Here is a 68,977-nt window from a genome sequence, read left to right on the forward strand (position 1 = left end):
CTGTGAAATTTCCACCCTAAGATTGTTAAGATGCTCATAAAGTTCTATAATTGTTATAAATTTATTCTTACTTCCTTCCATTCAAAATAAATTAATAAATCTACAAGTTTAATAAGTAAAAGATAATTTGTAACTTTTATTGTCAAATGAAAATTTTAACAAAGAAATTTCAGTTTTTTTTAATAAAAAATTTAGTATTAAAAAATTAAACCATTTATTTAAAGGTAGGTAATTTGCAACCTTCAAAATACAACAATAAAAGTGAGATAATCCACTCATTTTTAAAACAAGAGAAGAATAATAAATTAACATTCTTATTAAACTATCAAAGACATAAATTTCAAATAAAGAAAACCCAATATATTCTTACATTACTCAAAAATATTAGAAAGTCATTCTAAAACAGTAATGTATTGAATTAAAATGGCTATTGCCAAAGACAAAAAGACTAAAAAGTCTTGAAATAAGACTAAGGACTAGAAAGGTATTGAAAAGAGTGAAAAAGGCTTAAATCTTGCCTTTATATATATTGTTTAAGTAAGAGCTATATAGTAATATTTTATAGAACCTTCAACATGTGTTGACTTTGTAAGACACGCATCTTAACTTGCAAGGCAAGTTTTCTATATGTGTGCCACATAATTAGCTTATTGTATGAGCTACCAATATGTGTGACATATGATTAACTTGTTGATTAAATTTCTATCCTATTAATCAATTAAAAATACATATATAGTCAAAATTATGTCTATAAAGCTTATAAGAAGTTTTTTCAAAAGATACTATGAAATTAATCTATTTTTAATTACTTCTATCTAATCATATAGGTATTTATTGGAGTAAATTTGTATGATAGGTTTTTATGATCGTAAAAAATCCAAAATTCAATTAAAGCAAAAATTTGTGTGAGTATTGTAAGCATAAATATCTATACTTAACCAATTTTCAAAATAATTTAGTGGTTCAACAAAATATAGTTGTTGAGTAAAGATTAACATTTAAGTTAGAAAAAAAAAGTTAACATTCAAGAATATTAAGAGCTCTTTCTTCTAATTGATAAGTTTGATTTTTTTTTAACTTTGTTTACTTTCTTTCCATTTTCAAATTTAAAACTACAAATTTTTGTTTAGCTAAATTCAATAATTCACTCAATTTCTATTGGAATTCCAAAATAGCTATAAAAAATTAGTTAGGATTTATTTAATATTTCTTTATAATTTTATTTTAATTTTTTAAAGATTTAATTGGATTTCATTAAAATTTTATTAGAATCTGATTAAAATTTATTTAAATTTTGTTCATGATTTCATTTAGATTTAATTAGGATTTACTTAGGATTTTTTTAAGATTTTTATTTTTAATATTTATTTAAGATTATTTTTTTATTATTTTGAGGTTTTTAATTATTTTTATTAAATTTTGGTTCATAATTTTTTAATTTTTCTTTAAGAATAATTTTTAATTTGTTTAAGGTTTGATTATAATTGTTAAAATTTAATTAGATTTTATTTAGGATTCTATTAGAGATTTTTGGACCTTCTTGTTACAATTTCTATTTTACCTTCTACAACCAAGTACTTAATGTATTCTTAAGCAAGAATTTATGTAATTCAATATAAATGGAGAATCTAATGTGAAAGCTTCAATTAGGAGGTCTTGGAATTTTTTTGTTTTGATTTTGATTTAATAGAAAAAGTAAGAAAGAAGGTTAAAGTTAGAGATTGAAAGAGAGCATCAAATAGAGCTTCTTGTGGAACTTTTATTAAAGTTTCAGCTAAAGGATAAGATATATATATATATATATATATATATATGAATGTAACTATTACAAGTATATTTCAAGCGTTCACATTGTCTATGTAATAACAACAAAATAGTGATTTCAAAAAAACTTTGGCAACCAAAGTATTGCAAGAAATGATTAAAAAATTGACCAATTTGATGGAAGGAATATTTTAGAGTATTTAAAATATTATGTATTATAAATAGAATTGAATTAGATATTTAAAAAAAAGATGGTTAAATTGTTTGAAATTATTATTATATTAAGATAATAAAACATATTAAATTAATTATAAATCATTTTGGAAATTCATAGAAGACACTATTACATGCATTTAAGAACAAATATTTCTTGAAATATATTAATTATATTATTAAAAAATTATTTCTAAAATAGATTGAGTAATATAATAAGAATTTATAATGTTTTAGATCATCCATTGAACACGTTTCGAAAATATTTTTCTTTACATTTTATCAAAAATCTTTTACATCCAATTTTTAATCCAATTAATGTAGCATTTGTAAATTCATGCTCTATTTTCTTGGGATTTCTAAAATTTGGTTGTATAGATACTCCACTCATCATTTCTTTATAACCTAATAATAGTGATAAAGCCACTAATTTAATCTTCTTTGCTATTGATTTATACTTAGTTTCAACATGTATCTCTTGGCCACTTAAAATTTCCATAATTCTTTGAATTTCATGATAAAATTCTTTAAAATATACATTCATAATTATATTCCTTCTTTATAATTCATATTTTAATAAATAATTTAATTCTTTCATAATATTTTCAGATCTTAATTCTTTACATGCTTCTAGAATAAATTCATATACAATCAATTTTCTATTTTCTTTCAAGTTTTGTTCAATATTTTTAATATAATATTTGTCTATTTTTTATCTTATTAATATTTTTGAATGATAAGAGACAATCTTATATTTAAGCTAAGTGAGAGTTTTTATTTTATTTTATTTAAACCATTGCAATCTTACTTTACAATGGTATATTATAAAAATCCTAATGGTCTTCAAAATTCTTATTTAATAATGGATTTTTACTCAATTTATAGCAATTTCTTTTATGATTTGCACAAAGAATTAAAAATTGAATTTTCTTGTTTCTATCTTGACTTTTTATCCTTCTATAAGTTAAACCATCATCCATAATCTTTATCTATATTTGTATGGTAGTAATATATGATTGTCTTAATATAATATGATATAAAGACATATCTTGTATATTTTTTTTTGTTCATGAATAATAACTTCTATTATCACCTTGATATTTGGATAAGGTCCATATAAATCTTCTTTTGAATTTTTTATTTATCTTATTATTCACCCATATTTAATATCGATGGATCATTTTTTGTTATTATACAACTCTTTTGATATCAAATTAATTTCAGAACTATAATCAATTAATGCTATAATTGATTTTTCTAATTTTTTTTGAGTTTATTAAAGTTTTGGTAGTAGCCCTTGCTTAATGATTTTAAGAGTAATTACTAAAACATTTAATTACAATTTTTTTTTGTAAATCTAATTTATAAAACATTTCCAAAAATTCACATTTCAATCTCTTCATCTACATTGCTTTTTCTTATTTTTGTTCTTTTTGCATTTAATGTCCTACTATTTTTTATAGATTATTATTTTTTCTTTATTGTATCAATAATAATATCATAAAATTTGTACTTTATAATTTTTAGTATTTTATTAATTATAAATTAAATCTTTATATCTAAATAAACAAATAAAATATCTATTGGATCATTCTATCTAATAATTTTCTATTTATTGTAGCCAAAAAATTCTAAATTATTTCTTATAATTTTTTTCATCATAAGTCATTATACTCAACCACAAAGAATTAGATTCTCTTAAAAATTCAATCTTATACTTAGAAATTTGCTTAGATTTGCTTTCTACAAATATATTGATGCTTCATTGCTTAAGACTTTATGCACTTTAAATGCATCTTTTATAAACATCTTTATTTTTTTTTACCAAAATTTGTCTCTAATTTTCTTTTACTCTTTTTTAAGAGTATCATACCATCTTTGAAAAAAACAACCCCTTTGCATAGTGCCTTTGTAAAAACTTCCCATTCCCTTCTTGAATGATCTATTCTATCACATTGCATGTATCTATGTATAATATCTTTCATTGGTTCCAATTTTTGTCTTATTTGTACTCTTAATAATTGACTCTTCTTCTTCTTAAGTTTTGCAGATTTTATTTATAAATCTTTTATTTTATGTATGATTTCATTAATGCTCATTTCTTCTTTCTTTGATGTAGCCATTGAAATTTGAATCATAGATTTAGGATAGATAGTGGATATATTTATATTAGATACTCGTAGTGGTCTTTGAATATTCACTCTTTTCTTTCTCTTTTTTCTTTTTGTCAATAATTCTACTGCCTCTTCTATATCTTTTTAATTTGTTATCAATCCTTCATCTTCTTTTTTATCTTTAATCTAAATTTTCAATCTCTTTCAAATTTTCATTAGCCACTTGAAGAAAAAATTCTACTTTGCTTGGATTTGATAATTGTCTTTCTTTCTTTGATAAATAAAAATATTATTTTTTAAATTCCTTCAATAATCTTGTTGTTTGAAAATCCTTTTTGGACTTCTTAATCTATTAAAAAAATAACTTATTTGTAAATAAGTCATTATCTTCTAAAAAAAATTAATTCTTTTATGCTTGAAATAATTTCCTCTATAAATATTTAAAATATCTTATAGTAGATTTTATGTAATTTCTTATTTTTAGAAAAAAAGCTAATTCAAATAATTACACCATCTTCTTCTTTGAAATATACTTTAGATCTATTTTTTTAACATAACATCTTAAGTATTTTATAATATCCTTCTCTTAAATTAATCATATTGTACTACATGAAGTCTTGTTTGAGAATGCATCAAATATTAGGTAGTGAAAAATAAATTAGAAATTACAGCAATTAGACTTTAAATTTTTTAATAGAATCCTAAATAAATCTCAATTAAATCTTAATAATTCTAATCAAACCTTAATCAAATTGAAATGAATTCTTAAAGAAATTATAAAAGAAACATAAAGAAATCCTAAAGAATTTTTGAAGAAATAATAAAGAAATAATAAAAATTATTTTAAAAATTAAAAATAGAAATTTTAAATAAATACTAAAAATAAAAAATTTAAGTAATTTCTAACCAAATTCTAATGTAATCCTAAACAAATCCAAATAAAATCCTATCCAAATTCTAAAAAAATCCTAAAAAATTCTAAAACAAATCCTAAATAAATTCTATTTAAATTCTAATTAAATTTAAAAAAAATTAAATAAAATATTGAATCTTAAATTCTAGTCAAATCTTATTTAAATCCTAAATTCTTATAAAATCCTAATCAAACTTTCACCAAATTTTAAAGCAAAATAAAATCTTAAGAATTAATAATTTTACTTTTGATTCAACCTCAAAATTTGCATGCCTCTAAAACTATTATTTTAAAAAAAGTACAAAATTTGAAGAAATTTAAATATATCAAATGTGAGATAATCCTCATAATTTATTTAGGTATTGGCTAACTTTCTTTTCCAACCTTATTGCTATTCTCCTAACATCAATATCTCTCGATTCTACATGGACTTTACAAAGCCTTTATAGAATTAATACAAACTCAAATCATTCAAATCCAATGTTTAAAGAATATATATATTTTTTTATTTTTCTCTCAAGCTCCATCCTTTAATCCAAAATAAATCCAAAATTTTTGTAGGTGCATGATTTTATTTTTTAAAGTCTAATTTCAACCACAGTTCAAAACCAATCCTCTTTTGGTATCAATTCTTGATTTTTAATGTAATTTTTGCTACAAAGTGCTCTTAGTTCTTTTTTGAAGATGTTTATATCAATTATTTTTCTTATCTACTTTGTTTTGCCTCATTTATGACCATACAAAGTAAGTAGAAGCCCATTTTGCAAGGATGTAGTAATAGCACTTACTTGTTTGTTTGTTTGTTTTTTTTTTGTTTTGTTTTTGTTTTTGTTTTGTTTTGTTTTGTTTTTTTTTCACTTAATAGTTGTGTTACAATACAACAACATGTTCAAGATTCTAGAGAATGTTGTCATGTAGATTCTAACTAGATAGTATATATAGAGGCAAAGTTGAGGTCTTTCTCACTTTTATTAATGGCTTTGTTGTTTTTACTCTAGTTTTAAAAGTATAGGTTTTTAATCTTTGGTAATAGTCATTCCATTTTCTTCTCGGATATGCCTATTTACTTATTTCATTTTTGTTATCTCTCTTTGAAAAACATCTCACTTGGTTATTTACAATCTTTAAATTCTTTTCCTCAACACCACCTAGTTTGGCTTCCATTTGGATTGCAACCCGGCCTGCCCGATTGCCAATAAAGGATCACAAGAGGAGATATTAACAAATTGGTGACTGTAGCAATGTGAGTGTGGAGAACAGCAAGACTAACAATCACCTGCGCTCAAAAGGAAAGCAGCACCTCTATCAAAGCCTAATTACACACTAAGAAGTCACAGTTTTCGTGCTTGTTTATGGTTTTTGTTCAATAGACTTTGACCAACAAGAGCCTCAAGTGTGCTGTTGGTCGTGAGATGCACTTGCTGCTGACTTCTCAATTTTAACGAATAATAGGTGTAACACTCTCACCCAATAAAAACACTGTGAAGTTTGCAAGTATAATCTTCACAAGCATTAAGAGTGTAAGGCATGCACTTTTGTGTATTTTTGTGTGTGTCTATATATAAATATAGATAAAACCAAGTTGGTGTCGTGGTCGTCGACCTGGGGAGCCACAAAGAGAGAAGTCGGCACAAAGCCTTCAACGCCAATGCGAAATCATCGGCATGAAAATCAGGCGGACCTACCTGCAATTTACGGCGACTTTGATGCAGACATCGACGCAAGGCGACGAAGATCGTTGGATTTGGTTCAAGCACCAATGCTGCGACGTCGCTGCAGTGCGGACGGGGGTATGGAGAGAGAGAGCGTGGGCGCAAGGATGATCACGTGAAGTTAGCGGGATGGAGTTCTCCTTCGTCTTCTTCGTCGTCCTTGTCTACTCTTCAGCTGCGATTGCCTGTGCAATCCTGTGCGCACGTCCGTAGGGTGTCAGGGCCTGCGTCACGCCTGGGCTGGACAACAGTGTCGCTTTGGGAATGGAGCTGGCGCATGTCAAGTGCGAGGGAGGTGCTATCTGGAGGAGGAGGAGGAGGAGGAGGAGTGCCTGTCGTCGAAGTAGGGGAATGGCGATGGCGGTGTGGTGGAGATTCGGAGGTCTGGATATGTCAACAATCCACCGCATTAGTAAGCTTTTTCTCCCCCTCCCCTTCCCAACCCCTTTCATCCTTTTCACTTTTTTTTTTTTTTTTTTTTGATTTTTTCCTTTCTTTTGTATTGTTTAAAGCTATATAGAAGATTGCGCCAATTGGAAGTAGGGAATGTATGGAAGAAACGTTCCATGCATGGTCAATTAGGCAGACTGGCTAAAGTGCCAGATTTTGCTTCGACTGTGATTACTCCTGGTTGTCGGTTAATCTTATGTCGCTTTAGTAATGAATGACGGTGTTATGCCGTTGATGAATTTTGCGCGTTTGAGACGCGACAAGGAAGAGCGCACTGGCCTTTCACTGTAGCAGGTTTTCTGCAGACTTTCGGTGCATTTTACTCCGACGCGCGGAAGTGGGGTTTCGAATTTGTGTCCCCGGGTGAGGTAGATTTTTGTTGTGTTGGATTTTGGATGGTTTAGAGTAGTCGGTCTGTGGGTGTTTGTGATCATTGAGCTGCAAGAAGGTGACGTGAGAACACGTAGGAGGACAGGCTTCTTTTCGGTTGCCCTAGGGCTGTTCACTTCGGAGCTTTTGGAACGGATTTGCAGGTTTCCGGCCTCGTGCAAGAAGCTAATCTTATCATTATCTGCTTACCACTTAAGGTGCCTGGAACAGTTTCAGTGTCTGCATGTTGGTGTTCAATCACAACAAATTTGCCGTTGTAGAAGTTGATGTTTCTCTGGGATTGGCGGAGTTGATTTCCCGATGGCATTTTTGAAAGTTGTTTTATTTCAAGAATCACATTTTAGGGTGTAGGAACACTCACACCACCGAGGCCCAAAACTCTTGAATATGGAATTATGGAATAATCAAGATCCTTCTTTGCGGTCCATTTCTCAGCAGTTGCTGACCTATTGAATCCAGATGCATTGTTGAAAACGCACCTCTGAGGGGTTCGACGTGACAACCACAACACCTGGGAGGCTGCTGAATGTGAAGTGAATACTAGGAACAAGAATTGTACAGGTACTTTCCTGACATAACTTAATGCATCGTGTTTATCGTTCGAAGCACTTCAAGAAGAAAAAAATATATCTCGAATCAAATGCATACAGTGCTCTTCATCACAGCAAAATTTCTTGAAGCTGGGTAGTTGCTACGACAATAGCTTGTTTAAACGCATGAGTACCATTCTGAACCTTTCGTCCCTTATATTTTCTGGAGAGCTTCCTTGTTTCCACACTTGAAGACTAATAGTGGTGAAGCACAAATGCTATGAGTACTGAGCGTGTGTATTCGCTGGTGAAGAACCTGGAAAATCTTAACCTGGCTGTTTAGCGCTTTCCGGCTGATTAGTGAAGGCTACTATGACATAATATGGTAACAGTCTATAAATCAAAAGAACTGCTGGTTTCTGAATGTGGTTCTTCAAAGAAAGGAAGTACCTGTCCTGCAGATTCTGTGGCTGTGTCGCATGAATAACCCTCGGTTGTCCTATCTGTTGTCAAAGGAATCACAGATGGCTTTAGTGTCATGTCAGTTGATTCTGATTTTGATCTGATGTAAATATGTGACGTAGGCAGAATGAGAAGGAAATGTCAGGTTCCAAATTAGAAGCGATAAAGGAAATGACGCCACTTGTGCCACCAGAGTTGCGGCTTGAATTGCAAGCCGCCACTCGTGCTGTTAAATGGACCTACTCCGTCTTCTGGAAGCCAGCGTCCAGTAATCAGAAGTGAGTTATCACTGTCCGTGCCAGTTGCTTCTCATCACATCGGAAGTTTTTAATTCGCACTCGACACAATGTCTGCAATAATAATAAGATATCAAGGTATATTCTGGAACCTGCTATGGCAGAACTTTGGTCTGGGGTGATGGCTACTATAATGGAACCATCAAAACTCGAAAAACCATCGGTGCCAAGGAGTTGACGCCTGAGGAGTTCGGCTTGCAGCGTTCGCAGCAGCTCCGTGATCTCTACAACTCATTGTCCGACAGTAAAACTGGGCATCAGCAAGCTAGTAAGCCATTCGCGTTGAAGCCCGAGGATCTTGCAGAACAAGAGTGGTTCTTCCTCCTGTGCATGTCCTGCAATTTCGCTGAGGGTGTAGGGTAAAAGCCTTTTCAGACATCCTTTCTCAAATATTAGCAAGTATTCATGCACGGGAATGTTTCTTAAGGTTTGGTGTGCACATGGAGTATTGACGTGATCTTGTCGTAACTGTGAGTTGTTTGACGTTCTGTCCAGGTTGGTAGGAAGAGCAGCAGCAGATGGACGATACGCGTGGCAATGCAAAACCAATGAAATATCCACCAAACTTTTTACACGGGCTCTTCTTGCCAAGGTGTCCTTTCTTAGTTCCCTAGATCAATTGACGACTAATTGAAGAGGTGACGATAGTAAAAACATTCGGATTACTTCAAATCGAGTGTGGCTAATTAAAAAGTATTAGCATGTCGTGAAGCATCCCATCGACCCTAGGGCAGATATAATGCAGTCTGTACTCGAGAGGATAAGACCACAAAAACAACCTTTTGTTTAGCTTTAAGTGGTTTCCTAGTTTCCTTGTTTACGGTTGTCTCGTGACAAAAGCTTTTTGCTAATCCCATCTGTTTGTGCACAATTGATTTTTAACCTTTAGTATAAATTCAGAATTGTGATCAGGATTAGCTTATCATGTGTTAATAATGATGAACGACACACCTTTCGATGCGAGGTGGAGATATTGTTGTCGGTACAAGGGTGGTGAAACTTTACTCTTCGTAGCTAACATTTCTGTTTGTGATTGTTTGGATGTCTGGGGATATGTGGCATGGTCGTTTTTATGCAAGAAGAGTGCCTCCATTCAGGTAAATTCTTTGCTGACGATTGCCATGTTTCTGTTGCGGTCAAATCGACATTGGAAATTATTCTTTTCCTGTTTGTATGTAGTGAATATGTGCAAAGATACTCACAAATTATTGTAATGTGATGGTAAACAGACGATTTTCTGCTTTCCTTTGATGGATGGCGTTGTAGAGTTCGGAACAACAGAACATGTAAGCTACCTGGACCTTCCACAATCCCATACGAAAATTCTTTTGGGTTTCGTGAAGACGATGGCGGCCCTGACGTTCATCTTAAGCAGGTACCAGAGGACTCGAATATAGTGCAACATGTTTCGTCTTTTTTCATGGAACGAAAAAGGCATAGCCACCCACAGCATTCCGTGACCACTGAGCAAAAGCACGAGCATTCGAAGAACAGTCCTCAGCAATCGGAAAATGTGGTTCACTGTAACCAACTTGCAGAATATGGTAGGCAAACATCTTGTACATATCTGTTGCCTTTGCGTGAGACAACTCTTTAACCTTTCAGTTCGTTACTGAAGACACGACGCTGAAAGTCTATGCACAGATGTGTGCTCCAGTGAATATGGCTGTTTGGTCGACTGTCTCCTGTCTCCATTTAAGTCGGTGCAGATTATTTTGCAACTACCTTGTAATTGGACAGAAGCTTCTTGAGATTGAACTGCTGGACTGATACGGTATGTAGGCGCAAGCTCGAAGAAGGCCAAGCTTTCCAGCTCTCAAATGGCAGAGGTTGAGAATGAAACATCTATGAACAGAGTAAATAGCCTATTGGATCCGACTAGTCAGGAACAAAGGACATATACACACCTCTTTCAGCAAAACCAGGCACTTTGGGCACCAAGCCTCACGAGCTTGATCTCTCCTACTTTTTGAATATTTTGCAGTTTGCCGTTGTCTTAAATCAATGTGTAATAATGCAATTATTGGCAGCGCTTATCTCCAAGCTCTCAAGTTGGCCTCACTAGTAGAGAGTTAAAACTTTTAATTCTTTACATTGAACTGTTTTGGTTTTTATGTTCCTCAGAATTTTAGGAATAATCATCAGAGTAACCCGAAATGTATCCTTTTAGCAGTGTTAAAGCTAGAGAAAATTCAGCAAACTTGGAAAATGAGAAGTTATTGGATAATCTCTACGTATGTCACCACAAGTTTGTATTAGTTGATGTAAGTTAATTTCGAATTAATTCCGACGATTTTTTTTGACAGTCGATCTTCACTTTACAGGGCAGTGATTCAAGGCTGTATAAAGGAGAAAATCGGGGGAAAAATCAATCGGGTGTTTTACCTGGGAGAGTATTTAGTTCGTGGAAGAAAAACTCAACGCCTTCTCAGAAATCGCAGAAGGCTGAAAATCGGCAAAAGATTCTGAAAGAGGCTTTGTTTCGTGTCACTCGCCTCTACGATGGTGCGTGGAAGAATAAAGTAGACAGCAGCTTTATATTTACTGACCGCGCTGTTGAGGATAGGACCTCTAACTTGGGATCTCAAAAACCAGTACCAAGCTCCGAAGAAACATCCGCTAGCCATGTACTAGCTGAGCGTCGAAGGCGGGAGAAACTGAACGACAGATTCGTGGCATTGCGTGAGCTCATTCCTAATGTTTCCAAGGTGTGTTCTGGTTCTATTACATTTTCAGTGCAAATTCGATTGTACTAAGTTGTTCTGAAAAGCTTTTGAACATGAAAGTAGTCGAAAGCTTGAATGGGTGCGGGTACTGTGCAGATGGATAAAGCATCCATTCTTGGAGTTGCTATTGAATACGTGAAGGAGCTTCAGAGCCAACTCAGAGCTTTGGAGAGTAACAACACGCAGGATGGAACACCGAGACAATTTGGAACAGCAAATGAGGATGCAACGATCACCAATACCACCAGAGAGCACTTGGAGTGTGCTGGTGTTGTGCACGTAATAGACGAGGACAAGGCAGCAACGTCCGAATGTACGATTACTGAAGAAAGCTTCAAACCTGGGCACGTCAATGTGCGGGTTTCTATGAATAACGATGTAGCTATTGTCAAGCTCCATTGCCCTTACCGACAAACGCTGCTTGTCGACGTGCTGCAGTCACTCAATGATCTCGAGTTTGACGTATGTGGTGTGAGGTCTTCCATATCAGATGACATTCTTTCTACTGTCTTGGAAGCTAAGGTACTTCAATTTTGCCGCAGATTTTTTGCTATTGGTTCTTGTCGAACAATTTTTTTATTTGGTGTATGTCTTCTCATCCGTCACGTTCTACCGTTTCTTCTGCACATGCAGCTGAGAAGTGCTTCTGATGGCTCAAGTCCAACTATCATCGAGGTGGAAAAGACCTTGCATCGAGCTGCTGCAGGACTCTTGAAAGAACGAGCCAGTGCTTCTTCACTTCAATGAGACTTCCCGTTAGCAAATGAATGTTTACTTGATTCCAATTACGGCATCAATGAACTGTTTTTCTTTATCATAGGTAACGCTTTTCAAATATAAGTATACCGTCCCGAAGATTCAGGTGACGTCTGGCTTCCAACTACTTACGAATAACATATTTGTAAAGACTTTTTAAAATTTTCTGCCTATTTAACAGGCGTGCTACTGCAGCTCTCACGTCCCTCCATGAAGTGGAAGGTCACTTGAGTGAGATTAGTAAATACTAGGTGTGGAAAATATGCACAGATTCCAAGTATTTGACCTTACGGCAGAAATGCCACCAGAATGTTAGAAAAGGCATTTAAGAAAATGAAGCAAAAATCTGAATTATATTAACCTCTTGTTTATACAAAACTCAGGTACATTAAGACCCAACTGTTTTGATTTGTTTTGTTTTATTTTTGTTTTTTGTTTTTTGTCTTTGTACCTTTTCATAGCTGCATTGCTCTTGCATGGGTTAGCAATTGTGATTCTTCTCAAGTATGTTAGTTTAAGGTTTGCCTTCAATTCTTAAATTATTTCCCGTGGACATTCCAACCCCACACCAAACTGTTACATTTTCCTCAACACTTATCCATTGAAAACCAATCAGTTTATTGAGTCTACACCCACCTGTGGAATATGACCACCTAATCAACTTGTTGGGTAGTATTAGGCCTTGTTTTCACAGATAACATCTGTCTGCACATGTTTGTGTCACTGGGCTTACTAGACCCAATTAATCATCCCGTTTGAGGACGTGGCAATGTCGAATTTGTTAATTGTTCTCATATGTAAGGAACAATAGTTTTCATTGTATGCATTCCTTTGGAACTTAATTCATTTTGTGTGATAAATGTTTATATTCATCCTTTTGGTGTTTTTCTGTACATGTCTGATTATTTTTGGAAATTTAACCAGATCTAACTGATCATAATTAAAATTGAAATGTTGAATGTCAGTAAGAAGAAAAAACACTAATTCTTTGCATAGTTTAGAAAAACCTTTCACCATGGCACGTAGAATTCCACCACAAAAACAATTTCTACCTCCTCTTAAATTCATACATGACAAAAACAAGTTCAAATTTTACTTAATTAGCACTTCTTGCTAAAAATAATTATGATTATCAAATGTTATTATTGTGTTATATGTTAATATTCAAGAATTGATAAAATAAAATTATATATATTATTTAAATAATATGATTATTCTTTAATTTTCTTGGTACAAATGCCTTCCAAATTCAAGTATTTATGTAAGAAGATTCAATTTTCTGAAATAATAAAATTGTGTTTATATGTGTGTGTATATATATATATATATATATATATATGTTAAACATATTCTTTTATGTTGTTTAGTTTGAAGATTTTCTTGTATATATTTTTGAAACTTAAGTGTTTTTATGAGAATATCTGTCACAAGCTTGCCAACTTTAATATGTTTTTATGAGTGTTTGTAAAAGACACACATATAACCTCCGACTAAAAATATTCATTTAAAAATACAAGAAGGTGTCTACATCTAAATTTAATTACTAATTTTTTTTAAAAAAATGAATTTTCTAATTCTGTACCTCAAAACTTGAGACACTTCTTTATTAATATATTATCCAATTAATATGATAATTTAGTTTTTAAAAAAAAACATTTATTATAATATTAGACATTATATTTTTATAGATCAAAGATATAAAAATAAAAAAGATTCTAAATTTTATGTAAGTAAAAACCTAAATATAAATCGTTGATCTTACAATTGCCTTATGTAGAGTGTTTTTTTATTTATTTATTCATTTATTTATAAACTTAAACAACTTGGTATTGGTATTCAGAATTAAATCTATAGATTAACAAGCTTTTAAAATACCGAAGTCCTTTCTTGATGTACTTTCTTTTAGCTTATGGTGATAGTATATGATAATCTATGTTTTTTGAAGTTTTCACTAAAATAATAGTATAATATGCAATTATAAATTGTATGAAACATTTTGTTTGGACTTTTAACATGGTTCCATTTAAAACTGTATTTATCAACAGAATATGTCAATGTATTGGCACCGTCCTTTTAGACATTGATTGAATATATAAAATGATTTTTCAAAAGAGCCACAAAAAGAATCTTAAATTTTTGTACTAATCTTAGGAATTGGTCTAAAATATATTAGAATTTCGGCAATATTACCATAGAAAATTTCTAATTATGGTATGTAAAGTGGTGAATAAAGGACATACAAAAAAAGACATTATTTTAAAATGGTGCAATAATACACACACCTACAATGTTATTAATTTTACATTTATATTGTATTCATCACTGAAGGCTACTTATATAATTAAAAATACATATTTTGTGAAATATTTTCAAAAAGATTTAAAGAAATATTGAGTTTTACAACAATCTCCAAAAGATTTTATGAGTTTAAAATATTTATAAAAATATATTTGAGACATAAAATCTAATTATTTTTATTAAAAATTAATATAAAAATAAAAACCATTGCAATTTATAATACTGTTTTAAAGATAGTATTTCAAAACAAATGTTTGTATTCTTCATTCTAGAATAAAATAGATTGTCAACGTGTATAAAGTATAATATTTTAAATTAACCAAAAGTGTACTACATATATAATATTTTTACGGATGTAAGATAAGATAATATACACATAATTTATATTTTATAGGTGTCCTTGTATTGATAATGTTTAAGAAAATATATGGTGGTAAAAAACCTTAAATTATATTTAGAAGAATATTGAAATGCATATATAATTATATGGTTAAATGACAAAAAATATAATATATATAATATATTTTTAATATTATAAATATTATAATATATATATATATATATATATATATATGGGCCTGATTATGAGTACACCTCTAAATTTCTTGAGATACATTCTTTTGATAGCTCTCTACAAAAAGATCTACCATCTTATGGTAAAAAAGTGTCCAATCCCTCCTCCCTTCTGCCATTTTCCAACAACTCCTACAATGATGCCTTACTACATTTTTTGTTGTCATACTATACTCTCCACTCAATTCTTGGTGGCACAATTTCTACATGTAATTTTTTCACAAGAAGAAGAAACAGGTATCTTAAAAAAGACAATGGCACCAGCACATGTATTGTCGGCACCATTGGATAATAGTATTAGACATTTGTCAATAATGCCAATTGTTGCCTTCCGACCTTCTGGGTTGATTTTTTTAAAGTTCTTGTAGTGGCCAATTTGATTGCAAGCACTATAAGTTTCCACTTTTTTTGGCTTTTGCTAGCCTTCAAGGTATTCAAAGCTTCATAGATCTTCTCAAGGTAGTAGCATCTTTGCATAAATGTCCCTTGGTACTCACAACTTTTGAATCTCCAATTACTTGTGGTACCTCCTATGATAACCTATGCAATTCTTTAAGCGTAGTTTCTTGTTAGTGATTAAAGAAGGTAGCAAAGTTGTTCATGATTGCTTCCAATATGACCAATAATAATGCTTCTTGGGTTTTAATTGCTTCAAGGTATATGGATTGCACTTCCCAAATATGTCAATGTGGGTCAAAGTCCAAAAATTCAAGCCTTTGTTTGACAATGATTAGATTTTGGAAGATATGAGAGTGTGGCATGTATCAAATTGTTATGAAGACTGATGCGCAAGGTTTATCATTTGATTGAGTTGGATGCCTTGCAATGCCTAATTGAAAATTGAAGATTTTATGGATCAAAATGTGCAATACAATATCTAATCTTAAAGAATGTTTAAAAAAGCACACAAAACTTGCATTCTCTTTGACCTTTGAAAGCTCAAAATGAGAAACTTTTTTTCAAATATTTTGAAAGATTTCTTCTTTTGGCATTTCTAAAGAAAAGAGCAGAGATCTCTTTCTCTCATTTGCCAAGTTAGTAATGTTTTCTCCTAAGTAGTTTTTAATGAACTTATCAATACTTTTACAACAAAAAATCGAGTGTGCTTGTATCCAAAAATATTTTCAGTCTACGATATGTGCTACGAGAAGTAATAGCATGACCAAAGTGACAGAGGCGGTTCATCCATCCAAAATTTTCTTGGAAAAGATCAATTCAAATATTGGCACGATACCAAATTGTTTCTTGATATGTTATTGTGGACTTGTACTTTGTCTTGAATGAGGTCTACAATTCATTAAAGGCTTCTTTAGATTTAACATACATCACTTGTAAAATATATTATCAGTAGATGTTAGTATAGATGTCAAATAAACAAATAAATAAATAAAATTATGAGACTAAGCACTATACCATATGACATTCTTTCAAAAAAAATCCCTCTATATATCCATATTATTAAAATAATGCTTACAATTTTTAACAATGTTCTTCTTAATGTGCCACATGTAAAGTAAACTAGATGCATGTTAGAATGTGATATTGAAGGTCATAGATCTAATAGCATGGAGCAATAGAAAGTTGTAGACATTTGTACACTATATAGCATCTAAAAAGAAGTCCTAGTGATTGATCCACATGAGGTCCACCAATTTGGAATGGACAAAAAAAAAGATGAATGATCTTTCTTTGAGCATCTACATTATATTTGATCTTATAGTTTTCCTTTGAAAAAATGTCAATCAACTCATAAAGCAATGTCCTTCCATCCATTTGCTTTTTTGTTATCTTTTGCTTGACGTTATAAAGTTTTTTGGTTGTAATATTGATGTCACTATCCTCCTCTTGCAAGGTGATGAGAATGATCTTGATTGAAATGCTTGACTCTAGTATTGGACAAATGATAGCCTCTTGTTCTTTAGTTAATTTTTAATGAATATAATTTTTTAATTTTTTGATGCTAATTTTGTCATTATCAAGGTTATTTTGTAATTGGAATAAATATGAGTTTAGAAATATTATTAAATAAAATTTATACAAATTTATTTAAAATAGAATTCAAAAAATATATCTACAATAAAAAATTTAGGAATTTTATAAAAGAAGGCAAACAAAAACTTTATGTATCATTTTGAAATGACGTTACATGAGCATAAAAACTCATGATAAATTTTATCTGCTTTTATTGATACTTATTTTTTATAATTAGTAGTTTAACATAAATGATTAAAATTACTTTTAATATTTTATGCAAACACACAAATTTTTACTGTTGGTGAATCTTTACATGCATGAATTGATGATTAACGTCTAACAATTTAAAACAGATGGAATGGCTTTAGGGCAAACTTGAAAGAAATTCAACATCTTTAGATAACTATATTTTTATTTTAAAGTTTAGCTATTAAAAATTGTGCAAAACTTAGTATTACCACAAACACATTAAAGACATGATTAAATACAATATTTCCAAGTTTCGTAAAAGCAGATTGAGTGAATAATCAACCGGTTCATGCTTATCCGTTGCTCACTGTGAAGCATGCCCAAGGTTGGCAGTGCCAGGCAAGAGCCGTAGCAGTGCTTGCGAAAATGGTTGCAAAGTCTCGGCAACTGTGTCCAGCAGCAAATCCCGAAGCGAAGCAAGTACCAGTGCACCAGCGCCATCTGCGTTTACAATGCAACCATGGTCGTTAACAATTTCCGAGAGTAGGAGACCACCACTTCCTCGAAAGCGGGGCTGGTGAGCGTCTCGCCTGCACACCGCATCATCGACGTAACCCTAAACCAAATGAAGTACTGATAGCTGGTGTTGGAATCTGGTGAGCTCACGTGGAGGTTCCCATAGATTTCGAAACGAATCCTTGATCTCACCTTGAAAGCGCTTCTCCCTGAGACTGAATCATTCACTCTCTCCTGATCTGGAAACTAATACTCCGTGGTGAGAACGAATCAATGCTCTTACTCACTGTTTAAGTCTCCCTCCGTGTGAATAGCATCCAGGATCGCCGGGAACGGATGAATGACTTTCTAGATGAATGAATTGTTTTCTCCGGTCAATCAGATTCGATGTCCGTCTATGGATGGTAGTATCATCCACGAACGACGTCATTCGTGACGGAATGAAAAAACACTTCTCGAATCAAATATACAAAAAGACATTGTTTCATATTTTTAAAGGCTCGATCTTATTTTTATTTTTATTTTTGGTAAAACATTAGTTGTGAATGTATCGAAGGAATTTAACATAACAGTGAGAATATAATTATGCAAAAACACAACAATGAAAATTTCATATGCACGAGGGACTCGCACTTGGGTGTAGTTTTGAAGGGAGATGTAATGCGCCGGGGACCGTTTCCCCGGCTTCCTCAGTCAAGGCCTGTAAGCAAGCGTATCGACGGTGGGGATGTGTCAAGATGAGCATCTCCACCATACAAAGTGCAGGTACAAGCCGCATAGAGGGAGCGCTGGAGATGCTCTGGTGGAATAGATGAACTAGGCAATGACAGCTGAACGAACGAGAAATAGTCGACGGCATTCGTTCAGTCGGCGTTCGACGACGCCCAAGTGGCGGTGGAGCACAGGCATTAACGGGGGGGGGGGGGGGGGGGGGGTGACCTGCAAGGGGGCTTGCAACCCCACCTGTGAGCCTCTGCGCGAGGAGCCAGTGTCCATCGTCGTCGGTTGTGAGCGTTTGTTTGCATTTCTCAGGATTTGATAGCTTAATTCTCCAGTCAGAATAAGGTGCTTTGAATTCTGTGAGCCAGCGCGGGCAATCGGTCCTTTTTAGATTCGTTGCTGTGTGTTGAGGTCGGATTTCTATACGACAAGAGTTGATCGTTGGAATGCATAGAAATTTGTCGAGTTTGATTGCGATTCTTAATTCTGTAGTATGGATTGAGTAATCGCAATTTCTAAATTTTCGTGGGTTTGGACAGGTTAGGTGCCTAATGCAGAACAATGTGGATTTCATGGCCCCTCCTCCGATAGAAGGTGTGGGAGGGGGAGGCACTGGATATGGCTGGAACGACGGTTCTCATACTGGTACTACGATTCTCGCAAGTGAGATTGATGTATCCAGACAGCCTACTTCTGATCTTGTCCATGTCTGGTGTATGCCCAGCACGGCCATTATTGGACATCAAGAGCCTCCACGGCCGCTGGAACGGGTAGGGACGGATTCTACGTGTTCTGTTGTCGCCTTAAAGGTATGGTGTTCATTGGATTCTTGTTCTGGACCGAACTTTTCTGTGGCTTGGTGTAGGTGTCGTTGTTGGCGGCCAGAAATGAAAGAGAGAGTGCACAAATTGCATTGCGGCCCAAAATGTCTTGGACTAGTGGTGACATGGTTGGTTATCTCCAGATACACTGCTCTGATTTTTGCAGTCCCTCTGGTGATAGGTGAGTAACAATGTACTTCCTCAAACTCTGAATTCAACAAAAGCGCTAATGAGCTCATGAAACTGTACATGAATGAAGTTCATTATGTGGGATGATCTCATTAAGGAGTCAAGTTTGCGTGGAGAAGCGCAACTACGCCAAAGCACAATTCTGAGCTGATGATATGTTTAAGCACTCTAGTTGTTATGGGGTACCAGAGACCTAAGCATTTGCAGAGTTATGTGTTCAACCAGATTGAATGCAGGGAAGGAGGTGACAATCCGGCGAGTGGTGCCAATATTGGGAGTGCCGGATGCGCTTGTACCCATCGACTTGCCATCAAGGATTGGATTGCTTCCAGGGTCAGATTCCGAATCACCTTTATAATTTGTTCATCACATCTTGGTTATACAATTATGGAAATTTCGAACGTATCCAAACTATGGATGATGTCATGGTCACAAGACTTATGTTTTTACCTCACAATTTCGTACAATGCAGAGAGACTTGTGCTCTTTGGGTGTCGTTTGATGTTCCAGTCACACAGCCGCCTGGTGTGTACATAGGAGAAATCTGGATTACAGCTGTTCGAGGAGAGACCGAGTAAGCTTCTTGTTCCTGTTATCTAATGTTGCATTCAATTGTATTTGTAATTTGAAGACACTCATGCTTGGATATATCTGGCCGAGTCTGCAGGTTAGCCTGTGAATGCATATAATTAAGTCAAGGATATTAAATATTAACTTCGCATCTTCCAATCTCAATATCATGTACATCTGGTTCTGTTGTGCAGGTTTGCAGCGGAGAAGGTTGAATCTGAGAAGTTGCAAATGAAGAAGGATTTACAGGGCTTCTTAGCCCAAGCTGAAGCTGCTAGTAATGAATCAGCTGAAGTGTTGGTGCGCCTTCTACATCACTTGGCATTGAAATGAAATGCTGTTTGTTGAGTGGAGTTCTAGATGAACCCAACGGTGAGGGATGGTTGCACTGCTCAGAGGTGAGAGATAAGACGCCCCACCGTTGGGCTCTTCCTTTTGTGTAAGTTATTTAAGTTTATGGTTGCATGTGAGCATTTTCATGCAGCGATAAATTATGATTCATAGCCTACGAGTGTGCAGTCACATCAATCTACTGTTTAAGTGGGTTTTGCTAAAAGCTTTGGGTTAACGCATAACAGCGAGTGGTGTTCTAAAGGACTGCTTGGAATTCTCGGGCATTTTACCCTGTCTAAGGTCCAGACAAGTGTCTAGCATAGTTTTATACAGGTCTCTATTTGACTAATTGTAGTTGCCTTTCGTGTTGGTTTGTGACTTTAACCGCTGTTACGCAGAAAGGCTCGAAACCTTAGTATTTATTCTGAAAGTTTACAAGTAGCCAAAATTTGTGGCATGCGATGTCTGTCTACTTGATGTAGTTTCTGTGGTCATGGTGCTGCAGTTTTGAATTTTGCTTCAAATATTCTAGACAGACGGTCAATGTGATGTTTTTGGGAAGAGAAAAGTGTTGAGTTTGATGCGTTGATAATGTAGCTGTCTTCATCTCCATGTATTCATTCGTCTTTTCGGGTTCTGTTTTACTTGCTTGCTCTTTGTTGTTTTCTGTTCTGTAGGAATCATTCTAATGTGCGAGCTACCCCGTGTTTAATGATTCCATACTGGTATTTGATCTTTTATATGCTGACGGAGCAACGGTATATTGTCTGCAGACAGAAGCTCTACGCTCAATTTGTGAAGGATTGCACCAGGTTCTTCAATCACCTTTATTATCTGCTGGCTGCGAAGATTTTGGAAAAATGGAGATAGACGAAGAATTTCAAGCATCCCCTTCTGTCCAAGTGCAGTTCAGCATTACTGTATGGGACTTTGTTTTGCCTATTACTCCATCTCTACCAGCCGTCTTTGGTGTATCCCTCATTTTCTTTTCTGATATTTCACGTTACAAGGACTTTCAAGCTTATTTTTAAGTGCAGTTCTAAAATTGGGTGGACAGAAGTGGACATGTAGGTTTTTCTAAAGATGTGCTTACTTTTTTAATGCTGGGAGTAGGTTGATGTGTTCTTGTCAGTTCTTAACAGCGTAATAAGATATCTGAAACAGTGATAGAGGACAGATATAATTTGAAGCATGGAAGCAAGGAGTGGTTCAAGTCGCTTAACATGCATTTCGATTGGTTATTACAATATCGGCTCAGCCCCTATTTTTGCCGTTGGGGTGATAATATGCGTGTCTTGACCTATACCTGTCCCTATCCTGGTAAGCCTCTCTCCACTCGTTCATCTCTATCACGAGCTTGCTGGTAGTATCTGCTGGTAGAGATACTTGACAACGTGATTATTTCATCATGTCTATATCTGGCTAGCCGCAGAATTCATGGCCAGCCTGCGTTACTAATGAAAGTTTCTCGTGTATGCAGCAACACATCCGAAATCGGAGGATTATTATTCAGATCCAAGATTAGCAGCATATGCAGTCCCCTATATTCCAGTATTATCTTCGTAAGTGTTACATTCTCTATGCCTTCTTTTTAAGAGCCGTACTTATGGCATAAGTTGATATATTTTGATTATGACAAACATGGGACGGGTGCGAGTGGATCAATGCAGCTCAGATACTGCAAAGGATGTCGTGAAAAGTGAACTGGAGATTTTGAAGACCAAACCTCATTGGAAGAAGGCTTATTTCTATTTGTGGGACGAGGCACGTATCTCAACTCGTTCTCAACATGGTGTATTAATCAATGTCAGTATGTTAGGATCTGCTTTGAAGTGATTCTGAAGTTGTAGGTAGTCCTACCGGTGTAATTCAAACTGATCATGCTTAATGATTCCATCTGTAGTTTTCAAGGTTTCTACATTCTTCAGATCAATACCCTCAGATTCTTGTAGAACAGCGCTATTACTTTCTAAACTTCCGGCTTATGATATTTGTCAAAAGGTTTTCGAGCAACACTCAATTTATCATCAAAGAGACTAAGTTTATTTTTCGTTATATATATATATATATATATATATATATATATATATATATATATATAATATTTTTTTGGTTTTGTTTATTTACTTATTTGTTTTTGCATGTGCGTGTGCGTGTGCGTGTGGATTTTTTTTTTTTTTGGGGGGTGGGGGGGGGGGGGGGGGTGGGGGAGCTTATTTATTTTTGAGACACATTGGTGTTTGTTGAAATTCACTTGACTTGCAACCTTACATGCTGTTCTTTGCAGCCTGTTGGATTTGAGCAGTACGAGGTGATACGCAGCATTGCTGAGGAGATTCGAAATACAGCACCTGATGCACGAATTCTGACGACTTACTATTGTGGTGAATAAAGAAAACATAAATATGCCATTACCATTGTTCACTTATATATCTAGCTCACTTTATCTGGTTGAGATGCTTTATATGATCTTTATTCTGTGGGCTCGAGTGTAACTCAGGGTTCTATGGTATTATCTTTGATCCAGGCCCAAGTGATCCCTCTATGAAGCTGGATGGGTTTGAATCCTTTCTCAAGGTGCCTACATTTCTACGTCCACACACACAAATATTTTGTACTAGGTGAGTAACAAGAATATCAACATTTGACATTGGATTTGCCCTCATTTTTTAATACACCTTGCGTTTGAAATCTAGTCATTAAATTCCTGACTCTAGATTTCGAAGGCATAGTGGTTGACTGGAGAGATCGAGAGATGGATATATGATTATCTTCCCTGTTCCCTACCTGCTTTGAGATTAATAGATTGTTTGCTCGTTAATTTACCGTAACTAATTTTGGTATGTCTTAATCCGCCTCTTTATTTTACCACGTGTATTGTCTTTTCCGAAAGGCCAACAGCTATGCTTTTTTTTGCAGCGAGTGGGTTCTGGGAGGCAGGGAGGATCTCGTGAAGCAAATAACGGATGAAATTCAGTTCGATCGTAGTGAGGTACCAGAACTGAAGTCCATGATATTCACATTCGCTAGGGATTAGTACTTCGAAATCTAAGCTCTGCGGGTACCTCAGGTGGACATTGTGATTCAGGAAAATAACGTTTGATCAAAACTTGCTTCTGAAGACAATGGACCCAGTACTTATTTAGTTTTGTAACCGTGCATGCTCGTTCGCTTTTAGGAGTGGTGGACATATGTGTGCATGGGTCCAGGAGAGCTTCACCCAAATTGGCATTTAGGTATGCGAGGAACTCAACACCGAGCAGTTATATGGCGTGTATGGAAAGAGGGCGGCACTGGGTTTTTGTATTGGGGTGTAAATTGTTACGAGAAGGCGTCTTCTCCATCTGCTGAGGTACTTGTGTTAACCCTTGGAGGCTTCATCTACGTACTTCAACGCTTCTGACAATGAAGTGGCTCAAATTGGTATATTTTGTTTCAATATGAAAAATTAGATTGGATTTGATTGAATTGAGATTGAACTGCTTCATCATTTTAGTGATTTCATCGTTTTGCCACTGCAGATTCGCTTTCGGCGCGGATTGCCTCCAGGAGATGGAGTCCTCTTCTATCCTGGAGAGGTCTTTAATATTGGTGCTACCTTGCCTGTTGCATCTGTGCGCCTGGAGCGTCTTCTCAGTGGAATGCAGGTACATAAATCACAAGCTGTAGTTTATTGTGTGTATTTCTTTTGGTATCTTGGAATGATGGGCCCACTGTGTTAATTGCAGCATTATTGGCGATTGTAGTACCTTTCTTGTGATGTGGCAATGCCTTGCCCGCTTGACTATCTACACTTTGTATGGGTATTGCAGGATTATGAGTATCTACAACTCTATTCCTCTATGTATGGGCGACATGAAGCTCTGTCTCTCTTAGAGAGGACTGGGACTTACACTGGTCCAGAGCGGTACACACTAGAGCATAACCCAATCGAGTCTCTGCGGGGAGAGATCTATCATGCTTACCGACCTGTCACCTGAAAGATATTTCACCACCTTGTATCATAACAACACATATTACTAAGGCCTGAGCACACAATTTATAGACATCCCATGTCTGATAGTACCATTTCAACATTTAGCAAATTTTATAGTAAATACTTTGTAAAGGAGGAGGATCTGAGATCGTATATTTTGTACACTAATTGAAAAGTAAACCACTTTACACATAGCTGCTCTTAGAATCGTCCATGGTTTTAGCAGCTCAGAAACAATAACCTTCACTGTTAGTGAATGGAAAATTGTATAATGACTGGTAGATGTTAATCCTTGTGATCACTCAGGTTCCAGCTCAAGGAGTACATGTGCTGTTCAGTTGCCTATAATAGCTATACGACGATATACATAGGATATGAGTATATAGACATGTCATCCGCGATGTTTATGGAAATCTGAACTGAATTACACCAAAATAATAGTCCTTTCATTTGTATAGATTATCCACTATTTATACTTGCAACAATTCAATAATTTATCTGGAGATGAATGACTCCTGGTTCAGTACTGGAACTTGCACTTTGCAGATGGTATAGGCGTTAGAGTGACAAACGGTCTTTCCGTCTTTAGTTTCCTTTTCCAAGTATCTTGGCAGATAGGGTCGTTCAACAAGTACTAGTGAGGGGTAGAAAGAAATCAAGGCTGGACTCTTAAATCTGGGTGGACCAAGTTTAACTAAAAATCCTTGAGAGTAAGAAGCGTTGGGGATACTTAACTGCGCACTGCATCTCGGTTCCCCTAGAAAAACAGGTAATCGCCTGCCAACAGTGTCACAAATGAAGCATCTAACACTATCAGGTCCAAAATTTTATTAGTCTTAATCAACAAAGTACGCATAGCAACAAAATAAACATGACCGATCTAACACAATTTCACATATAGACTACTACTATGAATCTTACCTGTAAAAAAATTACGAAAAATTGCCTTGAAAATGAAAGGCATTCCCAACTTCTCGGCCACAGGAATCTCCAACAGTAACTGTACTTGAATTCTGCGAAGCTTACATACTGAGTTGAAACTTGATACAATGGCAATGGTATCTTTTAACTTCATGTGTGATAGTTGTAGTGTGATTGCAACGCTGTGCAGATCGAACTAAACGAATGTAAACGTAACATTCACATGCAAGAGGATTATAATCAAGATACGCTCGTTAGCAACATAATGTTATAATCAAGATATGCTCGTCAGCAACACGAAGGCAGTAGTGACTGCTGTACAGGATGTTGGTTTGAAGACATTCTACTTAAGATGGAAAGAGCTGCTATGAAGATCAGTACAAAGAAATTTGAGAACTTGTCAGGAAGATGTACTCCAGTGCTCTACCTCCTTCACACTCCAGTCGAAGGATTTTGTGAACATGAAGCCAATGCAGATAGCGTCCGTCATTTTTGCCTATTTCTGTGGCTGAAAAGCAGACTAAGTATCGCCACAATGCGTGCAACAACTCCATAGCCGAAGAGAATCAACAGGCACTTGCTCCAATTTTCCAGTCGGTAGCCTTGACTTGCAAGAAGACCGCAGCGTGTAATCACCCAAACACCTTCGTACCTGCGAGCAAGGACTGCATGAGCATGCGACTCTAAACCTCTTAACAAACTAATTTGGTCTCACGTTCACATCTCCACTTAACTCTAGCGAACTGAAATAACTGGACTCGCAAGATATATGAGCAGGTGCAATAGAAGTAATGGTTTCTCAATTCGACAAGCTGGAAGAATAGTAGATGGAAATACTGACCGTTCTGCATTGGCAAGAACATAAGCCTCAAGAGCATATCTTGCATAGCTGAAATAGGACAAAGTGGGAAGGAATCTAGTTTTTTTCGAGGACACGATGAGTGATGCGATCACGGGCACAAAAACTGCACACTGCAATACAAAGTATGAATTCCGAAAGGATCTGTCTCTGCTAAAATCATGTACAAGATAAGAACGTTCCTGACTAATTCTTCAGGAAACAAAGGAAAATCGTTACGAGTGTCGCTATAAATTGATTCACAGTAGTGTAGAAATTATACCAATTGTGCTGGAGCTGGCTCAAGGAGAATGGCTAAAATGTATGCCAAACCAGTCACACAGTAAACTAGCACCAGAGTCACCACATAGTTGGACAGAAAAGATGACCGCGGATTGCTGAGGAAATAGAACATCGATAAATAAATGAGAGGCTTCATAACGACATTGAAGATATCTGCCATGTCCTTGGCAAGGTAAAAGGCTAAGCGATTCACTCCTGAAGCACTTTCACGCCAAAATTGAATCTTGTCGGCTGAGAAGGTTCTGAGGGATGCTATCATGATCAATAAAGCTGTGGAAACACACCAAAGGAGAAAATGATTACTATTCATCAAATTTTATTTAGACATGAAGTTTTCAGGGATTCCGAAATTACAAAGGCAGTTCTGATGAAAATCAAGGACTGTTTTAATGGCATAGAAAGCACCAAGTTCATCACATTCACAGGTCAAGCTCTTGTACCTAAGGCAATGATTGTGAAATGGTAACCCTCGGATCCCAGGTTGGTATCATCCATGTTCGAAAGCACGCCCAAGCAACCCCCAGCAATAAGCAAGATGACGTAGTCTTGAATATGGAGCTTTACTTCACGAAACCTCTGCTTCGCCACTCTAGTTTCCACAGCTCCACACATTCTTTTCAAGACATTTGATCCATCTCTTGCCAAAAATTCTTTCTTGCATAATAAAGCACAGGAGGAGTAGGTTTCGCTGGTCGATATAATATGGAACATGTTCGAGAATGAAGCCAATTTTTTTTTTTTAAAATAAATTCAAATGCGAAGTTTCCAGATTCTGAAGCATCCTGTACCAGTGCAGTTTTGTATGGAATTTTAGGAGTCTGAATATGTAGGTGGTAAAGCTTACCGGTGTAGAATGGTTCTTAATTGCCTGAAGAATCCAGGTGTTTGGCGCCCAGACAAGTTATCCACTCTTGACAGTGCAGTTTTTATTTCGTCCCAAGTCATTAGAATCTTTTGATAAAGTTCCTGACATGCCTGTTGAAAGAACGTGGCGCTAAATCTAGAAGATTCAGGATGGACAAGCGATGGATTCTCAGTAGGAGTGGACTCCACATCCCCAGCAAGGTCGACCATATCATTGGGAATCGGATAACCCTTGTGCCTCATCCACATAATGGGCATAGTTCTTAGGTCTAATTGAGGAGAACTAGACACAGGGATTCCTTCCAACGCGTCCATATAGTAGTCTGGTGGATTGATTCTTTCAGGTACTATCAAGCCAAGGCCTGAAAAGTAAGCTTCAACCTCAACTACGGGTCCCAAATACACCGTGTAACCTCCCTTAGCGAGAAACATAACATCGTCAAACATTTTGAAGAGCCCATAGCTGCGCCAATGCACACAACTCGTGAGACAAATTATCACCGAAGGCTTTACCGCAGGATGCGGCGACTAGATGCGCATCTATGCCCGTTGCATAATACTTTTGAGAGAGCTACTGAATAAGTTACATGTTCAGAAAATCGATGGAGATCTGAAATCATCAAGATGGAATTTGGAAGATTGTGTATGAGGATGAGAGGGGTCGCACCTGGGCTGATGAACCACCAAAATCACATTAACACCTTCCATAGCCTCCCGACGCAAGGCCTGAAGCACAAGTCTAGAGGATGTACTATCAAGGCCGGATGTGGGCTCGTCCAAGATTAATAGAGAAGGTTCGATCGCTAACTCCAATCCTACGTTCACTCTTTTACGCTGCCCTCCTGATACTCCACGTTTTTCTACAGTACCTACAAGAGAATCTCTTATACCTCCTAATCCCAATTCTTGAATGATACGTTCCACCACCAAAACACGCTCATAAATTGGCATGTTGACTGGAAGCCTGCACCAGAATCATGAATTCATGAACAAATGCCCTACATTTTATAAACCAGATCTCGATAATAAGTGGCATCACCAGAAAGCAAAGCCATGTAGAAATACCTGTAATTTGCGCTGAACCACAAGTTTTCCTCAACAGTCAAACTGCCATGGACAATGTCATCCTGAGGCACGAATCCAATGATGCGTTTGTATGAATGCATTGGCCCAGGCTTGCCATTTACGAAAACCTGTCCTGTTGTTCGAGTGTTTGTTGATTTCCCCGCTAAACCGTTCAGGAATGTCGTTTTCCCAGCGCCAGATGGGCCCATTATGGCTGTAATTCTGCCCGGGGAGAGCTTCCCAGCGACGTTACACAGTATTTTCTTCCCACTGCTCTTGAGCACCATAGAGAGCTCTGAAAAAGTCAATTCAATCCCAAATCTATTACGAATCACTTCATCATCAGGTTGGTCTTCCTGTTCGCTATCTGGAGAAGTTCCTCTGTGTCCCAAGGCTCTCTCTTTCTCAATTTGACCATAAGCATAAGCAAACCTTTGGCTGTATGTATCCTTGGTCGGAATGACCAAAGTTGGTAGTTGAAGGGAAACTCTCGGACTCGTAGAGAGAGTCATTGCTTTCTTAGAATATCCCGTCATGAGCTTCAAAACGTCCTGAAATTTCGGAGATAAATTTGCAGAAAGCCTCCGCGAGGAAGATGGTGTTGACGAGGTAGGTTGATTCTCCTGTGTCGTTTCAGACACGATTCCAGATTGCTGAATGAAACCAAATTTTGTACGTAAAGAATCTCTAATTTAAGGCAATGGACTCTTCACATATTATATAATCGATTGACATAATGTGACACCTCGTTTTATATTAACAAGATATTTTGCTGCAGACTTCATTAATCACATAAGTTTTCAATTGCGGAAATTCACAAAACGTATTGAGAAAACGGTGACCTTGATTACGATCAATGGGCATACTTGAAGTGTTATTCACCTGCAATTCTTCTTTGATGGAAAGGTCTCTCTGATCTCGACTGATTGTTCGAGTTAGCTTTCGAGTAAGTTTTGTAGCTTGCCGTTTTGCGGTGACTTTGAAAAGCTTATATTTGGAAATGTGCTCAAGAACCTGCCTTGCTGCCACATCTCGTGCGTATGCCTTACGTCTATGTCGCAGGTCCATCAACCAGTCAGAGCAAGTGTAGATCACCACCAACAGAATCAATAACCCAGCCTGCACCATATGAACCTTTTATCAGAGCTCGGCAACACAAGCGTATTCTGGTCCGTGTTTCTGTGAAAATCTACTATCATCTGGTAAGAAGTTTTATCACATATCCCTTTACAACACATTCTAGTAATTCAAGTGAAATGAACTATGAAGAGAAGAGAGATGTCTTTCACTTACAAGGATTAGTCCTCCAACACCTTGTAAGTTCTGGCTTTGAAGATTTTCACTTTGGCAAGTTGTAAGATGAGAACATTCTGCATCCAAACGGACAAGAGATGGTTAGGAGCTACTTTCAATCAATGAGAGATTTAGGCAGAAATGGATTTATCGTCTTCATTTTTTCAGAAGAAAAGCACCAGGACGTACTATCTTGATCTGTGGATCCCAGCCTGCAAAAATGTCTGCAAAGCCCCCAAAACCCTCCCACACAGTTAAATTTTTGAAGAATTTGCCACATTGCGCTGCGTATCCACAACTGAGTTACAGTACTGTCAACTCATAGTTGGTTGCTGATTATGATCATGCAATTATAAGCAAATAAATCACCTATTGAATGATAATCAAGCTACAAAACTTCGTAAACGATGCAATGGGCTTACCCAACAGAACATATTCTATTCTCAATGGGCGTTGGGCAAAAATGACCTGCTGGACAAAATATGTTGATTGCAGAGGTGACATCAGCCCATTTATCTGCTCCTCCACACTGTCCAGCGTACAAATTACTATTTTGCATCACTTGGTAGCCGTACCTGATAATTCCACCCGCTCACAGACGATTGAAAGGTTGAGACAAATAATCAAAAATATATAGCATTTTTTGTTACTGTTTATCATTGATTGCAGATAATCATGTTCGAGCTGCAACCTCAAATAGCTTCACTAACGAGTCAGGCTCTCAAAAGGTTAGTGGTGAACTCACGGCTCACACATATTGGTGGTATGGTTCAAGGTCGCGAGTGGACAATAAGCGCCTAAAGGGCAAGCTGCAACCAGTTTGAGGTCTGATAAGTAATTTATTCGAACTGAAATCAATGAGGAGGCACACCTAATATTGTCCACTAGTTGGCTATTTACAAACAACTGAGAGAGGTGAGATACTCACGAATCATGCAGGAGAGCCCACGAGGGCAGAAGAATCCAGCGCAACAGGGTAGAGGGTCCAAAAGTCTACTAGGAACGATCTCACTATCCAGCTCCACGACTTGGGAGACTCGTCCAGCCCAACCAGCTTCGCAGGCTTGATCCCAACCCGTTGCATTGCAATTGAGGTTTGGGGGTGGCGTGTCAACAGCTGCAAGGTTTTCGAAGTAAAGCCTCAGCTCGCTCATGACACAGAAGCGTTCCGTTGTGGTTCCACCTTCACGTCAGTCACACGCAGAAAATGTTCGGAGTCCAAATTTGAACGTCATGTGCGTTGTAATTCTTAAATGACAAGTCAATGAGTACAGATATCAAGTCTCAGTCTTACCAGTCAGCGCATCACAATCTAACAAGAGATTTATATCCGAATTATGGAAACCGAAAATTTCGTCGAGGCCATCTCTCTCCCTGCACATCGCAAGAATGGTTGACTAAATTAGCAACATGCTTATTTACGGCATCAAGAGTACTATCTTCTTTTTAAAAGGAGGAGAGTTACTGTAACATTCTAACAGTTTTTCAATCAAGCCTCGAAGGTGAGAGATCTACATGACCCACTAAAATATCAGCGGAGGAGCCGCGAGGCGAAAAGAATACAGATAGTGAACCTTTTAGATATGCAAAATCCGTACTGATCCTGTAGTAACTGAGTCGCGTTCGCTGTCAATGCTTTGATTTCTTGATTTGAGCCACTTTCATCAGTTAGGGGTGGTGAGACGGACACCCGAGACACCGCCATAGATTCTGGGCTAGATTGTGCTGCTTGAAACTCCGCAGAATTCTCTGAGTGAACGAATGCACTCTGTACTGAGGCATGGCTGAACAAGACTACACCAACGAAAATGCCTCTGAGCAGCTGAGACTGTGTCGAATATGCAATAAGAAGCTCCATACTTTCTTTAGATCGTTAGACCATACTTTTGAATATCGTGTTACTAAACTTGAGAAGACAAGGCAAGCTCACGCTTTAACATGAACAAAGCAAGGTCATTCTATGACATGAAGATCCCATCTCGAACCAGGTTGTGGTGTCCACGTTTGCTGTTCTGTGGGGGCCAACACATAAATGAGCGTATATTCGTCCACTAAAATGTTATCAACATTTCTTCGACCAATTTACACACATCAAGCACTCGACGTCGACCAAAACCTTGAGAGAATCAAAGCCTGTCTCCGCGACTTTCCTGCCTGCAAAAACGAAAGGAAGAGGTTCTAAGAGCTACGCGAACCTGAGAATTCTTGTCAAAAAAGTTGGAGCTGAGACTTCAGCTCGAAAGTAACAACACCATTTTACAATTTAGTCTTGGGAAAAGTCAGCTGCGCAGAGAAGAACACCGATGACCTAGTTTGCAAATCAAATTCTCGTGACATGTATCCCTATCGTATGTGAGATTAGGAAATGAGCTGTAGTTTTCCAACCTAATACCACCTTTCGTCTTCGAACAGACGGCTTTACTTGGTAACCCAAATGCCTCAAAGAAAACCTTCACGAGGCTACATGCAGAACACATGAGCGCACAAAGTGTAAGACTAGTTTGTCACATTGAACACCTTAGTGTGGAGTCTTCCATGCACTTTGATATCCTCTCACCGTGTACCATCGTGGACATTTCTCAGAGGTGGGTGGCAGGCCGACTCCTAAAACCCCGATGATAACGTCGATTGTCAGATTGCCGCAGACTGATTAACACTAACTGAATTTTACGACCACGAGCACTATAACAACATGGACCTCGAAAGGCTTCTAGCTTTCCTAGGAAAGTTCGATCGGTGGAACACGGAGTGTCTCTGACATCCAGCTTCTGGCGTCCGTCATATCAATTACTGTACCTGCAGGAGACGTGAGTCTGTCATCGTCAGAGTGGTCGGCGTCCTGTGGTCCCGAGCACAAGAAAGATCTTGAACGTTCAATGCCCTGGAAGCCCTGCACTAGGTAGTAGAGATATCTAGAGGAACTGGTAGGGAAGAACGTTCAGCAGATCGTGAAAGGCAACCGCCAACCCACGCTTTGACGACCTGCTTCCAAATACCAAGTTCCCCTTTCTTGCCCTCTTACTCCACGTCTTAGGGATACCTTCCTCTCCAAGAACTTGCTTAGCTCACATCATCACTCAACCTTGCTCTGGCATTTGGGTGACCTTCATGCTCTTGTTACTATTTTGTGGCTTGCAGAGCGCTACTTTGGATCATTGATTGCAATGGCGAGGCGTTTCTGAGAATGTATCGCCTACGGTTTACTATAACATTCGTGGGTTTAGAAGAACAAGACACAAGAGTTGCCTGTAGACGGAGAGCGATAGGAGGTAATTGGTTTCCTCCTCCACCCATGCTTCCAATTTTCTCTCCATTTGAATGGTTTGTTGCTTTCGCTGCAGACATGGCTGAATTTCTTAACTGACTCAAACTTGTTCTTAACCGACCAACGGCGGGGTGCAGGAGATTTTGAGCTAGATAGGAGTTAAAGTGGAGGTTGTATCGCCTTGCATTTGAGATTCTTAGTCCATTCTTGCATTCTGTTTAGGAGGACTCTCGAAATTGTTGCAGGCATCAGTCTTCGCCCAACTTGGCTAAATCAAAGCGATTAGTAGGCAGTGAAACCCTGGGGTTGAGAGCTGTGAGCAACCGAATGCAGCACATGAATGTCCTTAAATGCTTCAGAGAGCTCTAAGCTGTCCATTTTATGAGCTTCTTTCTATGCATTTTCCATATTGTTAGGCCGTCGGAATATAGACTCTAAGAACCATTTGCTTCTTGTGAGCTAGTGAAAGGAACGTCAACAAACTCTTCATGGCCATTATTCAGACCTTCATGCACGCAGCTTTATAAGTCAAACAGGAGGAACGCATGGAACAAGCTGGCTGACAACGGTTACTCTTCCCCATACTATGAACGATTCCATGGCTGAAAGAACAGCTCAAGAGGTTGGTGATCTGAACTAAACCAGAGAATTGAGAAAGAAAGATCAGAGTTTTCGGGTGATAGTATTCTTCCACCCCAATCCCCACGAATAATTTTGCCACTAATGCGATTTTAAAATGTACGATACTGACGAGGATTCAATTTCACAAAATCGACGACTACGATGTGGGATTGCCTTGTTAATACGTCCTACGAAAATTCACTGTAAAATAATGCGACATCTGTGCATCGGTTGCAGTTGGGAAGCTTAATACAGAAACCTTATGGATTGATGTCTCCAGAGCGCTCAGGAAGTCCAGACCTTAAATTGAGATCTTCGCAACGGTAATATAGCATTCCAGGATCTCTTAGATAAGTCTGCCTTTTATCTCATAACTGTGTTGTTATGAGATAGCAAATATTACTCATGAAAGAAGCGAATGGGGGAATCCAAAGCAACAAAAATTGAGATTTAATGTTCTGATGCATTGAAAGAGAGAAACTGGAGAGTTATCCATTATAGAATTTTGATTCGAGTGTAATGCAATCAAATCATAAAGTAGCTACTGACCGGCGGGGTCTTCTTCGACTAAGCTTTAGCAGAGTATTCTTGCTGAAATTGCATGTACCCCGGTCAGATCGCTCATTTGAATGGATGTCGCAAATGACCCATGGGCAGGAAACGAGATCGAGCAGTCTGTGCGTCCAGGGAAGATGCCTACCAGATAGATGTCTGGCCTGGGGCTGATGGTAGGAAATCGGAAGATGTACTTGTTCGGTACAAGGATACAAGAGGCAGTAAGTGACTATCAATTCAGCCCGACTGTTGGAGATTAATGGATTTGAATTGAAAAACCTACTGTTTGGGCTTGTGTCCGAAACACCTCATTTTTAGCCCATCTGTTAACGGATGATAGCGACCTTAAGTTTGTGTGCAGTAGTGTTTGTTTGTTCATTTGTTTGGAGTCCCACTGTATTCCATAACCCTATCCCAGATGAGAATGCTCCGTCACTTTTGTCAACGTCCTTCAAGATGTGTACATGTTCTCTGTCCTTCCTTTGGCAAAGGTTTAAGCAGTAGGATGGATCCGCATGCATGGTCGGACTTGCCAACAGACACGGATGATGAATTAGATGATAACGCCGTGGCTTCCTCAGATGGGTAAGCTGTAATTTACTGCCAACATTTGAACTAGCTGCTCTGTGTCTGATGCGTTTGAGATGAAGAACTGGAAAAATTCCCCCAGTGTTGATTGAATGCATGAACTCTAATCTGCGCAGGAAAGGTTATCACGGTGGCAAATTTTCCCCTAAATTCGTTTCTTCTAAACCTGACATCAAAACAGTTCACAGGTACCGAGTTAGACTTATCATATCCCTGAGCTCGATGCACATACCGTTCCGGATCAATTTACATTCACTGCTTCGCCTGTGTTCTGCATCCATAGTGTTATCTCTTTAGCAGTGGCTTGAAGTGATTTTGCATCTATTAAATGATGATTCAATAAATGTTTGGAAATCTGGAGGGCAGAATGACGAGATCAGAAGTCAAGATCTGGTCCTTGGCGTCAGAAGAGAGCTGGGATCGGCCTCGAGAAGGGATAGGTGAATTAGACGGTTCTTCATCACAGCAGGAATCGCATCTACCAGATACTGAGAATAAGTGTGATGAGGCCACAAAGCTTCTTACATGTGTCGCAACATTACGCGAATTCTCAAAAGCTTCCTCTCTAGAATATCAGGAGAAGGATTCCTCAAGGGAGCATGAAGTCAATGACGCAGGTGAGAAGCTTGAGGGAGGTCTTGAATGTGTCCTTATGAGAGTTTCAACCCACGCATCACTTTCCAAGGTGATTGATGAACAAGCCAGCATCAAAATGTCGCGACGATATTATTCAAGCGGATCGTCCAACTCGAGCCGAAGAAGAAGCATGCCACGTCGAGTCGCAGCTCAGGGTGGTGACAGTGGGGAAAAAAGTATTCGTTCGAATCGGAGACAAATAGAGGAAAGCGGGATGCTCATCCTGGCGGATTCCAGGTCTAAAACTCAGAGAGTAGCTGTAAACGAAGTAGATTCTTTTAAGGAACTGGCCGAAAGCACCACTAGTGCTGATTCAGATTGCAACGACATGGAATATTCCAGTGGTGGAGCAGACAATGAGGATGATATAGAAGAGAACTACAGACAGATGGCATTGCATAAACATCTAAAATTGCATGGAAAAACAGTAAAGAAAAGGTGGTCAAAAATCAAAGTTTTTGCAGGCCAATTCAAAGCTACGGCAACAGATCAGGCGCAAACAGGAGTGGTGAAAGAGAGAAGGCCCGTCAGCAGAAGCATTAATTCAACTTTTCAGGATGATCCTGTAAAGAATCCATACTCAGTGGAACCTCCAGATACTCGACAAATTTCTCCTCAACTAGCAGAATCCCTTCAAGAGGACCAATCCAATATACGTTCGATGAAATCTATAGAAACACGAGAAGCCATGGCAGAAGAGAAACTACCACATTGGCTCAGAGACGAGTTACAGCATTTTGGACGTTCGGCTGACATTTGTGCTCTGAAAGTTCCTGCGTCCCAATCACGAGGGGGGACTTCTCCGTCCGAAATGTTGACTGAAGAAGAGAGATGTACAGTCGACTTCGACAGATGTTTTGGGAAGAATTCAAAGATTGCTGACAGAGAAGCTTCGAAGGAGAGTTGCTTTGTGATCAACGGAATTTTCGTCAAGAATCAAGAGGTAGTATGCCCACCGACATTATCAGAGAGACATAGCAGGTTTGAAAATTCCTGCATTAGTGCAGTGGATTTCACACCAAATACCAAAGACTCACCATTGAAGAATAACGAGTCTCAGGAAGCCACCTCGCCGAAAGAAAGAGTCGCTGCTTCTGTTGTTCCATGCGACCGCCTTCCGCATCCTATGGTGCTAACTACAATTAAAGCAGACGGGGTTCAACGTAGCGGTGCAGTGGAAGAAACGTTGGTTGCACCAGAATACCAATGTGAAGTACGTGATATGGAACAATGTCAAAGACTCGGTTCTCCAGTTTTGGATTGTAAGTCAGGTTCTAAAGATGAAGCTGCAGTTGAAATGCTTAATCTGGATTGTGGTGATGGCGAAGGCACCCATCGAGCTGAAGTGACACATACAAACTACTGCCAAGGATCGGCAGAAGAATCGAGAAATAGTTTTGGCGAAGTTCGCAATTTCTTTGCCGATGAGGTAGGTTTTAAAAGTCGTACCTAAACGTGCTCTTTGATCCTGCAACCCCTAGTTGTTGCCTCTTGCGAATCTAGATCGGTGGCTCTGTCCTCCTCGAAGCTATCCATTTAAGTGTTGCAATTGTAGCCTTCATTTTGAGAAGAATTATAACAGTAACATTTCTGACCATGATTTGCATCTCTTTCGATCAAAACTTCACGTGACCTTGGCAGGTGACTGCAGTTGTTCCGTTTCAGTCCTGTGATGATGATCGATCCCTGCCGAATGTGTACCTAGCTTTTCAACCTGCCTCTCTCACAGTCTTGGAGCTGCGAAATGAGGTGATTTATTCTGTCACCTTCGACTGTTAAACTTTACTAAGTGGTTATCCAATACACAACTGCACTCACGCAACTACTGAACGCAGGTTTTGAGTCGACAAATATCAATACTCTCAGATACTTCAACTATCACTATGATTACTAGAATGTGTTTGAAAAAAATTCGGAGCTAAATAAGTGTCTGAACTATCTTTGGAAGGTTTTTCGAAGAGAAAATTGCCTGAGGAGGCTCTTCTGTTTGCAACAGTAGATGTATGGAAAAGTTAACAAGTGCCTCTGGAGTAGAGAAGAATGATATCTGCTTCATGTTTGATGCAGGTGGAGGAAACAAAACATGTACACAATGAAAAGCAGCCAAAAAGGATATTACGAGTGGTAGAGCAGGGATTGGGAACCGAAACACTTAGCCAGCACGGGCCAGGGCTCTCAGAGGCCGGGCAAAATCCCCAGAAAGAGCAGCAAATTTTATTGAAGCATCTTCAGGTCTACTTCGACTCACGCCACCTTTTCCGGGTCAACCCTCCTATATTTCCTTCTTTGTTTTTAAAAAAAAAAAAAAAAAAAAAAAAAAAAAGGGGCAGTAAAGACTATGAACAAGCTTTCTAATAAACAAAACAGAAACTTGCAATGAGTTGAGTTAACATCCAACTTCATGTGATCGCTCAGCACCCAAAAGACTTGCTTTGAATCTCAACAATGAATGCACTTTTGCCTATTCCTGGCAGGACCTTGAGGTGGTCACCTTAAGCAGATTGTACTCACTTCTGGTATCTCAGCAGCCGCAGTCCAACGGCCAGCTGTTTGGAATTTCTGATGAAAGTTTTCTTAAAGAGCAATAAACACTGTATCCAGAATGAAATGACATTAAGTATCAAAGTATAAAAGACACTATCTTCACGAAATTTAGTTGCAAAGTGATTGTCAGCTAGCTACGTGCACAAATTCTTTAGAGTCTGCATTACTGTCGTAAGAGGAGTAAGATTTTGAGGTTCAATGATTGCTTCAAAAGATAAGCTGTAACCATCCATCAACCTTGTCAGAAGCTGAACAGGTAGAGAATTTTCAATCCATCTCTCAGGTCTCTCATGCAGGAAGGGAGGTTCTTGCAGGAGTTGAACGCACATCATCCCTGCAATAGACTGAGAGCCATGTCGAGGACAAACGCTCAGCTTACGGAGGAAGACGTTAGGAAACTGCGTCAAGAGATTTTGGAACAGGAAGCTCTTATCAGAGGGTATCAGGTAATAATGCATGGAAGTGAGATTTGTCATTGTTGGTCGCCAAGCTATGGGTCTGGATTTTATTCACAGTTATCTTGAAACTGAGAAAATACATGAAAATAATTCACCCATACGAAATTAGGTATTCACAACAATATGCGGAGAGCTGTAGAATTTCTCAATGTCAACATATATGTGATGTTACAAGGTTGAGAATGAAAAAGCTGTCGCGAAGCTCAAAGAGGTTCAATTGGATGCTAAGCATAAACTCCAAGAAATGGCTGAGGAAAGAGCATTTCTTGCTTCTCAACTATCCAACAGACATATGCAGAGTGGGCATCAGAGCTGGGTTTGCAGTACAGAGTCAGTTTCCTTGAATGAGGCATTACGGAGTGCTTTGTCCCGCGAATCTGATCTAAGGATCGACCTTGACAAGGTCAGCGCTTATTTCTTAATATCAATTTACATGAATTATCCTGTTTAAACCCAGCTCGTGTGGTTCAAAAGTTGAACTTGGTGGAAATTCGAAGTGAAGCATGAATTTTGAAATTACTCTTGATTAGATACGAGAGTCGTACATGGAGCTGAAGATGCGTGAGAAGAAAGAAGAATCAGGTAGAATTAGAGACCTGGAGTCGAAATTAACAGCGTTGAAAGAAATGCGGGAAACGGAGAAGCAGGGTCATGCTCAGATGGAGGGGATAAAACAAGCCACAAGGCAGCAAGAGGAGCTCATATCATCACTATACGACACCATTTCTAATCAGGTACAAACCTAAGTTATACGACTTTACGATGCGTCAAACTCGTTCCTGCGCAAGACTGGAGGAACCATTTTATGCAAATTGATCCTCGCATCTTCCTGAGAACGATATCCGTAGATGCAATTGTGAACCAAGTAATTTTTGTAAAAGGCACATGCTTTTCTGACTGGATATGCAGTGATAATTCATGAATAGCAATGGGGCCTAGCGTCTTGCGTTTAATGCGTACGGTGATTTTGTATTCCCTATATTTCCACTAGAGCCCAATTTGTTCATAATGCAGCATTGAATAGGGGATTCTTCAAATGCGTCAGGTACTCTTGTTCTTTGGTGTTTCTAATAATACCACAATGCCTCCATGATGCAGGCCTCGAGAATCCGTTTGCTTACCATCAAGTTGGAAAGTGGTGGAGAAGCACAAGGAACGACGGTTGCCGAATTGGATCAACTAGACCACAAACAAAATTCAAACAATGATATGACCCAGAATCAAATAGAAACTCTTCGAAACCAGGTTGAACAATCCTATCCTGGTGATTGGCAGTGTTCAGAAATCCATGTAAACGAGGTTGCTTGAACGTCATCAACAGAGAGCTCCTGTATCCTCTCTAACTCACTGTAATACTTTTCTTCATCATTAAGGTCAAGCGATTAGAGGCATCCCTCCGTGCAGCTAAGAAGGAAACAGGTCTTCATGCACTAGAGGTGTGTGTCCCTCAAATTTGACTCATCGAAGTTAATACTTGTTTAGCTTCTGCTTGAAAAAGCTTATCACACACTGGATCTGAATTTCTTTTCTTTACACCCCTGAAATGCGCTTACTTGCGAAGAATCGTTTACCCAAATGGGCCAATCAATAATGACGTCATTATAACTCTGGCAGATGTCAAAGTCGTGTGTGGGAGAAAACGATAAGTTTCGACGACTGCAGATGGAGTTGGTTTCTATCCAGCGTCAGGCCCTTCAAAAAGATGAGGAAACAAACAAGATTCTTCACCGACTGAAAGTTGAGAACGATAAAATAAAATCCGAGACTGCAACACGCATTCGGAATTTGAAGCAACAAACACAAGCTCAGGCTCAAAATGGACATTCAGTATCAGAAAATGAGCGAGCTGCTATGAACCGAGTGAAGGACCTTGAGAAACAGGTACAGTGAAAAGAGTTACCAAATGTTATCAAGTTTTAATGTGTTGAGACATGTAGGCTACGCTCCTTATTCCTATCCATGTTTGCAAGTGCAGTCACGTATCAGGCTTAGTTAAAAAACTTTAAGGGGGCAAGATGTTCTAACTTTTTAAATGCTTATGTAACATTTTCACCTCAAACTTTAATAATGTTCTGGACATGTGTTCGATGTTCATTATCAGTTGGCAAACCTTCGTATACGTTATTCAAGAAAGTTGAAGGATCTTACTGAAAAACTTGGCGAGGCTAAACAAGAGCCTAAATCCAAGGATTTCATGCGAAGCAAGATGATTCCTGAAAATACGGCATTCAAGTCAAAAGTTGCAAATACTCGCCTGCAGCCTGTAAGAATTCTTATTTTTTACGTGAACCTTTCAACTACGAGGTAGGGAAAACGTTAGACTGGTGAATCTTTTCCTGTCCCAGTTTCCTCACGAAATCCTCAGATGTGGAACCCTTAAAACGAAGGTCTAATATTTTCTGTTATGCACTTCAGCCTTGTCAGCACATTTGCGTTGCTGAAGGACAATGTCTAGATTCTAAGATATTGTGGAGATTTCGAAAGTTCTTCATATCGCGCTTCTTAGTTGCAAAAGTAAGTTAACTATGCAACTCCATCAGAAGATAATGGCTACACGACGTCTTCTTACATGCTTCACACAGGCACAGCAAAAAGCGCTGAGGGAGGCGAAGGAGCGCATCCTCCTCACAGAAGATGTTTTAATTCAGAAGGATCGAACAATAAAAAGTCTTCAAAATAAACTTAAAACGATGGAAGCCGCTCGGGCAGGTACGAATATAGGACATTTGTCCGGTTCTCATTCATTTTTTTTTTTGAATCCGTGGAAAATATCTGACTGCGTTGTTGGATGAAGGTCTTTGCAACAAATTTTCTGCTACTGGTGCTTCGGCTATAATAGCAAGTACTGGAGAGAAACAGGGGTCTCCAACTCGAGAGGTATATTGCAGTGAACCTGAGCAACTGCCATCGCAGGAATCAAACAACAGCCGGACACGGCTGCTCAGCAGCACCAGTGTTGCAGTAGATACAGCTGACGAGGTAATGGCACTGCGAATGGAGCTCGAGAAATCAGAGCTCACCCGGGAGGTGCTGCAGAAAGCATGTGACGAGTCTGTGGAAAAAGCAGTGTTCCTTACCTTGCAGCATCAGCAAGCCCGTCAACTTCAGCAAATTCGCCAAGCTCAAATGGACTGCAATTCAGAATGCCAAACATCCTTGGCAGGTATTGCTTGGACTCAATAGTACGGCTATTCATTTTCAAATGATCTCTAATTGTAAACGTATGATCCCAAACCCTGAATAAATACGTATTTATTTTATAGTTTGCTGTAACGCATGAATAACCCTAGTGGTTTTCAACCAACTTGAATATCCCTCGGTGCTTCACAAGTACGTGATGCTCATTGTTGCTTTCCAAAATTTCTGAAACGCCAAATTGATTGTTCAAAGATGCCAACGTCTGTAGGATGGACTGACCACAGGAGCGATCCAGAAGGTATGATCTGGCGTTCAGAACGAAGCTCACTAGAGATGACGAACCGCGCGCTAGAGGCAAGGTACCGTAACTGGGTACCATTGGAGAGCTTCATACCAATCATGTCAGCACACGGATGTTCTGTATGCGTTCAATTTTCAACAGCACACACATCCTTTCAAAGTTTTATCCTAAGAATTATGTGGTGATACATGGCTTTAATGAAAAGGCGAGAAGGGATCTTACTCTGGCAAAGTACTAGTGCAGGCTGAAGGATATGTCCGAGGAGCTGGAAGAAGCTCAGAGTATGTTTCGGCAATCCCCACGTATGACACAGGTGCTACCGACAGGTCCCATATTCTTAAATCTTCATTTCTACACTGGAAAGGTTGGACAGCAAAGTTGCTGGTGCTGAAACCTGGAAGTTGAAACATGTTCTGATGCCAATTCTCATACCAACGAATTGAACTGCGATGTGAGGTGAATTCAACCAAGATGTGACAGTCCAAGAATCAATTTTAATTATTCACAATATAAGATTCTTCGAGAAGCGTAATAAGCCGTGTTTGCAGATCATGAAGCTGAAAAAGAAGGTGACAGAGATGGAGGCTCGCCAACAGCAGAGAGAGATAGAATGGCAGAACATTCTTGAGGAATTGAAGCAGGCGAGCAGCAAGGACCAGGAATACGCAGAGCACAAATGGCATCAAGCATTTGACACCAAGAGTAAGGAAGTTGAGAAAATACGTCTTGAGCTGAACAGTATCCTTGAGACAGCACTCTCCATACAGCAGGCTCAAATCCAGAAAAACCATTAGTCATGATGCTGTTCCTTTGTTGATGTCAGCTGCAGCAAGTGATCACATGAAGTACATCAAAACTTTGAATCACTGACCTCAACGAATGGTCATCAAGGCTGACTACACCATCAGAGATGAGTACTTGCGTTTTCCCACTTCCCCTGCAAGTTGAACTCACCTCCAAAAACGAATCAGAACCTTCTCTTGCAAATGGGTTTTCAAACAATCTCGTCAATGGAGTGACAAGAAGCTCCAATGTGCATCACCTCCTTTCCAATCTTTGTAAGGCATAATTTAACGTTGCAAGTCTGAAAAGAACACGAGAACAGTAAGGAGGCTTAAAAGGATCCTTGCTCTTGATGCTCACCCACACAACTGCATCTAAAACTCTTTACTTGCAGAGTCCAGCATGATCCATATTCAACCAGCAACGGTGATTGTGATCACACATCCTACCGAACATTTGTGTTCATCACCCATAATGTGAGTTAAAAACCTCAACATGCAACAGCCAAGACAAGGTGGATGGATTCGTTGATTTTCTAGCAGACTTGATGCAACGCAAAGAGCAACATTTTCCCCTAATTCATCAATCCACTCAGCTTCGGAGCTTCTGTCTGACTTGATTATGTTTCTTCAAGTAAAAGAATGTAAACAAATCTCATGAAAATCATAATATTCAAGAGCTTCTAAAATCAAACCATCAGTTTGTATGTTGTCAGCTGCATGAATTTTCCATGTCTAGTAGTGTACCCAACTCATCAAGTCATTGTTCTATTTTAAGTCTGAAATCACAATTACCCAAATTCATTTGTTTTGTTTTTGAGTGATTCATCGTAGGTAAAGTTGAAATCTGTGTTCAAAAAGTTTCTTTGCTCATATGTAATGTTATGCAAATTTTTATCTTAGTTATTGTGTGAGTTGCTTAAATTATGAAACATAAACAAGGGTGGTATTCTTATTCTTTTCCTCAAGTGCTTGTACAAAAGTCCAAAAGTTATCAAAGTTTTAGGTTAGGTTGGGTCATTTGATAAGGATAAACTTATGGATACAAAATTGTTAAGTCTCATGAAATGGCATGAAAGAAAATTCAATACAAATGGATTGAAGTTCATGTAATTAGGTTGGTAATAATAGGTAGAATTTTGATTTTCTTTGAATCTAAGGACTATTTATAATTTTTTTTAAATTCATTCTTCTATATTTTTTTTGTTTGTATATATGTATATATGTCTGTATATGTACACAATATACATGGTAAATTAAAAAATAAATTATCCAATTAAGTTTGTGTGAATTTTTATCATAAATTTTATCTCCATATTGTTTCACAAGTATGCATCATCTCATTTTAAGTTCACCTCTTAAGAGGCACAAGCTTTTTAGTTCAACTTTTATTGATCAAAGAAGAGGATCTAATATCATACTATTTCAAAACTTGAATTCTATATCAAATATTAACTTGATACTTTACAAATTTAAAGGGTTGCATGAGTAAATCATTTTGGAAAATATAACTAAATGTAATTAACTTCACTATTAACTAGTAACTATTAAACTATGAACTAAATAGAATTAAACAATCTCATGAGAAGAGATATTACGAAAGAATGGGTCCAATGTAACCACCAAATTTCAGTCAACATGAATTCTACTTTTTCAGCCTACATGCTTTATGCATGGCCAAAGTAAAAATAATTGAATTTAACAGGAACCCAAGTGGGAAAAAATAGTACAAAGTTGTGGGCTTCACGGTCAGCAAAGCAAAGAAATAAAAAGGGGCAACAAACGAGAGAGTCCTCCAATGTCAGGTGGTCACCTGTACTTAGTGAAAGTAGCACGCAATAGCACACGATGCACCCATGTTTTGTAAGGCTGACCAATCCCGGTGCCCAGACCGGAATAAAATAAAATAAAATAAAATAAATAAAAAATTAAAAAAAATAAATCGAGAACGAAGAAACAATAAAAATTTAACAATCTCACGGAAAGCCCGGGCAGAGGCGCGAATGAGTGTGCCATCCTCGTACCTCCATCCAATACCAGCCGCGACACGAGAGCGCCAGCTCATTTCCCTTGCGTCCACGTCGGCTCCACGTGCGCAGAGGCTTTGGGCTGTCCCCGCCGTACCTTCATTTAATAACACGGGTGCTCTAGGATTCCATTTCCACGCTCCCCTCTGTTGGCGTGCAGTGCTTCAATGCTTCAAGAGTTGGCTTCGCATGGTTTCTTCGATCAGCGCCACGCCGAAGTGGTGTAGAAGAAGATATCATGAGGCGCTAAACCCTAAACCGAAAAAAGGTCCTAAGAGGTCCATATTGGTACGATTTGTTCCGTCTGCGATGCGAACCATTACTGCATTGGTAAACACGCTGACATGGAAACTGCTAGGATTTGTGAGAGGTTTCGACTAGGTGGGAAACCAACATCGTCATGAGGAAGTTTGACCAGGGAACTAAAGAATTTATTGAATTTTTTTCCTTGAATCAGTTCAGCACGCACCATGATGAGGTAGAAGTTCAAAGTTATCTCTGCCGGAGTTAGGGGGAATGAAGCGCAAATTTGCGTGGCTCAGGTCCTGCACGTGATCTTAGACTGAGATCGACCGAGGACGTGACCCATGGTGATCAAGACAGTTGGACATCATGCCATACCCAACCCACCCAAATAAGCAAAGAATCTTTCTGATTTAAAACAGAGGTAAAAGTGTAGAAAATTCTACTAGTTTACAAATTGTCTGGTAAGTGGTGATTTCTAGCATTAATATGCTCCACCATCCTGCTCCAGCTGCTGCAGCAATTGGAAGCATCCACTAGCCTATCTCTAATTCAGTTGCGCCTGAACGACGAGCTACATTCATCACCAAAAGGTCATACTAAAGGGTGAGTCCGGTCAAGTATCAAAATTGGATTTCATAACAATGCTCCAACTATCAAGTCGATAAATCTCCAACAAACTCCCAAAACTTCGGAGCATACGCAAGTGGTTTTGCGCAAGGGTAAGCAAGTAGCTCTTTGTACATTGTTCTAAGAAGTTGTAGCAGCAAACTGCTCTCCGAGTAATTTGTCCGTTTCTGTCGCTACATTTCGGTCGTGAAGGTGCCGCAAGTGCATAAATGCTCTCCGTTTAGTAGTCGCTGATGACGCGTTTCATGTAACTTGGATTCGATACTCCAGATGGACCATACACTTGGCTTGGCCTGTATGACAAACCGACGTCCTCATACAATGATCTGCTGGCTCGTTCAGGATGCGGAGTCCCATAAGAAGAAGGTTCGAAATGCTTGAAGTAAGCGGGGGCACCATGGCTCTCGTAGTGGGGTGCTCTATCGTCTCTGTTTCCGTGAAAATCTTCCAAATGGCCGTGCATAGAAGACCTGCCATTTGACAAAATGTCGGCTCTTGAACCATAGGTGTGATAGTTATTATATTCCCGCTCTCTCTCAACGTAATCCTCATCGTTGAATGCAGAGTGGGACGGTCCTCTCTCGATTTGCTCGCAGGAGTCCAGGCATTCCCTCTCGTAGTAACCAGGGTACTCTTCGTAAGATGACAAATTCTCGCTTTTCTCATATGCGTGATAGATTTCCGATTCGTCCTTGGGTACCTGCTGATGAAAAGACGATGTCATCTCCTCCTCAGACTGAGCTGAGCTAGTCTTAGATTGTATGAAGTCAATAAACGCTTGGCTGTAAATTTGCTTGGTCCAGAAATCAGCTTTCTTCTTGGTCTTCTGAATCTGTTTCAACACTACTTGGGGGTCTACTTTGCCGCTTACAGTAACCTTCGAACTGCGCCTATCGGTTACGACTTCAGTGACGCCTGCAATATCAGAGAGAGGGAGAAGAGTTAGATATGTAATTTATTAAAATGAAGTAGCCTCCGCAAACTCGACTCTGGATTAAACAAATGTACGATGAAAGTTGCTCACGATGCAAAAGTATTACCTGGCAATTTTCGTAACACGTCCTTCGTCTTAGCTTCACATTTGCTACAACACATCGGTACTCTTAACTCGATTTCCTGAATCATCCAATGCAACAATAACAGAAGTTAGCCAAAATTAAATCAGAACTGCGCGTCGACAACAAAAAAAAGTTGAAGACAGATGCATGAACGTAACGAGCAGCTGCAAAGAGCCTCATCCTCACCGGCGCAACTTTTTTGGAACGTGGTTGCTCAAGATTGTAGGCAGGTATCGAACTTGACGACCGAGTTGGACGATTTGAAGACCGACCGTGAGAGTGCAACTCGTAGGCCGGAATAGAACTTGTCGAGCGGAATGGGCGATTTGGAGGCGGACCGTGAGGGTGCACATCACGATAGGTCATTCCAGGATAAGCATATGCGGGAATAGCACTGGAAGATCGAAGGGGGGGACCTCGAGGTAGATCTAGAAAAGGAGATTCGTCGTAATGGCCGAAAGTAGGAATAGAACTAGAGGATCGTGGTATCCGCGACAACGGCTCAGGAAATTGAGATGGAGGAGGGAAGGAGGCATAATAAGGGCCATCGTGAAGAGGATATTGATGCGACTCCCGAAACCCTGAGTAAAGCGATTCAACAAAATAAGGTGATCGCTCCCTTATCGGAAGCATCCGTGCAGACTCGTGAATTCCATAAAAATGCTGCACAATCCGTAGCAAAACAAATTATTAGTCAACGAAAACCTTACATAGAAACAGAACTGATGTCACACGGCGTCAAGGATTTCAGACCAAAGACGATGTAAGCTGTCCTTTTGTAAACAAAACGACTGCGTCAGGTTGATGACTCCCGAAGTGAAAAATCACGCCCCTCAAATCAATCAGTTACCTAAAATTAATTTTCAAAGAGAGCATTTCGTTAAGAAACAGCTACTTAAATACGCTCCTGCATGCGTACTGCTCTGCCAATTGATCCTCAACTTCAAGATAACACTCGAAAGCTCTCGCATGTTGTCAAAGCTCATACTCTGCGCTCAGTAGTTTCCCGCTTCACGGCAAACCGAGAAATATCTGAAACGTCGGCATTAAGTCAACGCACACACCTCAACAGAATTCACAAGAACAGAGCAAGGATCTCAGTGACGCACCTCTCGCATAGGCATCGTCATGGAGCTTAGCTATGTCTGAAGCTCCCACACAAAACCAAACGCAGCGGGAACCCTATTGGACCGACTTCTTGATCGAGAAAACTCTCCAGTCACAGAGCTTGATCACAACGGCGCTAAATCGGGGAGGGGGGGTGAGCACCGCACGTAATTGTATCGCAAACAGAGAAACAGCGTCGACTATGAACGCTCCTCGAGCTACACCGAAGCATGGACTGTTATGTCAAGGGAAGAGAACTGCTCGTTCATCTACTGGTGTTCTGAGCATGCGAGGCCCGCTTAGCTAAGATAGATAAGGCCGAATATTCAAACACGACACGATGGCGGGCGTTCGCAAGGAATCCATCTTAAGACAGAAGGAGCTGCTGCCCTCTCAAGCGCGTGCACGGCAATACTTCAATGAAGATGACGAGGATGGAACCCAGAAAACGCCCCGCTCAGAAGGCATCAACCATTCTAGATGCTACGCTATCGTCAGCCTGCACTCTGCGCTCACCGGATTTGCCACGCCGGTCGTCCCTTAATCATCTGGAGCCTGCCGGAACTATTGCCAACTAGAAAGTTTATCGGGTTTGACGAAGTTGATGCGCTGAGTTGTCGTCTGATCCCCGGCTGGTGGGTCAATCCTGACGATCCTGCTGCAATAAGTTCCTCTCGCGGCTTTTGCCCACGCTGTTTCTCTTGTTGACGATGCCAGCACTCCTGCTGCTGCTGCTCCCAGGGTCACTTGCACCATCGCCACCGGAACGGACAACGAAGGCGGCTAGACTTGACCGTAAGATTCTCAATCGCTATATCGGGCAAATCAATCCGGCACACGTATCAACGCTGCGACCGCGTCAGATTGCACTCCGAAGCTAGTGCCCAATCTCCTAAACCTTTGCTTTTTTCCCTTCTAATAGCAGCGGATCCAGGCACTTCCTTGTGGACAAACTGAGAGAATTACTCGACCCACTTCCACGGCTGCGAGAATATCCGAATCTCCGCTTACTGCTGTCTTTCTGCACTGGAAGCGCAAGAAACGAAAGTACACCGACATTTATGAAATCCCCTTAGAATCATCCATCGTGAACACGACATGGATTCCGAAATCAGTGCGAGCAGTTGTCATTAAGGTAAATGAATGATTAGGACAACTCTACTACCCACAGCACCATCGAACTCCATCGGGCCATTGCTGTCAGGCATTATTGAGCACCTCCACATCTTCGATTGTGTGTATATATATATGTATATATAGATGCGTATATGGGAATCGTATATGACGACCGTTCGTATCTCATTCGGCACATTAATGTATGTAGAATTTCGGTGTACATCTCCGTATGTGTATACACTCCACGAGTCCATGTGATGAGAGAGTGCCCACCAACCCTCATCACCTGGCTGAAGTATGAAATTCATCCACATACATGGCTGAAAAACAAAACAAAACAAAACAAACAGCCGCTGTGGTGTAGCTTTTGTTGTGGCCTTGCTCATCTTACTCCTTTTGTATTTTTATACGTAAATGAGATGTAACAGTGGTAAAGAGGCTCCATACCTATGGATGCAGCCATTGGGTATCATGCTCTGTGAGTGCTATAGGGTGGGCATGTTATTTTGTGCTATATATATAATGTTATGAAGGATGATTTTTCTCAGTTCCTGGATAAAAACAATAGATGTAGGGATGTCTGAGTGAGTGGGTTAATACTGTCATACAATGCAGCAGCAGCCCATATTAAGTGCGTGTTTTCAATGAATGCAGGGATTCCATGTGGGCTGCTCTTCAGAGCCCCTCCTGTGACAGCATTTGGCATTGTAGTAGTTTGGCATTGGTGAAGCCTTGCTCCCCTACTGTGTTGAATGGAAACTGGGTCTTCTTCTACATCACTAGAGAAAGCATTATCTATATTTATATATATAAATATTTATTTATTTATTTATTTATACATATATATATATATGTGTGTGTGTGTGTTCATGTCGTTTTGTTTTACTTTGTTGATTGCTAGTTGTGTTTTAAATTTTCCGACAATTTAAAGCTTCAAAAACAAAGCTCAACGGGTAATAAATAATAATTTATATATTTGCTCTTGTCTTTTCTACAAGGATACTGCGTAAAGCTTTTGCATTGATGTAAAAGATATTTGGAAGGTCTTCCAATTGATATGATTCTGGAAAATCAAAAGTGTAACAGTGATTTAGAATAATAAATGAGTGAATAATTAAATTCCTCCAGATAGTTTCCTGTTCAGTTTTTTCTGAGGAAACACATCAACAGTTTTCTTCATATAATATTTGACATTGCTCTCGCTTTCAATACATGCCACTAACTTCATCAATAATCCAAACGTTTGACAAGTGTGTGGACAGGAATTAAATCTGGTCAAGAGATTTATCAAAAATATATATACTGTAAAATAGGTTTGTTGTCAGTGTTTGACGTTCCGGATTTACTCGTGAAATGAAACGATGTTGATTTTTTTTGTATTTGGATAATAAATAAGCAAATAAAATCCACATGTGGGTAATGAAGGTCTGGGCCCACCGGATTGTTTGACAGAACTCAAAGTTTATTGTTACAGATGTTTATTTTCCAAAGGGGCTTTAAAGCCAATGTGAACAGCCAGCTGTAAGGAATGGTTTCATCCACATCACTAAGGTTCAATTCATTCTTTGTGTTACAAATAAATAAATTAAATGTGTAGATTTTTTCTTGAATACAAAAAATAATGAAACATATACAGAGTGCAAGTAAGACCTGACAGGAAAGAGTGAACTCAAAGCATGTGATACTTCTAGGTCTTCTTTCAATTTCATATCATGGAAAAAGAAAAAGAAAAACAAACAAACAATCAAGCAAAGTACACCAAAAGAAACCAACATAATGGAGAAAAGATAAATTTGAAAATATCAATCATTAATATTTTCTTTTTCTCTTTTTTATCTGTTCCTTTGGAGGGTGCTTCAATTTCAATTTTCTTTTTTTCCCAAATTCTATAAAAATTAAGATGTTGTAATGGTTTTGAAACAGAAAATGTAATAATTAATTTTCTTTTTTTCAAAAATAGAAACATGACATCAGGTAAAATGAAATAGGTAGACCTTTCTACTCCTTCATTTGTACTTTGTGAGACAGCCATTAACCACATGGAAAAAAAATTATATATGTATGTATATATACTATAAAAAAAGAAGAAAAAAAGAAAGAAAAAAAGAAGACATATTTAAGTTTTCTCATTTGACAAACTTTAAAAACACGTATGCATGTGTTGAACCTTAGTATGATTTAACACCATGAACAATTCACCATTTTGAATACATCAAAAGGGGGCCTGGGCATCATGGAGTGAAGAAGGGAGGGGACAACAGGTGGGGTATATCCATTGTATATCCATTGATTTTATTATTTGCATGGACAATGGCTACCTTGAAGTTGATGCATCACTCATTTTCAAAGGTTGTGTATGTCCACTTTGACATCACCAAAGAGAATTATTTCATAAAAAAAAAACAAAGTCAAAAACATTAACTATATATATATAAACCATTCAAACTCCTGAAACCCTAAAAATGTGTAAAAATCTTACATACGTCATAAACCCTAAAAATCTAATATCAGTAACAGTGAAGGAGGAGAAGCCTCAAGGTCAAATGTTGGATGAATGTTGCACCACGTGAACTTACACCGAGTCGAACATTCGTTCATCCCATGAGCGGGAAAGGACTGAGTTTCTGGTCGACACTTGTAACGCTGTCATTGGGAGAATGATGGGCTCAGCCCGCTTTGGAGGACGACCTCCATGGGGTGCGTTCACACTGTCCGCCTCGGGCTTCGGGACATTTTTGAGTACTTTGACAAGTCCAAGTCCACGTGGACGGTGGCTTGGACAGGTGTCAATCGGGTATCTCTCCAGTTGGGCAACCGTTTTTTCACTGAATGCTTCGAAACAATTCCTCATTTGCGTTTTTTTAATCGAAGGAGAGACTATTTTTTGGAAAAAAAATTTATTTATATTTCTTTATTGATAACTGTAACGAATCGTTTTGAAAATTTACATATTAATATTAATATTTGAAAATTTTCAAAATGTGAGGTTGATTATAGTTTTGCATGAATTTTTTTATCAATACAGTATATTAAAGGAATTGTTGAATCGACCTAGGCATTTACTAAATCAACCCAACCATCATCATTGGTTGCCAATCTAACAAATTTTTTTTAGTGGTTTTTTTAGTAGGTTTTAGTGGTTTATAACCAATAAGAATTTGGTAGTGGAGAATTATTTTATGATGGTTAGGATGGGTGGACCCATTTAGTAGATGATTGGGTCAATTTAACAATTCCATATATGATAGAGTACTTGTACCTTGTTTTCATTGAAGGTTTTTTTGAATGAAAACAAAAAAAAATATTTTTATACATTCTTTGGAAGTTCTATATGTAGCTTAGACATGCCATAGATTTTATTTTATTTTATTTTATTAAATTTTGTTTTAAAATAATAATTTAGAGAAAAAACAATAAATAAATTTGAGTTAAATCACATTGTAAGTGCATCAATTTAGTATCTCCAAGAGCATATTTTGAAAGATCGAATTATCACATAAATCTTATTTGGATGCATTTCATTGAATATTCAACTAATTCCAATGTTCTACAAATATATAAATAACTATTCAGGTCATTAAATAGAAAACCCTCGTTATCATTGACACGTGTCTTGTTTGTCAACATAACTCACAAGATCTTTTACCTTCTCAAAAACATCTCATTTTTTTCTTATTATTTTTTAAAACATATATAAAATTACACATAAATTTCTTTCAGAATTTCTTTTGAAAAGTGGGAATTATCTAGCAACTATTATAACACAATAAAACTAGACAATTATGCATGATTGCATCCAACCAATTATCAAAGGATGAACCTTGCAAAATCATTACAGGATTAGAACCCTCATCCAAAATAATTTCATCCAAACTTACTTTCATCCACGAGGATGATACACACATGGACCAGTGTAGAAACAGGTCTACTTCCTTCGCTGAAGCTGCTGCTGCGGCATAGTTGTCGACTTGCTGCAGGCTTCCAGATCAAATCGCACCTAAAACATCGAATTTTCTTACTGTTCTTACTGTTGTTGTATGATTCCGCATGGTAGCGATCCGAACGAATGGCTAGTGCGTCTCTGCAAAGGTGAGAACTTCAGAGAAGCTCTTCTACGCTCACACGCATCTTATGGTGGATTCAGACAAAAGTGAGCCGGCGAGTCGCGGAAGATGAAGAACATCGACTGATCGACCGGAGAGCATCAGGAAAGACTGCGAGGAAATAAGGATAAAATAAAAATAAATAATAAAGGAAGAGTAGTGATAATATGATAGAAGAAGAAGAACAACAATAACGACACTGGGTGTGTGCGGTTCGGACGGCAGTAGTCCCGTGGATCGTTGCCAACTGCTGGCATGGGGATGGATAACAACAAAGGACAAGTCTGGCACAGGTGTGGTCTTCTTCTTCAGGAAGGTGGAGATCGTGGCCACACGGATGGATCTGGGTTTGTTCCGAACGTGGGTTGATCTGAATGAAAGCTTGACGTCGCCCACCTGGAGAGAGCGGGTCTACCAGATTTGGGGGTTGCTGGTGGACTACTACTTTATCGTTGCTGCCAAGTTGATGCCAGTCTCTATTTACCATGTAGAAGAGTCAAGTCAGCAAGGATTGGAAAACCTGTGTAAAAATACCCCGTGTAGTTTCCAGAACATTGCAAGATGAGCACAGAATGTGTGATAGTGGTGCTGTTAGGGGCCACCTCAAAGGATTGTCTTACAACGAAGCTGAAAGGATGAAGGTAGTTTTTTTTTTTAACCATATTCTGAAAATGAAAGAATGCATTTTCTTAGGAGTCGGATTTTCTTCTTGGGTTAAAAGTTTTTTTTTTAGATTGTCCTTGTTCCATGAAACACACTGTGGAGCAACTGTTGCTATCATCGCAAAAAATTTAGAATTATAGTGTATTTTATTTTATTTAACACTTTCAGAAAAGTATAGTGGCATCTTCGCAACCTTGTAAATTTTTATTTTTATTTTTATTTTTTTAATCTTTTTAGTTTTTTACATGAATTATTTGGTTTGGTTTGAAAGGATAGCTGATAAAGTATTTTTCTAATTCCAATGCTGATGCTACCATAGTATGAAAATACGATCATGTCGGTGCAAAAATCACTCTACATGTGATTTCATAATACTTTGTGTTAATCGCATGCATCATCGACGTCTTGACTGCTATTTACTTTTTCCATGCCCCAAAACAACTCAACTTCTTCATGCAGCCAATCACATGTTCAACATGATGCACCCAGAAAGATCTTTTTGATTCACCTGTCACAAAGCTTGAGTGAGGTGAATTGCGCACAATGTGTTGGAGACCTTCTGGAGTCTGTAAATCCAAAGCAATGGCAAGCTCTGCCGAGTATTGAGCTGGATTAGAGGTTGTGAGGAAGCTGGCTTGGGGGGATCGCAGAAGTGACTAGAACATCGTAACTGTCATTTCCTTTGCACTTTCATGCAGAACAATAAGTAGGTTTCAGTTCTGAAACTTTTTAGGAAGGAGTGTGATGGTCCCTCGAAGCTTTTAGTCATGGCAAAAGGGAATCTTTCAGTACCATGGTGAGGCGGTTTCTCCAAGCGATGCAAAATATCTTCAGTTTTTAAACAGTTTGAAGCGCATGAAGCCTGTTGGAATTGACGGTGCTATGGTAGAGGTAATGATAAGATGTAGAAAAGTGCCGCTGGAGCCCTAATTGCACACTTGCAACGGCTACCCATTTCTAGGCTTTGTGTTGGGCCCATGGACCACGAGACGAGGCCTGCTTTACTTGAGAATCTGCTTCAAGTGGTGAAGAACCTTCTTGATGGTGGAATCCAGCCCCTTGTACCACGGATTCGGTTGATGACCCAGAATAGGGAACCTCCCTGGAGTGCTCCAAAGGTTGAGCTTATCTAATTGAGTTTTACCCTTACTATTGGTGATGCTCCACCCTGACCTTGCAATTGGGAACTGTTTCCTTGAAACAGTAAACTTTCATCATTAAATTTGTCATTCAAGAAGCTTTAAAAAAAGTGAGCCTGATCTCGTAACACATATTAGTTACGTTGCGGTATTCTTCAATTTGAACCCAAGTTATGGAACCAGATGCAAAGTATGACTCACATGGAATCACTACACCTCACTTTAGATTAGCAACCAATTGTAGGCGCATGAGACTGTTGAGGAATACAGATGCCTGAAATTTTGGAGATTCAAGGACATCAACTCCAAGCGACAGGGAGATCGGCGTCGTTAAGAACATGTGACAACGAATCAGGGGGAACAGAGGGATCTCACAATATCTGAGCATAACCTATGCGACGAGGAAATGGCATATCAGCCTATCATAAAATTAGTCGACATTTAGTCTAAAATGTTCGTTGACAAGTCTAGTCTAATCTTCTTGCTAATCAATCTGGGCTTGTTCCAACAAACCTGCAGAATAAGAATCATTTTTGGTAGAAGTTTAATTCTTGTCTATACCTCAAAAGATGTGAGAGATGCACCTCACAAATCACATTCCTAGTCCTTCACGCAACAATTTTCTTGTTAAGTTGAATCTCACGACTCAGTATCCATAACGTGAAACGACCACTGTGACTTAATGTTTCTGGACATCATCTCTGCTTAGACCTGATTGTTCCATACATTCTATATCGCTAATACCACGCCAGTTCACATTGTGGGGCCTCACGTCGCAGCTTCAGATCAGAAACCGCCGTCTCGCTTCGTCAGTGATGGGTGAGGCTAACGAAAGTGGATTCTACCCTCAAAAGGTAAGCGTTAAACTCTTGAGTTCAAAGATCACCGAGATGTATACGCATTCTGAAACAGAAGTGCAAAATTGAGTCAGAGGGGAAGGTAGTAATGTTAGTTTATCAGCAGGGATGAACAGTGAGTAGCGAGGACTCGTACTTCGATGTGAAGACTTTCGTGCAGCTTCGCGACGTGCTCATGTTAGCTTACTCAGCGGCCGCATAGAGGCGTCTAGAACTCCCAAGAAAAATTCCGGGAAGGAGGAACTGGCTTAAACGCCTGCAAGCATGATCCTTAATGGAATCAACGAGATGCCAGGAACAGCACCTCGTCTTTTCATCGGCGACACATAATCTGAACTCCAAGATTAGTTGTTTGAGCCCCAGGAAGTTCAGAAACTGACTGTTTAGAGGAACATAAGTAAAGCTGCTTAGGTCAAGGTCATGAGGCCACATATGACAAATAGGCGAAAATAGGGTTGTGATCAACTGCAACGCAACATGCAGCCCAATATGACGCAGACAACAATCACCTTTAAAGATTGATAATGTGAATGGAACTTTGCATTGAGACGGAGAATAATAAGCAGTGATGCCGACATCAACAATCAACGTCACCAGCACGAGCTTGGTCTCCTGAAAAGCACCCTTCGCTCACCATGCTTCAGCTGCAGAAACCTCGGATTAAACAATTTCGTAGAGGTCTTTTTTCTCCAACATCAGCATTTTTTGGCACTGTGTATGTTCTGTCCCCACCCCCATCCACTATGCACACAAATACAGATTTGAGCAGTAAGTTGATGGATCGGGAGCCAACACGAAAAGTGCGGACTGCACAATGGCATGAAAACATAACTAACAGTGTGGCCGTGATCAGGTCACTTGATCAGTCGAGAGAGCTGATCACCGAGCTCCTGATCAGTATACGAAGTGACAAAGAAAAATAACAGCAGGGGTACCTCGAATACCTGGACAAAAAGCTCAAAATCGAGGCAGTTGCTCTCAGTCCGGACGAACCATCTCCACGTAACGTACTCCACACTGTCATTAAATAGTCAATGCTTAGGATTTTTTTGTGATCCATGTCTAACTAGCATAAAGGCTCTTTTTTCTACCTATTCTATTTTATTTTTATTTTTATTTATTTTTTCTATTTATAACTTCAAGATTATATTTTTATAAATGAGATAGAATACTGTCATCTTTTTGCATAATGTACAATCATCCCAACTTTTACAAATTCCTCTCAACTATTGAGTAAGAAAGCACATACTTCTATTTGTGGATCATAAAAAGTTGTGCTCCTACTTAGACTTGTCATGGCTATTGAACTCTTTAACTAATGCTCGCCTTGCCTTATTATTCTTTCATGCTATATGGAGGTGATTTGTAATCACATAATAAGAAACTTATTTAAAAAAGCCTAACTATTTAAGCTTGGTTGTTTGAAGTCTTATATTTTCTTCATTCAAGCTTCTTAAGATTATCCTCTATGAAGTCACCTCACGTCGAAATCCTTTCAAACCTTTCATTTCTTGAGAAACTTACACTATAATCTTTTGATACTTCTATCCTCAAGCTTTTTTTAAGTCTTAGTTTTTTTACTTCCATTTTTTTTATTTGCTTTATGAATCCTAGACCTTGTAAATTTTTTTATCTAATTTATACCTATTTTTGGTGCTTTGCTTAGGATTTTTTTGTGATCCTTTCTCTTCCACTTGGAGTGAATATGTTCTCATCTTCGGGTCTGCTACACAACTTATTCTTTTATAAATTGAAGAACCTTAATTCTTTAACTATTTTTGTGTAGATTTCACCTTCTTGTAATCATCCACTTTTTTATTAAAAGTAGTTACCATCCTTTACACATGCCATAAGTTTCTTTCATTGATCTATTGAAACTTGTGCATGAAATAACCTTTGAAGGTACACAAATATTGAACTCTCCTAATATTGATTTGCATCTTGTCAAATATTGCTAATATTTGATCCATAGTTTAGTCTCATATCTCTTCTTGAGGTGGAATACATGCCTTCTTTTTTTGGAAGTCTTTTTCATTATCTAAAAATTTCTTAAAAATGCTCACTTAGAAGATTAAGTGTCAATCGTTTTGTGAGTGCCAAGCCATTATAAGTATGATTTTGGATCCCAATTTCTTCATAATATATTACCAAAACTGAGTTGTGAAGTAAATATCTCTATTGCTTATAATTGAAGTTGACACACCATATAAAAAAATCAAAGTATCAAAGAAAAGACTTACCATTATTTGTGAAGTAGTTTCTAACTTCTTTTTGAAATTTCTTGAAAATATAGCCATTGTTATGAACCTTGTCATCTTGTTGAATCTGTCAACTAAAACTAGTATAATATTAACCTCAATAAACTTTAGTAAGCCTATTATGAAATCCATTGAAATATCTCTATAAGACAAAGGCAAAAGTGGTAGTAGTTCAAAAAGTCCTACCTTTGCTTGTATAGAGTGCTTATTCCTTTACTATACTAAAAAGCTCCTTACATATTGTTCTACATCTTTCTTTATGAAAGGCTAGTAGTAAGACCCCACTACATCTTTTAACATATATTTTACTCTTTTATGTCCCTTTCATAGAGAGTCGTGTATCTTGAACATGAATTTTTTCCTCCACTTGTCTTCTAAGATATAAAATTAAATTTGTTTGAATCAAATAAGTTCGTCCTTTATCAAAGAGATTTTCATAAGTTTTTTGTGTTTTCTTGTGGTTTTGGTTGAAAAAAATGCTTTTATGATTTTCAATGCATCCACATTGAATTTATAGGCTTCTTTTACGTCTTTGATAAAGAGAGAGTTATCACAATAGACAATTGTCTTGAGTGTCATTACATTATAGAGTTTTTTTCTAATAAACTTTTCTTTCATACTCAATGCATCTAGCATCAAGTTATCTTTTCCCGGTTATAAATCAATTCAATATCTATTGAGATGATCACATCATATTATCTCAATTCCTTTGGAAAGGCTTGTGCTTTTAATGTTGTCATGATATAACACAACTAATAGGTGAAACGAATGAAGAATCTATTATATTATATAAGATCTTACTTCAAATATTGTAGCAAATTATCTTAGAAAATAGACAATAGTCTAAAAGAAAGTAGAACTAAAGATTTAAATGCTTCCATTTTACAAAGTAGGCTTCTACTTACTTTGTAAGGCCATAAATAAAACAAAACAAGGTAGATTAGAAAAATAAAGAATATAAGAATATGTAGGAAGAAGTTAGGAGTTGATTTAAAAAAAATTAACTCAAAAAGACAAGATTTTATATCCAAAAAGGACCAATTATTAACATGGATCAAAATCAGACCTTGAGGCACAAAATCAAGTACAGACGGCAACTCAAGAATTATTTGGCTAATCAGAGAGTGAAATTTGAGAACAAACTTAATAGGGTTTCTTTGAGCATTGATTTTTAGGGAATTTAATATGGAATGACTTTACAAGAACTTTGCAAAGTTATAGTTTTTTTGGGTGACTCTGGAATTTGTGACATAAAAAAGAAATTATGTTTTGGAGAATTTTGTAAGTTTGGTAGTAGATCTATAGTTTAAGTTTTGATCACTTATGAAAATAGTTATTTGAAGTGTATGCTATAAGTTTGAACTTGATCGAATGGTTGAATTAAAGGCTATTGTATTTCAAGTAGGTTGAGGTCTCAAAAATTGGACTTTTAGAGGCAATTACGATTTCTAGGATCTTCAACAATCTATTAGTTGGATTGGAATAAAATTTTATGTAAAAATAAAATACTTGATTTTTTTATACATTTGTGAAATTTGAAAAAAATTCAATGGTTTAATAAGGAGATATTGGAGCTGAAAATTCAACATTCAGATTGGATTAGGAGGCTAATCAACACTTGAGCGGATTTTAGGATTTTTCTTCCATTTGGTAAGTGAAATTATCTTCAAATTTTGTATGCTTGTTGCCAACTTAGTTGTTGAAATGTGTGTAAATTTTTCTACCTTCTATAGTCAAGTGTCGGATGTACTCTTGAGCAAGATTTCATGTAATACGACAACGTGAAGTACTTGAGAGAGATGTTATTAATATATACCTTGATTTTCTTACCATCTCGATATTTCTTCCAAGTCTTTAAGCAATGCATCACTATAAACAATTTTTATTCATGAATAGGCAATTTCAACTAAATTCCGCTCAACTTCTTGCTTTCAAATACTACAAGTCTTTTTTCTTGCATGAAGACTTTATCAATGGCAAAGTCACTTGCATTCATGTGAATTTCAAATTCTTTATCAAATTGTGGATAAAATAACTCAAAACTTAAAATCAATACTTCTTTGATTTCTAAGAAGGATTTTTCATAGCTTGAATCTTACTTTATGGAATTGCTATCCTTCTTTAAGAAGCTTATAAAGAGACTAGTAATTTTAGAAAAGTCCCTTATAAACTTTCTATAATAATTTATTAGCCCTAAAAAAGATCTCATGTCTTTTTGCTTCTTGCATACTTGTCAAGTATTGATTGCTTGGATTTTCTGTGGATTAAGTTTTAAATCCTTGCTATTGATGATATGTGTTAGAAATTCCAACTCCTCTAGGTAGAAGATACTCTTCTCTCTATTGATATATATTTGGTTTTTTTATAACTTCTTCAAAATGATTTCCAAATGCACTTTATGATCTTCTTTACTCTTGGAGAATACCATAATGTCATCAATATATACACCACAAACTTATTGCTTTCTTTGTAAAAAATCAAGTTCATAAGCATTATAAATATTGTTGGAGTGTTTCATAATTCAAAGGGCATTACCACAAACTTGTAGGAACCATATCTAATTCTAGAAGGCATTTTTTTATGTATTTCTGAACAATCTTTATCTAATAATAACTATTCTTATGTTCAATCCTATTAAAATATTTACTACCATTCAATCTATCCAATAAGTCATTGACTTGCGGCAACATGTAGTTATTTTTTATATTGATCTTATTTAAAGCCAAATAATCAATACATATCTTCATCTTTCCATCCTTCTTCCTCACAAAGAAGTTTAGAGCTTCAAATGGGGACTTATTCTACCTAATATAGTTCTTTTCCAATAACTCATTGAGTTCTTAATTTAGCTTCTTTAGCTTGAGTTAGTTCAACCAATAGGGTGCCTTATTTGGAAGTTACAAACTTTGTACTATGTCTATCTTATAATCCACTATTCTATTAGGTAGGAGTTCCTTTGGTAGCTCTATCGTCAAGACATTACCAAATTTTAACATGAGATTTAGCACAAATTTAGAAGAATGTGTATGAGTCATAAAATTAACATTCTAGTTATTTTAGAATAAAAAGATGCATTTAGAATACTTAGAAATATAATATATGGTGAATAATATAGAAATCTTTAGACAAATAGAAAATTAGAATGTTAGTTGTAGAAATGGAGTCTTAGTAAGGCTTGGAGGCAATTATCTTAGTTGATTTAATATTTTTTATTTATTTTTGAGTATTAAGGATTATTTATTAAGGTCAATATTTGTATTGGCCTTCTATTTATATATATTACTTATAAAAATATAAATGTTAGTTAATAGCTACAAGAAGCATGAGAAAGAACTTCATGTTTTCCTAATTATTTATATAAAAAATATGATTTATAGTAGATTTAAATTAATTTTATTACTTTAAAAAATTATAAAGATAGTAAATTATAGTTTTAAGTTTATATTAGCACTACAAAACCATTATAAGAATTTCAAGAATTTAAATAAAATTTATTTAGAATTTTTTAGGAATTTTTAGAACAATTTCCAAGACTTCGGTGAAAATGAGTTTTACCACTTTGGGAGCATTTATGAAGAAATGGAGCAAGTTATGAAGGCCAAAAAAAATTTATAGATTAATTTTGTGTTTTTAAACACCATGGTGTAGTCAAAAATGCAAAAATATTGGTCTTATAAGTAGAAAATAGGAGGACTAACAACTAACATAGTCCTTGTAAGAAAAGAGGTACACAAGTCTCATATGGATTGTAGCACCTTGAAGGTATTTAAGAAGATAAGACTAAGGCCTTGTGGCCTCTCTTAGACACCTACATACACTATTGGTGACCCTCAGTGAGGCTCAAACTCTTGATCTCTTAAACAAGTTATCATTAATTAAAAATTATTTATTTAATTTTTTATTTATTTACTTATTATTATTAAATTTTTGTAACTTACTCATAGTAATTCGGATTTATATGTTTCTTATACCATTAAAAAAGATAAAAAATTACCTTTATAAATTATATTTTTTACTTCTATTTTTTATTTTTTATTAAGTAAAAACTTAGTAAATAGACTATGACTAGTTTTGTTGTGTACAATTGCTTGATTGCACTTGTTTCACTTATTTTTTTGTTGTGCTTCTTTTATTCTTATTCTTACTACTTCTACTTTTCACCACCAATCATAAGCAATTTTTAATTGAGGCCATTTTATAATTTAGATTGAGGAGTAAATTTTACACTCACAATATAGAGTTGACTTCCTTATCTTCTTTGATGTTAGGTTTATTACTTACAAATTTAAGATCAAAGTTACTGCTTCTCAGATGCAACAAAAAATATTTTCTTCCTTACTCATGCTATGTGACAATAATAATCCTTAACTCATATAACATAACATAATTCGTGAAGGATAAATCTATCACTTTCTTGATTTTTTTGTCATGACTATTTGTGTTTTAGATATCTATCAAAGTTCTACTCCATAATATTCAAAAATTATGTTTTTTTTTATCATTGCATCTATCTTACTAAGGCAACATATCATGAAGTCTTCTCAAAATAATTTCCTTTTAGATTTAAATTCCACATCTTTTGTAGCTAAGCAGGTTATCTCCCTTCTTTTAGCAAACAACACCTTGACTTCTTTAATTGTTTCTTGAGCTAGCTCCAATATTCTGATATATTTTTGACTTATAAACAAGTTAGTTGCCTCTATGTCAATCAACATTACAACTTCAATATTCTTAACTTTAGAACTTAGATAAACAAGCTTCTTGTACAAATCGGTGAAAATGAATTAATCTTGAAATCTACCTTCTATTACCAAAATCCACGTTCTGAGATTCATCACTTGGAGATTTTGAGTAATCTGAGTCTTGCGCAATTTAAGAATGCTAAAAAACTCACTTATTTTCTTTCTAACTTTTTTATTCTTCCAATCATTAGTATAGTGTCCTTTCTATTGGCACTTAAAGTAAATCACCATTGTGCTTGATTTTATCTTTTTTGAACTTCTTTTTTGGTTTTCTTTTGCCTTGGATTTTGAAAATTGGATATTCACTTCTTTAATTTTTTTTAAAAAAATAGAAGTTACTTGTTGCTATACAAAAAGCTTCATTCTTTCTTAGAAGTTAGACATTCATTTCCAAGTCCTAGTCATCATACTTAACTTGCTTTAGTCAAGTGATTATTTTTCTATTTTTAATTTTGATGCTAAATCAAAAGCATCATTGAGGTTGGTAAAAATTATTTCTCTCTCTTAATACTTCTTCTAAGTCATAATGCTTAATTTATTATAAAATAGAGTAGTAAGCACTTCTCATAATCTACTTAAGTATATGCTAGTTGATTTTGGAAGTCACTAACATACTTTACAAAAGAGATTTTACCTACTTTTTGATTGAATTTGAGTAACTGTAATCTTTTTACAAAGTTTTGTATGTGCTCTCAAATCTTCCTATCTATTATGGACATATACATGTAAACCAATAATTACCTATATGATTAGATATAAATAAATAAAAGTAGATTAATTCTATAATATCTTTTATAGTAGCTTATTAGAAGCTTCATAGATGCTATTTTGACTGTATAGGTATCTATAGTTGATTTTTTAGGTTAAAAATGTCGTCAACAAGTTGGCCATGTGCCACACATATTGATAGCTTGTAGAACAAGCTAATTATGTAGCCCACACATAGAAAACTTGCCTTCTAAGCTAAGGCATATGTCCTACAAATTCAATACATATTATAGGACCTATAGAACATTGCCACGTAGCTCCTAGTTAGATAATATATATAGAGGCAAGAATGAAGCCTTCTTCACTCTTGTCAATGTTTTTCTTTCTTCTAGTCTAAATTTAAGAATCTCTAGTTTCTTTGATTTTTGACAAAAGCCATTCTAGTTTTTTTTTTAATATACATATTACTTTATTGCTATTTTTCACTTTTCTTTAAATTTAGATTTTCTAAATTTATACGTCTTCTTTCACTTTATATCATCGATAGATTAATAAGATTATACTTACAATATTAGAGCTTTGTCTTCTCTTGATTAAGAGTGGATTATCTATTTTTTTTATAAGATATAAGCGTATTAGAATATGCGGATTACCTTCTTTTAAACTAATATTATTTTTAGTATCTTCTTTGTTCTCAAGTCCCCTCTACTACTTATCTTCAATGATATTACACATTTATTTTCTAAATATTATTATGGCAAAGCTTGTTGAAATAAAGAGTGCAATAATACAAATGCAAGAATAATTGAGGGAGTTAATATTTGTGATGTATCAACTCAGTTTACCACCACAAAGATCAACAATAATGGCAAGAAGTAAAAATATAGATATGTTTAGAGTTGCTTCAATATTTGTAACTAATCATGTTCCTTCTCCTAAGTAGAACATCTTTCTAGTACTAGTGTCACGGCCATAATCATGTAAGCTAATAATTACATATAGAAATAGATAGAAGTAAGTAAAAGTAGATAAAAATAAGTTAATTCTATAATATTTAATATAGAAGCTTCCTAAAAACTTCCTAGATGCTGCTTTGACTTCATAGGTGTCTTTAATTGATTTTTTGGATTAGAAACGTGGTCAACAAGTTGGCCATGTGCCACACATGTTGTTAGCTTGAAGATCAAGCTAACTATGTGGCCCACACGTAGAAAAACTTGCCTTGTAAGTCAAGGCATGTGTCCTACAAAGTCAACACATATTGGAGGTCCTATAGAACGTCGCCACGTAGCCCCTAGTTAGATAGTATATATAGAGACAAGAGTGAAGGCTTCTTCACTCTTGTCAACTCCTTTCTTGCTTCTAGTCCAAGTTCAAGAGTCTTTAGTTTCTTATCTTGTGGTAATAGCCATTCCAGTTTCCTTTTAATATACCTACTTGTTTATATTTTGACTTATTATATCGAGATAGCCTTTTTTTGTATATTTTCCCTCATCGAGTCTTTGTCCTTGACAGATTGACAAGAGTACACTTACAATATCAGAGCTTTGTTTTTCTTGAGTAAGAGTGGATTATTCCTTTCTCTTGACAAGACATAAGCATATTAGAAGTTTGCGGATTACCCACTTCTAAACTGATATTGTCCTTAGTATCTTCTTTGTTATCAAGTCTTTCTTTTCTTTTGTCTTGAGCAGTATCAATTTTTTTTTTTCTTCTTGGTATCATTATGGCAGAGCTTGTTGAAATGAAGAGTGCAATGGCACAAATCCAAGAGCAAATGAGGGAGTTAATGCTTGCGATGCATCAACTCAATTCACCAACACATGAAAAAATAAGAATAGCAGAAAGTGGAGATATAGAGATGATCGGAGCTGCTTCAACATCTACAACAAATCACGTTCCTTCTCCAATTGTACAACACCCTATAAGCACTAGAGAACCAAGAATTACCTTATCCGAGAAATTTGATGGTACGAGATCAAAGTTTCGAGGGTTCATCAATCAAGTACAATTGGCAATTGAACTTCAGCCGCAAAGCTATCCAACTCCAGGATCACAAGTCAGGTTTATTGGCACCCTACTTTCTGTTCTGCATTATCGTGGTTTTCGTCTTTTCTTGAACAACAAAATCCAATATTGGATAATTTGGAAGCTTTTTTGGTGGAGTTTTGATCTATGTATGGTGAACACGATGCAACTCGTGTTGCAACAAATAAGATCTGAATTCTGCGACAAGGAAATCGCTCAGTAACAGTATATGCTTCACAATTTTGACAACTTGCAATTGACATCAAGTAGGATGATGCTGCACTCATCAATCAATTTCTTTATGGATTGCAATACGAAGTAAAGAAATTGATGCTCAACTTACCTGATCCTCAAACTTTGAGTCAAGCAATCGATTTTGCGATAAAATGTGATAATTGACTTTTCGAATTTCGAGCCGAGAATCATTCACGGGAACCTCAACGTTATTACTCAATGGCAACATCAACATCTTTGCCAAACGTACATTCGGAAGTAGAAGACATGCAAATTGACATGGTACGTTTTAAACCCCTAACTGAGCAAGAAAAGATTCGTCATCGTCAAGAAGGATTATGTTTATATTGCAGAGAACCTAAGCACAGTGCTCAATATTGTCCAAAGAAACGACGCAACTATAAAATGAGGGGTACGACGGTCAAAGAAAACAACATGTCGGAAAACGGATTCGTCCAGCTACAATAGGGACCATGCAGCTGGAACCTTATACAATTCCTAATGAAGGTCCTATCCTCTCCTGAGAACCCTCTCCTTGTTTTATAATAGACTTATATTTAGGACCTAAGAATTACAAAGCCTCTACTTTATTAGATTCGGGAGCCTCAGCATGTTTTTTAGATGAACAATTTGTTAAAAGTCGTAAAATACCTTTTGTACAGAAACCTAAACCAGTACATGTAGAAGTCATAGATGGTCGTCCCTTGTCTTCTGGAGATGTCACTCATGAAACTCATCCTATAAAAGTAACAATAGACGGTCATGATAGCTACATAGCTTTTAACATAATTAAATCCCCGTCCAATCCAGTTATTTTAGATTTATCCTGACTAGAAAAATACAACCCTGGAATAGATTAGAATTCACGTAAACTTGACTTTTCCCAGAGCGTTATTAATAGTTCTACCAACCAAGTAAAAAATTATAAGTCTAGTATAGTAAAACCCGTACTGATAGGTGCAAAAGCATTTATACACGCAGCAAAAGAAGGATCAACTTTTGCTATTTATGCTGCACCTATTTTTGAAAACGTAAAGACTTCAAGTGGCATTCCAAGTCAATATCAGGAGTATCAAGACGTTTTTGAGAAAAAGAATGCAGATATTCTTCCTGAGCATCGTCCATATGATTGTTCAATCGACCTCAAGGAAGGAACTCAGTGTCAAGGACAAGAACTCGATGAAAGCTAAAGAGTAAGTGAGACTTTTCTCAAAAAGAAATAGGACAAAATAGAAATATGTATATTAAGAAAGAAACTGGAATGGCTATTGCCAAAATACAAGAAAACTAGAGACCCTTGAAACTTAGACTAGAAGCAAGAAAGGAGTTGACAAGAGTGAAGAGGGCTTCACTCTTGCCTCTATATATACTATCTAACTAGAAGCCACGTGGCGATGTTCTATAAGACCTCCAATATATGTTGACTTTCTAGGCCACATGCCTTTGCTTGCAAGGCAAGTTTTCTATGGATGGACCACGTAGTTAGCTTGTTCTTTAAGCTTCCAACATGTGTGGCACATGGCTAACTTGTTGACCAAGTTTCTAACCTAAAAGTCAACTATAGACTCCTATAAAGTCAAAGCAGCATCTATGAAGCTTCTAAGAAGCTTCTCTAGAAGATATTACACAATTAACCTACTTTTATCTACTTTTACATACTTTTATCTATTCATATAGGTAATTATATGTATGTCCGTGACATTACCCCCCCTTCTAGGGACGAGTTCCACGAGGAGCGGTGATTATATATTGAGAAAATCTAATATGCGGCGAATTGTATTTGCTACATACTCTGATCTTTGTTCTCTTCGAAGATAGTTGATGGGTCCTCTTAGCCATCGATAGTGTCCCATTCCAGGGCGAGAAGACCACCCTGTTATTTGATCACTGTTGAGGCCTTCATAACTTCCTTCAAATAATACATTTGAAACACCATCAGGAGTCGTTTCTATCTCCAATAATATCACCAAACATCGAGAATCTCTTCCAAGGTCGTGATACCAAACGCGTTGTATCTCACCATCTATTCGAGGAAGAACATGTCGTTCTTGAGGATCTTCATCTCGGTTGCGTCGTCTTGAAGGTTGTGACAATCGTAATGTCTCATCCGGTAAGTCAACAAACGAAGGTTCTTGAGTTGAATCCGCTGGTTGTTGGCTCTCCATCTAATTAGCGTCACAAATGCAAAGAAGTTACAAACAAGGATAGGAATTTGAATGTTATCTTGCCTCAATCTTGTCTCTTTTATAAGAGAGGTTTTCATCTTGGTTTTGATGGATGTCGTTGATGAAAAACTTTGACTTTAGCTGATGCATTTGCTAGATTCCTGGATGGCTCCCATGTGCGCTCACTAATATCATATCCGCGCCAATGAACAAGATATTCTAGCTTATTTCGGCACCGCCTTGAGTCTAATATCTCTTCCACCTCAAATTCTTCATTATTATCTACTTCTATAGGAGGCGGTGGCATTTGTCTTCTTCCTTGTATATCCACTGTCTTATATGGTTCAAGAAGAGACACGTGGAATACAGGATGGATCTTCATTGACTCCGGTAGATGTAACCGATATGCAACTGGGTTGATCTGTTCAGAAACAGAAAAGGGGCCAAGCCTACGATAGTCCAATTTGTCACAAGGTCGAGTGGTCTTGATATTGCGACGAAGTAGCCATACCTTATCACCCACGTTGAGTTGTGGTTGCTCTTTACGATATACATCTGCATTTATCTTTTGTCGTTCTTGAGCTTTCTTCAACTGCGCCTTCATTATTGCATGTAACTCTGACAACCGATTTGCCATATCTTCTGCTGCAGGATTATCAACTTTTGAAAAATCAAAAGTATCAAGTCGTGGATGATAGCCATAATTGGCAAAGAAAGGTGTTTGTTGCGTGGAAGAATGTATCGTATTATTATAAGCAAACTCTGCCAATGGCAGAAGGGTTGTCCAATCATCTTGTTGATAGTTGATAGTACACCTTAAATATTGCTCCAAGACTTGATTTACGCGCTCTGTTTGTCCATCAGTTTGAGGATGGAAAGCCGAAGATAGCTTTATGTCCACTTTTAAAATCTTGAAAAGGGTCTTCCAAAATCTTGACACAAATTGAGTTCCCCTATCCGATATGATATCTTTAGGTAATCCATGATAGCGATAGATATTATCAATGAAAAGCTTAGCTGTTTCTTCACCTGTGATAGATTTTGTACATGGCACAAAATGTGCCATCTTGGTGAAACGATCTACTATCACAAATATAGAATCATAAGATCTTGAGTTTGGAAGATCTGTGATGAAATCCATAGAAACAGAAGACCATGGTTGTTCTGGTATAGGTAATGGCTGAAGAAGTCCGTAAGGTCGATGTCGAGGAATTTTTGATCTTGAACAAATATCACATGATT

General features: G+C 37.2%; 5 protein-coding genes and 3 long non-coding RNA genes across 48 annotated transcripts; 4 read left to right on the forward strand and 4 right to left on the reverse strand.

Moving 5' to 3' along the window:
• The first annotated feature begins 6,838 nt into the window (after nt 1-6,838).
• LOC112274231 (transcription factor TT8) lies at nt 6,839-12,686 on the forward strand. Of its 12 annotated transcripts, none has more exons than XM_073529772.2 (12): nt 6,839-7,128; nt 8,016-8,117; nt 8,671-8,826; nt 8,949-9,203; nt 9,340-9,436; nt 9,927-9,941; nt 10,074-10,130; nt 10,220-10,388; nt 10,627-10,769; nt 11,151-11,552; nt 11,667-12,092; nt 12,204-12,686. In XM_073529772.2, exons 3-12 carry the CDS (start codon nt 8,687-8,689, stop codon nt 12,315-12,317), a joined length of 1,818 nt encoding a protein of 605 aa, XP_073385873.1. In that variant the 5' UTR covers nt 6,839-7,128; nt 8,016-8,117; nt 8,671-8,686; the 3' UTR covers nt 12,318-12,686. The 12 variants fall into 12 exon arrangements, with proteins under 12 accessions (XP_073385873.1, XP_073385877.1, XP_073385881.1 ...); XM_073529776.2 differs by having other exon boundaries at nt 8,675-8,826; XM_073529780.2 differs by having other exon boundaries at nt 8,675-8,826; nt 9,046-9,203.
• Nucleotides 12,687-16,202: 3,516 nt separating this feature from the next.
• LOC149986754 (uncharacterized) lies at nt 16,203-18,141 on the reverse strand. The gene is made up of 3 exons (XR_016499750.1): nt 18,069-18,141; nt 17,704-17,861; nt 16,203-17,083 (listed from the first exon to the last, which is right to left on the reverse strand). It is a non-coding gene; the product is annotated as an uncharacterized LOC149986754 (long non-coding RNA).
• A 660-nt stretch (nt 18,142-18,801) lies between these two features.
• LOC112274196 (uncharacterized) lies at nt 18,802-24,947 on the forward strand. 5 transcript variants are annotated; one of them, XM_073529705.2, is made up of 16 exons: nt 18,802-18,941; nt 19,136-19,366; nt 19,462-19,598; nt 19,832-19,939; nt 20,079-20,180; nt 20,371-20,476; nt 21,283-21,480; nt 21,661-21,829; nt 21,990-22,071; nt 22,180-22,273; nt 22,797-22,893; nt 23,037-23,130; nt 23,429-23,501; nt 23,688-23,861; nt 24,031-24,156; nt 24,322-24,947. In XM_073529705.2, exons 2-16 carry the CDS (start codon nt 19,148-19,150, stop codon nt 24,487-24,489), a joined length of 1,947 nt encoding a protein of 648 aa, XP_073385806.1. In that variant the 5' UTR covers nt 18,802-18,941; nt 19,136-19,147; the 3' UTR covers nt 24,490-24,947. The 5 variants fall into 5 exon arrangements, 4 of the variants coding, with proteins under 4 accessions (XP_073385806.1, XP_090101768.1, XP_090101767.1 ...); XM_090245642.1 differs by having other exon boundaries at nt 19,843-19,939; XR_016499665.1 differs by having other exon boundaries at nt 18,808-19,007; nt 23,746-23,861.
• Nucleotides 24,867-32,522, reverse strand: LOC112274194 (ABC transporter G family member 28). Of its 12 annotated transcripts, none has more exons than XR_012216300.2 (18): nt 31,965-32,517; nt 31,344-31,781; nt 31,064-31,143; nt 30,698-30,952; nt 30,515-30,578; nt 30,192-30,344; nt 29,959-29,993; nt 29,770-29,846; nt 29,359-29,595; nt 28,477-29,129; nt 28,079-28,375; nt 27,392-27,874; nt 26,988-27,136; nt 26,528-26,817; nt 26,248-26,378; nt 25,834-26,058; nt 25,407-25,498; nt 24,867-25,262 (listed from the first exon to the last, which is right to left on the reverse strand). XR_012216300.2 is itself a non-coding variant. In XM_073529700.2 (17 exons), the coding sequence occupies exons 3-17, from the start codon at nt 31,625-31,627 to the stop codon at nt 25,893-25,895; spliced, it is 3,354 nt and encodes a 1,117-aa protein (XP_073385801.1). In that variant the 5' UTR covers nt 31,628-31,781; nt 31,965-32,052; nt 32,327-32,517; the 3' UTR covers nt 25,641-25,892. The 12 variants fall into 12 exon arrangements, 9 of the variants coding, with proteins under 9 accessions (XP_073385801.1, XP_073385800.1, XP_073385799.1 ...); XR_012216301.2 differs by having other exon boundaries at nt 25,407-25,588; XR_012216302.2 differs by lacking the exons at nt 24,867-25,262; nt 25,407-25,498 and adding an exon at nt 25,506-25,602.
• A 212-nt stretch (nt 32,523-32,734) lies between these two features.
• On the forward strand, nt 32,735-43,351 carry LOC112274193 (uncharacterized). Of its 9 annotated transcripts, none has more exons than XR_012216299.2 (22): nt 32,736-33,038; nt 33,172-33,656; nt 33,893-33,978; nt 34,313-34,431; nt 34,702-34,795; nt 34,915-34,986; nt 35,165-36,863; nt 37,076-37,183; nt 37,502-37,666; nt 38,293-38,424; nt 38,612-38,839; nt 38,967-39,170; nt 39,535-39,681; nt 39,810-39,872; nt 40,051-40,317; nt 40,538-40,699; nt 41,019-41,145; nt 41,231-41,599; nt 41,843-41,933; nt 42,119-42,177; nt 42,424-42,577; nt 42,699-43,351. XR_012216299.2 is itself a non-coding variant. In XM_073529695.2 (22 exons), the coding sequence occupies exons 2-22, from the start codon at nt 33,621-33,623 to the stop codon at nt 42,743-42,745; spliced, it is 4,440 nt and encodes a 1,479-aa protein (XP_073385796.1). In that variant the 5' UTR covers nt 32,737-33,038; nt 33,172-33,620; the 3' UTR covers nt 42,746-43,351. The 9 variants fall into 9 exon arrangements, 6 of the variants coding, with proteins under 6 accessions (XP_024359210.1, XP_090101763.1, XP_073385796.1 ...); XM_073529695.2 differs by having other exon boundaries at nt 32,737-33,038; nt 42,119-42,188; XR_016499664.1 differs by lacking the exon at nt 42,699-43,351 and having other exon boundaries at nt 32,735-33,038; nt 41,859-41,933; nt 42,424-42,492.
• A 1,968-nt stretch (nt 43,352-45,319) lies between these two features.
• Nucleotides 45,320-48,052, reverse strand: LOC112274303 (uncharacterized). Of its 2 annotated transcripts, XM_024503665.3 has the most exons (5): nt 47,725-48,052; nt 47,466-47,647; nt 46,802-47,278; nt 46,598-46,673; nt 45,320-46,472 (listed from the first exon to the last, which is right to left on the reverse strand). In XM_024503665.3, the coding sequence occupies exons 3-5, from the start codon at nt 47,246-47,248 to the stop codon at nt 45,778-45,780; spliced, it is 1,218 nt and encodes a 405-aa protein (XP_024359433.1). In that variant the 5' UTR covers nt 47,249-47,278; nt 47,466-47,647; nt 47,725-48,052; the 3' UTR covers nt 45,320-45,777. The 2 variants fall into 2 exon arrangements, with proteins under 2 accessions (XP_024359433.1, XP_024359432.1); XM_024503664.3 differs by lacking the exon at nt 47,466-47,647.
• Nucleotides 48,053-48,591: 539 nt separating this feature from the next.
• Nucleotides 48,592-50,801, forward strand: LOC141044700 (uncharacterized). 5 transcript variants are annotated; one of them, XR_016499666.1, is made up of 4 exons: nt 48,592-49,316; nt 49,493-49,562; nt 50,313-50,359; nt 50,530-50,801. It is a non-coding gene; the product is annotated as an uncharacterized LOC141044700 (long non-coding RNA). The 5 variants fall into 5 exon arrangements; XR_016499669.1 differs by lacking the exon at nt 48,592-49,316 and adding an exon at nt 50,101-50,151 and having other exon boundaries at nt 49,377-49,562; nt 50,313-50,389; XR_016499667.1 differs by having other exon boundaries at nt 50,101-50,801.
• Nucleotides 50,802-55,038: 4,237 nt separating this feature from the next.
• LOC112274076 (uncharacterized) lies at nt 55,039-56,605 on the reverse strand. Of its 2 annotated transcripts, XR_012216319.2 has the most exons (3): nt 56,545-56,605; nt 55,737-56,341; nt 55,039-55,646 (listed from the first exon to the last, which is right to left on the reverse strand). It is a non-coding gene; the product is annotated as an uncharacterized LOC112274076 (long non-coding RNA). The 2 variants fall into 2 exon arrangements; XR_016499671.1 differs by lacking the exon at nt 56,545-56,605 and having other exon boundaries at nt 55,737-56,515.
• Between the last annotated feature and the right edge of the window lie 12,372 nt (nt 56,606-68,977).

Source organism: Physcomitrium patens, chromosome 21, assembly GCF_059467195.1.
Source record: "Physcomitrium patens ecotype Gransden chromosome 21, ASM5946719v1, whole genome shotgun sequence".
Taxonomy (NCBI): domain Eukaryota; kingdom Viridiplantae; phylum Streptophyta; class Bryopsida; order Funariales; family Funariaceae; genus Physcomitrium; species Physcomitrium patens.

Excerpts from the sequence above, each read along its gene's own strand:
- LOC112274231 (XM_073529772.2), top strand. The coding sequence starts at position 8,687 with ATGTCAGGTTCCAAATTAGAAGCGATAAAGGAAATGACGCCACTTGTG. Across the intron at positions 8,827-8,948 it reads CCAGCGTCCAGTAATCAGAA|AACTTTGGTCTGGGGTGATG; the intron begins GTGAGTTATCAC and ends CTGCTATGGCAG. Across the intron at positions 10,389-10,626 it reads TAACCAACTTGCAGAATATG|GCGCAAGCTCGAAGAAGGCC; the intron begins GTAGGCAAACAT and ends TACGGTATGTAG.
- LOC112274196 (XM_073529705.2), top strand. The coding sequence starts at position 19,148 with ATGCAGAACAATGTGGATTTCATGGCCCCTCCTCCGATAGAAGGTGTG. Across the intron at positions 20,181-20,370 it reads GCTGTTCGAGGAGAGACCGA|GTTTGCAGCGGAGAAGGTTG; the intron begins GTAAGCTTCTTG and ends TCTGTTGTGCAG. Across the intron at positions 24,157-24,321 it reads GTCTTCTCAGTGGAATGCAG|GATTATGAGTATCTACAACT; the intron begins GTACATAAATCA and ends TGGGTATTGCAG.
- LOC112274194 (XM_073529698.2), bottom strand. The coding sequence starts at position 31,627 with ATGGAGCTTCTTATTGCATATTCGACACAGTCTCAGCTGCTCAGAGGC. Across the intron at positions 30,579-30,697 it reads TGGGCTCTCCTGCATGATTC|CTTGCCCTTTAGGCGCTTAT; the intron begins GTGAGTATCTCA and ends AACTGGTTGCAG. Across the intron at positions 26,818-26,987 it reads TTTCACAATCATTGCCTTAG|CTTTATTGATCATGATAGCA; the intron begins GTACAAGAGCTT and ends GTGTTTCCACAG.
- LOC112274193 (XM_090245636.1), top strand. The coding sequence starts at position 33,621 with ATGAACGATTCCATGGCTGAAAGAACAGCTCAAGAG. Across the intron at positions 33,979-34,312 it reads AAATTGAGATCTTCGCAACG|GAAACGAGATCGAGCAGTCT; the intron begins GTAATATAGCAT and ends ACCCATGGGCAG. Across the intron at positions 40,700-41,018 it reads CAAATACTCGCCTGCAGCCT|GCACAGCAAAAAGCGCTGAG; the intron begins GTAAGAATTCTT and ends TGCTTCACACAG.
- LOC112274303 (XM_024503664.3), bottom strand. The coding sequence starts at position 47,745 with ATGACGATGCCTATGCGAGAG. Across the intron at positions 47,279-47,724 it reads TGACGATGCCTATGCGAGAG|CATTTTTATGGAATTCACGA; the intron begins GTGCGTCACTGA and ends CGGATTGTGCAG. Across the intron at positions 46,473-46,597 it reads CGTGTTACGAAAATTGCCAG|GCGTCACTGAAGTCGTAACC; the intron begins GTAATACTTTTG and ends CTGATATTGCAG.